This window comes from Oncorhynchus clarkii, chromosome 14 (genome assembly GCF_045791955.1).
Source record: "Oncorhynchus clarkii lewisi isolate Uvic-CL-2024 chromosome 14, UVic_Ocla_1.0, whole genome shotgun sequence".
NCBI lineage: Eukaryota > Metazoa > Chordata > Actinopteri > Salmoniformes > Salmonidae > Oncorhynchus > Oncorhynchus clarkii.
The window spans coordinates 15254614-15326702 of record NC_092160.1 but is presented as its reverse complement, the minus strand read 5'-3'; the positions used below and the strand labels follow the sequence as shown (position 1 = coordinate 15326702).

At 42.2% G+C, this 72089-nt stretch overlaps 2 protein-coding genes across 3 annotated transcripts; one reads left to right on the top strand and one right to left on the bottom strand.

Annotated features, from left to right (window-relative positions):
- Nucleotides 1-29046: 29046 nt before the first annotated feature.
- Nucleotides 29047-49226, top strand: LOC139366341 (protocadherin-12-like). The gene is made up of 4 exons (XM_071103710.1): nt 29047-32563; nt 34892-34983; nt 37243-37391; nt 47811-49226. Exons 1-4 carry the CDS (start codon nt 29642-29644, stop codon nt 48215-48217), a joined length of 3570 nt encoding a protein of 1189 aa, XP_070959811.1. The 5' UTR covers nt 29047-29641; the 3' UTR covers nt 48218-49226.
- Nucleotides 49227-50181: 955 nt separating this feature from the next.
- Nucleotides 50182-65622, bottom strand: LOC139366342 (GTP binding elongation factor GUF1). Of its 2 annotated transcripts, XM_071103712.1 has the most exons (17): nt 65133-65622; nt 64677-64788; nt 61510-61658; nt 59857-59937; nt 59663-59740; nt 59509-59592; nt 59359-59423; nt 58930-59133; nt 58546-58685; nt 58266-58389; nt 57844-57976; nt 54047-54190; nt 53762-53895; nt 53274-53375; nt 52875-52994; nt 52735-52771; nt 50182-50555 (listed from the first exon to the last, which is right to left on the bottom strand). In XM_071103712.1, the coding sequence occupies exons 1-17, from the start codon at nt 65334-65336 to the stop codon at nt 50421-50423; spliced, it is 2046 nt and encodes a 681-aa protein (XP_070959813.1). In that variant the 5' UTR covers nt 65337-65622; the 3' UTR covers nt 50182-50420. The 2 variants fall into 2 exon arrangements, with proteins under 2 accessions (XP_070959813.1, XP_070959812.1); XM_071103711.1 differs by lacking the exon at nt 59663-59740 and having other exon boundaries at nt 65133-65607.
- Nucleotides 65623-72089: the final 6467 nt, after the last annotated feature.

Genomic DNA, 72089 nt, shown 5'->3' with positions numbered 1-72089 from the left:
CCAGGGACTGTAGTGATGCCTCTTGCACCACTCGGGATCCCCAGTGAAGGACATCTAAGTTAGATCTGGACTATTTGAGTGGACTTCTATTGGGCTACACGTGGCCAAGCTATAGGCAGGCTAAACATAGCAAATGGCTATAAATGGCCAGTGTATAGCCAGGCTCCTAGCTAATGCTATTATAATGTAATTAGCTAGCTAATTACAGTTGGTTATCCAACTGTAGATAGCTGACAGTTGGATAACCAACACTGTCAGCAAACTGGCTTATCCTGCTATGGCAACTATTAACATTGCCTTTTGCGTCTTTTACATTGTTAGTTAGATAATAAACCAAGTGAAGATAATATAATTCACATTATAAACTGGGTGGTTCGAGCCCTGAATGCTGATTGGCTGACAGCCGTTGCATATCACGGGTATGACAAAACATGTATTTTTACTCCTCTAATTACTTTGGTATCCAGTTGATAATAGCAAAAGGCACCTCGGGGGTTTGTGGTATATGGCCAATATACCATCGCTAAGGGCTGTATCCAGGCACTCCGCATTGTGTCGTGCGAAGAATAGCCCTTTGCCGTGGTATATTGGCCATATACCACAACCCCTCATGCCTTATTGATTAGAAATACAACTAGCTAGTTACTGTTTGTGTAAACAGGTCAATTCCAGCTGTGTCATTTAGACCTTAGCTAACGACAGGTAGGGACCGAGAATGAGATTGTCCCTCAAAAGGATGGACAAATCCACTGATTATCAAGACAAAATCAATTCTAAATTTGAACTACATTCATATCTTACTATTTATTTACCTTGGTTATCCTTGGTCAACGTTGACTGTTGATCAACAACATGAGAACAAGTGAACATCTGTTTCTTTGCTGAATGATGTTACTACAATTTCCCGCACCTGGGTATTTCACGGCAATTTCTATAATTACCGCTGGATACACATTCAACCTCTTAAACTGTGCGCCCAAATCCAATACTGTTTTTACCTGACCCAGGGATTTTGAATTGAACATGGCGTGTGTGCTAAGTGATATATTGTCAGAAGAAAACAGCAGAAAAACAAAAAAAAGGTTATCAAATACCTTCAGAAGAAAGGCCTGCTCAAGAAATCTGTGAGGTGTCCTATCTGTGGCCACAAGCAGAAAATGATCCGGCATGCGTGCAAAGATTGATACATATGGTAAGTTAATGTTACAACTGGTATTGATTGGCCTAGAGAACTTTGGGAGAGTTTGACATTAGGAGTACTGTACTGTAAGAAATATTTTTATATGTAAATGTACAGTGAATCTAACTGTCATCTTGAGCTCCTATGTAGCCTAGTTAGCTAGTCTCATAGGTTATAGGAATGTACACTGCCAGGACAGGCTGACATTGACCAGTGTAGGTTGGTGGGAGGAGCTATAGGAGGACGGGCTCATTGTAATTCCATTTCAGCCACCAGCCTCCTCTAAAGTGTATTTCCACATGAGACAGGAGCAGTGTCAGCTCCAGACGATTTGGGACCCTAAGTGAGATTTGATTTTGGTGCCCAGGATCATGTTTCAACATTATACAACTTCACCCATCAGACCTTAGCTTGTGTCATAAGTGACATTCTGCTAGTTCCCATGGATTTACAGATCCCTGCCATTCCAAGGCTCAACGGACCACTGGCCAACTCCCTGTCGCAAAATAACGATATGCACTTGTTCCTATCTTTCAGTACAACCGTGGAAGGATGGGGCAAAAGTGGAGAAGACGGGGTTTGGTGTTTGGGATGATGGAGGTCAAACACAACAGACTGCGCACAGTTCTTAAAATGGTGTAAAACCGCTCACAGGAAACCTTAATCCCTATCATCAGACGACGTGTGCGAAGGGGTTCCACCATTCTGAGTGACTGCTGGAGTGCGTATGTCAGGTCTCTGTAAAGGCTGGCTTACAATCACCAGACAGTCAACCACACAAACAACTTTGTGGATCCTCACACAGGATGTCACACACAACACATTGAAAGAGGGTGGTAGACAATAAAGGGGCAGATTTGGAGGGTAAAGGGAAATCGGACCAAAAAATGTTTAAGAAAATAAGAAAGGAGTGCTCTCTCAACTCTTCAAAGACATCCGATTAGAATATCAGCTTTATGATCTTTCAGTCTTTGCATGCACCCCCTAGAGGAAATGTAACCGGGAGTACCCGGTGCCAGGTATTTTGCTGTGTCAATTTAAATAGCGGCCAATATCGGCCCTTTAAATGCAAGCATCCCCTGCAAGCTCTAATTAGCCAAAAACAGCAATCTCAACTTTTCATTTATATCAACCAATGCGATGTCTTTGGGACAACCATCCTACAGCAAATGAATGTTTCATTATTTTGACAGGGTTATAAGCATGTTTGGTTGCTATCTGTGCTTTTTGGGTCACTCCATGTAACAATGTATATCACATGAAACGGGAGACTCTCGATTCCATTGCTTCCAAACATATCACTGTCCTATCAACAGGCTAAGCACCAACCCTCAGTGTCTCACCAAACTTCACCTACTACAATCAAAAACACGTAACATAGAGAATAAATCAAATGGGTTTCACTTTACATTGAGTTGCTTGTTCCTGCATAAAAACATGATTTACAATACTTTTCTTTATAACAACATTGTAATAACTGACATTTTGATGTATCCTGTGACATATGTTATTGCATTGAAAGTATATTGTAATTACACTTATAGGTTGAGATGGATTCCCATTGATCACAAATACAAGTGCTTTATTGGGTGTCTGCCTAAATTGTAACATAGTAATTACATGAGTAACGCACAATGTGTTTCACTTTACGTTACGTTGCTTGTTCCTTTGTAGAAACATTGTAGTTACGATACTTTTCTTTGTAACATTGTAATAAATAACATTTGGATATATTCTGTGAAATATGTAATTGCATTGAAAGTACATTGTAAACACATCTTGCAAAAATCTTCCCCTGAAATTAGCAGGCACTGATGCAGAAGATAATTGTGTAGTTTATTTTTGTATTTTTTTAAGCTTTTCCTTGTCACTGTGCATTTTTAAAAGGTCAACTACTTTTTGTTTTTTTGTTTACTATTGTTCGTCTCCATTGTTTTCAAGTGTTGGTGGGAAGACGGGTGGCAGTGCTGAAGTAGCCACCATATTTTTAAATCCTGGTTCGATCAGTTGTATCAGAGGGTATGAAAAATAAAGACTTTTGTATTTGTTCTGACTAGGACCCCAGATTTAATATTACTGAAGGGAATTTGAAACAGACCCAGGGAGAGGAGTGTTTTTACTTTGTTTACTAATAGGTGCTGTAACAAGTTATTCTACATTGAAGTGTATTTTCCCAATGATTGTAATAAAAAGGTTGGCCCTACTGTGTCTCACTTTACTTGAAGCTGCTTGCTCAAGAGTACCTACTTTAACATTATAGATTGTATTATTTTGAACAACGTTTCAATTACAGTGCCTTGCGAAAGTATTCGGCCCCCTTGAACTTTGCGACCTTTTGCCACATTTCAGGCTTCAAACATAAAGATATAAAACTATATTTTTTTGTGAAGAATTAACAACAAGTGGGACACAATCATGAAGTGGAACGACATTTATTGGATATTTCAAACTTTTTTAACAAATCAAAAACTGAAAAATTGGGCGTGCAAAATTATTCAGCCCCCTTAAGTTAATACTTTGTAGCGCCACCTTTTGCTGCGATTACAGCTGTAAGTCGCTTGGGGTATGTCTCTATCAGTTTTGCACATCGAGAGACTGAAATGTTTTCCCATTCCTCCTTGCAAAACAGCTCGAGCTCAGTGAGGTTGGATGGAGAGCATTTGTGAACAGCAGTTTTCAGTTCTTTCCACAGATTCTCGATTGGATTCAGGTCTGGATTTTGACTTGGCCATTCTAACACCTGGATATGTTTATTTTTGAACCATTCCATTGTAGATTTTGCTTTATGTTTTGGATCATTGTCTTGTTGGAAGACAAATCTCCGTCCCAGTCTCAGGTCTTTTGCAGACTCCATCAGGTTTTCTTCCAGAATGGTCCTGTATTTGGCTCCATCCATCTTCCCATCAATTTGAACCATCTTCCCTGTCCCTGCTGAAGAAAAGCAGGCCCAAACCATGATGCTGCCACCACCATGTTTGACAGTGGGGATGGTGTGTTCAGGGTGATGAGCTGTGTTGCTTTTACGCTAAACATAACGTTTTGCATTGTTGCCAAAAAGTTCAATTTTGGTTTCATCTGACCAGAGCACCTTCTTCCACATGTTTGGTGTGTCTCCCAGGTGGCTTGTGGCAAACTTTAAACAACACTTTTTATGGATATCTTTAAGAAATGGCTTTCTTCTTGCCACTCTTCCATAAAGGCCAGATTTGTGCAATATACGACTGATTGTTGTCCTATGGACAGAGTCTCCCACCTCAGCTGTAGATCTCTGCAGTTCATCCAGAGTGATCATGGGCCTCTTGGCTGCATCTCTGATCAGTCTTCTCCTTGTATGAGCTGGAAGTTTAGAGGGATGGCCAGGTCTTGGTAGATTTGCAGTGGTCTGATACTCCTTCCATTTCAATATTATCGCTTGCACAGTGCTCCTTGGGATGTTTAAAGCTTGGGAAATCTTTTTGTATCCAAATCCGGCTTTAAACTTCTTCACAACAGTATCTCGGACCTGCCTGGTGTGTTCCTTGTTCTTCATGATGCTCTCTGCGCTTTTGACGGACCTCTGAGACTATCACAGTGCAGGTGCATTTATACAGAGACTTGATTACACACAGGTGGATTGTATTTATCATCATTAGTCATTTAGGTCAACATTGGATCATTCAGAGATCCTCACTGAACTTCTGGAGAGAGTTTGCTGCACTGAAAGTAAAGGGGCTGAATAATTTTGCACGCCCAATTTTTCAGTTTTTGATTTGTTAAAAAAGTTTGAAATATCCAATAAATGTCGTTCCACTTCATGATTGTGTCCCACTTGTTGTTGATTCTTCACAAAAAAATACAGTTTTATATCTTTATGTTTGAAGCCTGAAATATGGCAAAAGGTCGCAAAGTTCAAGGGGGCCGAATACTTTCGCAAGGCACTGTATGTAACACCTTTGAAACCAGAGAAATAAACTCTTAAATTCGTTTCAAAGCACTTACGTAGCAGCTAGCCTAGTGGTTAGCGCATTGGGCCAGTAACCGAAAGATTGCTAGATCAAGTCCCCGAGCTGACAAAGTAAAAATCTGTCCTTCTGCCCCTGAACAAGGCCATTAACCCCCTCTTCCAAGGCTTTCATTGTAAATAATAATTTGTTCTGACTTGTCTAATTACATATATCTACAAAGGTTATACCATTATGTGTTTTTCTTTATATTAAGTTGCTTGCTCCTGGATAGGTACATCCTTTAAGCCAAATAATATGGAAATAAAATAACAAGCTGTAATTAATGATAGGGTTTGCATTGTTACAACAGCTGACGGAGTCCTAGCCTAGCTTATTTAGGTGGTAGTGACTTATATAGTTACATGTAACAAGGTTACACAATAGGCTGCATTGTTAACATGGTGCTACACAGGAGACTAACGTTTTAGTTACATTTGGAACTAGACCTCTTGTAATTACACATACATCAATCATGCGTAATTACACATGTGGAATAACCTTCAAGTAGATTTGTAATTACATATCCTTGTTACACTTGTGTAATAACACAAATAACACCTTATTACAGTGTAATTAGTAATGACATGTAACTATGTCATAAATAAATGTATTACTATTTAGTTACATATTAATTAATGTGCACTTAAAGTAAAGTGTTAACCAATATATTCATATTACGAATTTTAAATGTACAATTGCAGCATTGTTAGTTTATTTTTTATTTTTTTTATCACATAGAAGAGCTACTATCCCTCTCTCCACCCACCCCAATCCCACTCTCCTTTCCACATCTGTGAATTTGAATATGAATGTGAGATGCTCAATTGCGCTCAACTAAAATACTGGAATACTTTTGAATAAAAAAAAATGTATTTAAATGTTATCAGCATAAATAAAGCACCTTTAACAATATTAAACACGTTGATTCTATTTGCATTGAAGTTGTTTAGACTTGACAATCAGTATTTTAAATTGTAAACATTAATTTGAGACCAATGCACATATGGGATACTTCTGTGTTTGGGCTCCCCCAAGCCTTCAGCTTTACCAGCTTGTCATGTGGGGAAAATCTGTTTTGGGAAAGGACTATAACCACAGACAGAACAGCATCTGGTTGCTTTAAAGACTTAATTGGAGTTGGGGGATTCAATTTAGGATGAAAGAGTGGTTCAAACGTTTCTGCCCCATCTGGATAGTGTTTACAGTAGAGTAGTACGACTCATATACATAAAATGGTACTACTATCCCAGAGTCCTACTGTACACTGTGGAATGATTCCAAATATCCTTCATGATCAAATCAAATTGTATTGGTTGCATACACATATTTAGCAGATGTTATTGCGGGTGTAGCGAAATACTTGTGTTCCTAGGCGCAGTAGTGTCTAACAATTCACAATAATGAAAGTAACAGTTCCATTCCACTGCTATGGAAACGTGCATAGAGTCCATACCATAATAGAGCAGCATGAGAAGCATCAGAGAGGAGTGGCAGGAGGAGTGGGTACGTTTGTATGCAACTGGACTATGATACATACTTAATCTCCACCTGTATCCTTCTGGAGGTTTTTAAATCTATTAAATGGCACCCCAGATCTGTGGTGGCCCACCCTACTCTTGAAGAGATAATAGATGTGCAGGTTTCTATGTAGTCTAATCAAGTCCTGATGAGCAGGTGCTTAGTATGGTCAGGTGTATTTAGAACAGGGTTGGATCAAAAGCCCTCGAGCGGAGGGTTGGATATCCCTGTGCTAGATGTTTAGGGACTATGGAAACAGTATGGTTTCCAGTTCTCTTCTGCACGGAATAAATGTTGTGGAACGCATCATGCCTGCATTAATGTTAGAAAACACATTCCCAGACAAATGTATTAAATGATTCACCAGGGGAGGAGCAAACCTGGTGGAGCAAACCCCTCCTCACCCACAGTTTCATCTTCCAGGAGGGCCAGTGGGTGGCTTGCAGTGTGGGTCTACTTAAAGAAAGTCCAACAGACGATTAAGATGACAGTAGTGTGTGGTGGTTAGTTTGACTGGGTGGAGTGGTTACTGATGGATTCATAAGCTGTGGCTAACTCTCGTCTTCTGTTTTACTGGACTTGGTGTTTTAGATTGACAGGTATTTGACTGACTATTCCAGCCTGTGCTAGAGCCAAGTGTGTGTGCATTGGGGTGGCTTCACACCACTTCTGATGCATAGTTGTCTGCTGAGTGCTTTCGGGGGTGTGGTGGAGTGATGGAAAATGAGGCGGGAGCAACCTCATGCTGTTCCTTTTGAATCGGTTGACAGCTTCGTCGCCAGGATATGCTGCGTCAAAAATAGAAATCCTTCCACGGAAATGTAGTGCATCACATTCTGTGCACCTTTGCATTGCCACAACGCATGGCTGTCATTGAACACCATTGGCTGTCTTTGAACACCATTGGTTTTCCTGAGTTTACGATGCATCATTTTGATCGGTTTGGAAGCACCCTTAGTCTACCGTTGTGTACTGGTTTGTCCATAGTGTGGTGCACAGATGCTGTGGTGGTTACCCCATAACTGATGCCACATTAGCTTTTATTGTCCCTTAGAACTGTGGGTAAAAAGATGTCTGTGCCAATGGACTTCCTGTCTGAATTGAAGCTTTTCCACACCAAGTGTTCCACAGCTGGCTCACACTGGCCTGCATAAACACACACACACTAAAGCTCATGATCTAAGTTACAAGTATTCTATTCGTCTTTAGAAGCTGAATTCAATTCTCATTGATACTGTTTGCGCATCACACTGGCCCTATTGATTCCCTGTTTATAGCTTAGCAAAATTCCAATGGGCAGCTTTCACAGGTCAATAGTTTAGCTTGCCAAAAGCACTTAATAAGCTAACTGTCGTCTGAACCATTGCCTCCACAAGAGACTGGTAAACCCATATTTGTCTTTCTTTAAACAACCTAGATATACATGACGAAAGATGAAGTTGGAGAGAGGAAAAAGAGATAAAAATGTTTGTATCGTGTGCCAGCATGGAGAAAATCTGTGGAGCTTCCTTCTCCTCTGAAGTCCTGTGAGCCATTCACAGTAAACTCGGGATGAGCCTCGGGTCCTGATATGCCCTCAACAGCTCCGTGAAGGAATTGCTAATCAAATGCAGATAAAACTCAAGGTTGACTGACAACAAAGAAAGAATTGCTTCTAGAGACTTGGACATGTATCTTTATTCGTAGTCACTGTTTATACATGTTTTTTGTGTCATGAAACACTGACACCGATAACACTGCAGCTTCTTGCTCATTTTATCGGTTATAAACATTTGCTTTCAGTTGGTAGATAACCTCACGAACCCATTCTCTCATCCTCAGTAGAATTTAAGTGTAAGTGGGAAATTGTGTAGGCATGTGAAGAATGCATCTGTTTGATCTGTCTGTGATTTCGCTATTGTCATCGAATCAACCTGATGCTGGAGTAATAGGCTGCCAGTGAAATGTTCAACCTATAATTGAACTCAAGTATTCACTGTGAACAGGACCTACGTACTAAGGTAGAGAACATGCGAGAGAGGAAGCCATTTTGAGATATTGGTACATGCCATGTGCCAGTGCCAAACACTTCAATGAAGTGTCAGTGCATCATTAATTAACAGTGATTTTTTTTCAGCTTGTAACTTGAATAACCCAAGGAAGTTTAGGCTATACGTGTCTGTCGTGTGTGGAATTAGCATTGCTCCTGGGGTTAATTGTAGCTTCCTGTCATTCTCAGGCCAACTGACCTTATCCCCCCACCAGACACTCCCGCCAAGGTAAAACCACTATAACAACTTTTCCTTCTGTCAATAGGCCACTATGTCGTTGTTCACATGCAATCACATCCCATTATTAAGGAATTATAGCAATGATACTTGTTGTAGAAATGACATTGCTGCACAGTTACAGTAGGTCTATGTTTGACACATCCACACAAAGTTGTGATGGGCTCATTGTCAATTGTCTTCCCTTGATTCCTCGTACCCTCCCCTTAATTATTTTCCAAACACATTGTCAGAGAACATCTGAAGGTCTCTGGTTTCTCGTTTCCAGAACATTCGCACTTATATGTTAGTCAGACCAAAATGAGTCTGTTTGGAATGTTCCATCTCCATACTGCATGATAGGCGGATGGTGTATCCAGGTCAGCGGAAGTCAGTCAGTCTCTGTAAGGGGAAACTTCCCTTCCTTATCGTTGCATCGGGGCTAGAAGCCAACTGGATCAGTGTCTAGTGTTTACTGTCTTTAAGGCCTGGTTTCTGTCTAAATCACCACAGTGGAAGCCAGAAAGGAAGTGTTGACCCACAGGTAAAAAGACAATGGAAAAAGTGTTTACTGTCAATGGCCAAGTTTTAAATTGAGACTGCGCGCGCAACTCAGACTGTCATGCAAGTCCTCCATTGACATCAATGTATGACTTAACGCAAGTGTGTTTCGATGTAGAATTTGGCCCTATGACAGGGTTCCACAGTAGCAGAGGATGGGGGTGTATAATCTGTGTTAAGATTCTACCCAATCCTAATCAGCTCCTCCTTATCATCAGAAAGGAAACACAGACAGTTTGAAGACTGGGACCCTTGTGGCAGTGTGTGTTGTAGTTTTTGCTTGTTGTCATAAGTCTTTATCATATCTTTCATGTTTCTGTACTAGTTGATGTCTTGCCATTTTTCGGTTGCTGTACCAACAACTGAATTCCTAGTACCCCTGGTTGGGAACCACTGGATTATGCTAACAAGACCTTATTGTGGAGGGATTTTAGTGATTTTTGATGATTCAATTCATTGTTATGAGTGGGAATGTGTTCACAATCAAGTTACCGGTGGAAACGAAGGTAAATGAAAGTCAAGCTCATTTGTATCCCACCTATTCCTTCCTCTTCCTATAAGCCCTCCCAACCCCTGCATTCTCTATCATCACATAAATAAAAACACTTCTGTTTAAGTGTCATAGTCAGTAAGGAAAACAATAGACCATAAAGGTGAATGAAGCAACACAGGTTTTGCTGATGTTCCCAAGGACTGTGGTAGGTGATTGTTCGGGCTGGTGTTACAATATCACAGGCAGTGTGGTATAAAGTTATGTTTGGCACGGCCTCTCACAGGAAGTCAAAGTGCAGGTTTATCAGTGTGTTGGGTCACCACTCTGTTTCATGCTACTGGAAGGCCTGGGTAGTGTAATGCCTAGTGCTAATGCTAAGGGGCTAACAGCTGGTGCTGTTTTTAGCATTTTGTTAGCATTTAGCATGCTAGGCCTAGGGCATGTTAATTAATAGATAAGAGTTGGTGTAAAGAGTGCCCATGCTGCATAACCATCATAAAAAAATAAGACATTTAGTAGCCTTTGTTCTCACTGGGTGATATAGTGTTTGGGTTTGGAGGAGGCCAGGGAAAACTCTTACAAGGCTGTTAAATCATTGGGAAAGGAAAGTGACCAATTCAACCTGCCGTTGACCACTTCACCCCGCCGTTGACCACTTCACCCTGCCGTTGACCATTTCACCCTGCCGTTGACCATTTCACCCTGCCGTTGACCACTTCACCCTGCCTTTGACCACTTCATCCTGCCGTTGACCACTTCACCCTGCCGTTGACCACTTCACCCTGCCGGTGAGCACTGCGCCCTGCAGGTGACCACTGAACCTTGTCTGTGACCACTGCACCTTGTCTGTGACCACTGCACTAACAGCTGATATGAATTTGAAGAATGCTGATGGGTTGACATCTGAGACAAAGCAGAGTGCTTCTCTAGCCAGAATAGATTCAGACCTTACACTTGCAACTGGAATGGCAGTGTCAGCCAATCAGCCCCTTTGTTGTTCAACGTGAGGTGTCATTCCATAATGGCTGCTGTGGCTACTGCTAGCAAGCATGAGAACAAAAACAGCAACAATCTTCTCCGTGTAACAGTTGGGATAATGGGACAAGTAAAGAAAACCTGTGGATGTCCCTGCCATCTTATTAGTGCATGGCCACAACATTCTCTCCCCTCTCCTCACCTCTCTCTCTCCTGTAATTGACATTGGTGTTTCAACACCACCATCCCGGCTCCAGGAAGTCTGTTTCTGGCACTGACCACCAGATGGGATTTAGCTTCTTCCTGTGGCAGGAAGCTGGTTCAAGGATGCAAGGAGATGGTGAGGAGAGAGGGGGCAGAAAGGTTGAATGGGGGAGGACAGGGTAATTGGGGGGAGGACAGGGGTAGAGTGGGACTCAAAGAGGGTTGGAGCTATGTCAACAAACAGCTCCAGGTTCTAACAAAGGCAGTGGGACAATGGTCGAAGGGTTAGTGGGTTCAGACCGCTGAGTGTTTGGGTGTAAACGGGCCGTGTTATTGCCTGTTGTTGTTGTCTATAGGCTAGCTATCCAATAGGCTTAAGGCTTAGGGTGGAATAATCACTAAGGAAGCTAAGGTAGAAGGGCTAGCATCCTCAGAGTTTAGCTTGGGGATTGGTCATGTGTGGTTGGGTTGGGCAGAATGTGTTAGGGATAGTGGTTAAACAGGTTGTTGTGAAAAAAGTGTACTGCCACTACCTTGCATGAATTTCAGAACAAGCGGAATAGATAGCTTGAGTCTGTTGTACAGTGTGCAAGTGTTGGTAAGCGTACAGACTTAGATTTAGGTTAAGAAAAATGTTAATATTGCAGATGAGTGACACAATCTTTTCCACACCTGCATCCTCTCTGGGGAGTGGTGTCATACAACCTCTATCCTGTCACAATGATCACTGCTATACGACCTCTATCTTGTTCCAATGATCACTGTCATACAACCTCCATCCTGTCCCGATGATCACTGTCATACAACCTCTATCCTGTCCCGATGATCACTGTCATACAACCTCTATCCTGTCCCGATGATCACTGTCATACAACCTCTATCCTGACACAATGATCACTGTCATACAACCTCTATCCTGTCACAATGATCACTGTCATACATCCTCTATCCTATCACAATGATCACTGTCATATAACATCTATCCTGTCACAATGATCACTGTCTCACTTCCAATATGTAGGTCAGTAGTCCAGCTACAATATATCCTGTCTTTACATATACCCAAATCACTCTAACACACACACACTCACACACACACACACACACACACACACACACACACACACACACACACACACACACACACACACACACACACACACACACACACACACACACACACACACACACACACACACAACCTCACTTGTCTGAGTAGGCACTGAGAGAGACTGAGCCATGTAGGACTACTTAACTGTGTGTGTGGATGTTTAGAAGAGTTCCTGGTCTTGTAATCATGGGGCCTTAGCAGGACAATAGGAAAGTATTGGGTGCTGACTGCACTCACTCTGCACTCTGAATGGGAGTGGAGGGTCAAAGGAAGAGCTTCTCTAAATGTAGCCTGGAGGTGACCCCTTAACTGGACACAACATGTTTATATATTGAGGGCTGTAAGGGGTGACTGTTAATACTAACTTCTTTGGGGAATCATGTTTTATTTGTGAATTCATGCAACATACTGGACATAATGTCAGCATGATTGACAGAGTCGAGCAATTTCTCTCATCTCTAGTTAAAGATTTATATTGTGTATCCATTCAAATGTGCGATTCAAGGCTATTGTGTGTGTGTGAGGAGGGTGGTGGGAGGGGAGGGGGGGTGGAGAGGAGAGGAGTTTGAGGAGTTTGAAAACATTTTCTCCCTCTCCGTTCCTACTGAACACCAGTGCTGGTTTGGACTGACTTCCAATATGACTGGAAGTCAGAGAGATTCGCTTTTCCTATTATTTTTCTAAGTGCCTCTTTCACGCCCCTCGTGACCACCCACTAGTTTTCCCAGCTTTTTGTGGGATGTGGTGATTTTGTGACCTCGTTTCTGTATCAGAGTAGCTCCTCATTTTTCAGTGATGATACAGTGTGTACCAATACAGAAATAACACTTGTGATAAATGTTGTTTTGTATGAAACATGTTAAATTGGGAAGAGGAATTTAGTCTACCTCAAGACAGGGTGTTGGTATGCAAGTGTGTGCATGTAAATGTGTGCGTGCATGTGTATTTATGTAGTCCAGCTGAGTGTGTGTGTGGTTGTCACCCTGTGTGACACCCAGTAAAGGCAGGAACAACTCAGGACAGGGAGACCTAGAGCGGTCTAACGCACTTAGAAAAATAATAGGAAAAGCGAATCTCTCTGACTTCCAGTCATATTGGAAGTCAGTCCAAACCAGCACTGGTGTTCAGTAGGAACGGAGAGGGAGAAAATGTTTTGAAACTCCTCAAACTCCTCTCCTCTCCACCCCCCCTCCCCTCCCACCACCCTCCTCCCACACACACAATAGCCTTGAATCGCACATTTGAATGGATACACAATATAAATCTTTAACTAGAGATGAGAGAAATTGCTCGACTCTGTCAATCATGCTGACATTATGTCCAGTATGTTGCATGAATTCACAAATAAAACATGATTCCCCAAAGAAGTTAGTATTACAGTTTTTTACAATCACTTTGGCACTAATTTCAGAACCTTGTGGTCATTTTTCAAAACTCTGGACACAAAACTCAAAACGGCCATCACTTGTAACACAGGCTGTCCAATGTTCAAAACATTGCATTGTGCATTCATATCTTTAAAGAAACCTTACACTTGCAGAATCATTGGTTCAAACAACTCATTTATCATGAAATACCATAGGAACATTAATTTAGATCACCCACACACAAGATACCGATAGTTTCACTGTGTAGTTGTTCGTACAATCATTAAATATTGTAGTACAAAATATGTGACACATGTTTCATTATGGTACTACACGTAAATACATCAATGTAAAAGGACTAGTAGAGAGAAAACTATAGAGACAGTGGAATCATTGAACAAAATATGAAATTTATTGATGAAATACAATAAAATCACAACATAGGTTTCTTTGAATCAAAGCAAAAATAATTAGCTACAAAAAAACACAAAAAACTACAGTAAAACGTCAGATGCATTGTTCCTCACCTGGCTTACTGTAAAAAGCAAAACAAAGGATTGATTACTGTACTTCTATATTTCCATCAAACCTGTCTTGTGGATTTGGCCACAGGTTCTCATCCACATCACAATGGATGTTTTCATTAGCCAAACATCTTGGGAAGAATCTTCGGGCATGGCGAATCCAGGCCTGACACTGGTCTGCCGTGATGTCATTGCGTGCATCATCCATGGCCTGGAGAAGGGCGGCTTGTTCATGATGGTGCCTACAATATACCTTCCACCTCCATGTGGAGAAAAATTCCTATTGGGTTAAAAGGATAAGTACAGGGTGGTAAATTGTGGTTGGGCCTGAAACCATGCTTGCACCATTTGAAAATGGTGGAACCTGACATTATCCCACACAATGACATAGGTCATGCCATCTGCTCTACAGACCTGATTTAGCTCATCAAGGAAGGTTACATTCGAACAGCGAATCATGTGGCTGCCTGCAACTCAATATATAGAGTATATAGAGTAGTTAGATGTTGTTTGACCAAACATTAGAACAGGCAAGATGAGTAATCTAAGCAACTTTGACCGTGGTATGATTGTTGATACCACACATGGTGATTCCAGCATCTCAGAAACAGCTGCCCTCCTGGGATTTTTGCGCACTACAGTCTCTAGAGTTTTCAGAGAATGGTGTGATAAATAAAACACATTCAGTGAGCGGCATTTCTGTGGGCAAAAACACCCTGTTAATGAGAGAGGTCAGAGGAGAATGTCCAGACTCATTCAATCTAACAGAAAGGCCACAAATCCTCAAATAACAGCTGTTTAAAACAGTGGTGTGCAGAATGGCATCTCTTACCATACAACACCATGAATAATTCAGGCTGTTGTGGAAGCAAAAGTGGGTCCTACCCAGTACTAGATAGGTACCTAATAAAGTGGCCGGTGAGTGTACAGTAATGTCAAATCTGAAAACATGGTCTGGAAAAGTGGTACATGGGACCATTGAAACAGTGTCTGATAAAGAATGATGATGAACTATAACATCCATAGATAATGTAGTCCAATTGGTTCATGTTCCACGGTAATTGATGTCAATGGATCTCGTTATCCTGAAACTTTCATGATCTAAACATGGAATATTGTTTGTCAGTTTCCATAAAACTGTGCATAAAGAGTAATGCAACAGTTACTTATCATTTTGAGCAGTTGTATCAATTGATAGATCATTGTAATGAAATTAATAGACAGTCATTTCAGATGTAATGTGTGAATTGCATTTTGAAATGGTAAAATCTTGATGTCAAGATGTGTCATTTTGAACAGGTGCTTTTAGTTCAATGATCAAATGATCTTAGCTTTATGTGTATTGTATCCAAGCAATTGGAAAAAGTGTTAGAGTTTTGAACAATTTGCATTTTGATCATTGGTTGTGAGTTTTGTGTCTAGAGTTTTGAAAAATGACATCAAGGTTCCAAAATTAGTGCCAAAGTGATTGTAAAAAACTGTAACAGTCACACCTTAAAGCCCTCAATATATAAACATGTTGTGTCCAGTTAAGGGGTCACCTCCAGGCTGCATTTAGAGAAGTTCTTCCTTTGACCCTCCACTCCCATTCAGAGTGCAGAGTGAGTGCAGTCAGCACCCAATACTTTCCTATTGTCCTATACATTTTTTCTCACCCATCTATACACAATACCCCATAATGACAAAGTGAAAACAAGTTTTTATAAATGTTAGTACATTTAGTAAAAATTAAATACAGAATAAACTAATTTACATAAGTATTCACACCCCTGAGTCCGTACTTTGTAGAAACACCTTTGTCGGAGATTACAGCTGTGAGTCTTTCTGGGTAAGTCTCTAAGAGCTTTCCACACCTGGAAAGTACAACATTTACCTATTACTCTTTTAAAAATGATTCAATCTCTGAAATTGGTTGTTGATCATTGCTAGACAACAATTTTCAGGTTTTGCGATAGATCTTCAAGTAGATTTAAGTAAAAGTTGTTGCTCAGCCACTCAGGAACATCTATCTTCTTGGTAAGCAACTCCAGTGTATATTTGGCTTTGTGTTTTAGGTTATTGTCTTGCTGAAAGGGGAATACATCTCCCGGTGTCTGGTGGAAAGCAGACTGAACCAGGTTTTCCTCTAGGATTTTGCCTGTGCTTAGCTCCATTCTGTTTATTTTTTATCCTGAAAAATTCCCCAGTCCTTAATGATTACAACAATACCGATAACATGATGCAGCAACCAATATGCTTGAAAATATGTTGAGTGATACTCAGTAATGTGTTGTATTGGATTTGCCCCACACACACACTTACACACACCAACTGATTAATGGACTGCTGCCAATATCTGTCTATCCTGTCCTGTTTATTAATTTAATGTTCACTCCCTGTACTTGTTTCGCGTCTCCCAGCGTTGGTCCTCACAGAATGCTGACACCACAATTTGGAGCATCAGGGAGCTTTTGTTTTTTGTTTTTGTTGGTAACATCGGGTCCGGGTGCCGCTGCCGATGGAACCGGGGGTGCCTCAGGTGGCTCGTCGGTTTCCACGCCTTAGATGGCTCAAGAGGTTTCCTTGCCTCGGTTGGCTCGGCAGGCTCCCATCCCATTTTATGCCTCAGCCTCAGCCTTATGCCAAGCACGCTTCAGCGGGATCGTCAGGCTTTCAGGCCTCAGCCTGATCATCAGGCTCTCACGCCCGCTCCCACTCCCCCTCCCTGGCACTCGATGGCACCAGGCTGCCCATCATGACGCACACGTCACCTTTGTTACGTGAATCAGCGCTTCATTGGACTCACCTGTACTCTTTCATGTTTTGATTGCCTTCCCTATATCTGTCTGTTCCTTTGTTTCATCCCCGTGTCAGCATTAATGTTATGTTTTTCATGTCCAGACGCTGTCCTGTCCTGTTTCATGTCTGTTTATTAATTAAATGTTCACTCCCTGTACTTGCTTCTCGTCTCCCAGCGTTGGTCCTTACAATATTACTCATTTCTGAGACTCACTTAGATAATTATAATTCTGCTGTATTTGATGATACAGCAGTAGCAATACAAGGACATAACATCTATAGAAGAGACAGAAATGCTTATGGGGGAGGTGTTGATGTATATATTCAGAGCCATATCCCTTTATTGCTTAGAGATGATCTTATGTCAAGTGTTATTGAAGCGTTGTGGTTGCAGGTTCACTTGGCACATCTAAATCCTTTTCTTTTGGGGTGTTGCTACAGGCCACCAAGTTCTAACAGTCAGCATCTAAATGATATGTGTGAAATGCTTGATAGTGTATGTGATGTAAACAGAGAGGTCTACTTTCTTAGGGACCTGAATATTGACTGTTTTTTATTAAGCTGTCTGCTCAAGAGGAAGCTTCTCACTTTAACCAATGCCTGTAATCTGGTTCAGGTTATTCATCAATTTACCAGGGTGTTTACAAACACTACAGGAACAAGATCATTCAAATGTATTGATAACATTTCTACTAATACTGTAGACTTTGTTCTAAAGCTGTGTCCGTACCCATTGGATGCAGTGATCACAATATAGTGGCTATATCCAGGACAGCCAAAGTTACAAAAGCTGGGCCTAAAATAGTGTATACAAAAGATTTTGCTGTGACTCTTATCTGGATAATATTAATATATGAAATATATGTTGGTCTGATGTGATTCATAATTAGCATCCAGACGCTGCACTTGATTGATTTATGAAATTGCCTCTTCCAAATATCGATAAACATGCACCTGTTAAGAAACTGACTGTTAGAACTGTTAAGGCTCCATGAATTGATGAGGAATTGAAAAACTGTATGGTCGAAAGAGATTAGGCAAAAGGAGTGGCTAATAAGTCTGGCTGCACATCTGACTGGTTGGCTTACTGCATATTGAGAAATGATGTGACTAAACTCACCAAAAAGAAGAAAAAACAGTATTGTGAAGCAAAGATCAATGATATACAGTGGGTATAGAGAGTCACCACTCCCTTTCAAATTGTTCACCTTCTGTTACATTGCAGCCTGAATTGAAAACACATCAAATGATACGTTTCCCGACTTTATTTACACACAGTAACCCACAATTACCAAGTGAAAAAAAACATATTTATTAATATTAAAACAGTAAAATACCCTATTTGGATTAGTGACCCTCCCCCTTAGAATTGCAATTGCAAACTTTCTGAGGTATAGTTCAGAATAAAAGCAGTTGTTGATAGAGGAATCCACTGCTTAGTAGTGCAATTCAAAGCAAAGAATCAACTATAGGCAGATCAGGTGACTGGCGACTTTGAAGGAGCTTCAAGCCTTTATGGCCAAGACAATGGCAATGTGTGCATGACCACAATATCCCAAGTGCTCCATAAATCTGGCCTTTATAGGGAGGGTGAAAAAAAAACACTCCTCAAAAAAGCCACATCAAGTCTCATTTGAGCTTTGCCAAAAGGCACATTATAGATTCCGAGGCCAAGTGGCAAAAGGTGCTGTGGTCTTTTTGGAACTTTTTGGCCTGGACACAAAATGATATGTCTGGCAAAAACCCAATACATCTTTCCACCCAAAGAACACCATGCATACAGTAAAGTACAGGGTTGGCAGCATCCTGTTGTGGGGGGTGTTTCTCTTCAGTTGGGACTGGAGAGAAACTTGTCAGGATAGAAGGGAAAATGGACAGTGCAAAAAATACCTACATATTCTTGAGGTGAACCTTCTGCCAGTAAGTTGAAAATGGAAAGATGGGTCATGTTTCAACATTACAATGACCCAAAGCACACCGCCAAAGCAACCGTACAGTGTCTGAAGGACAAGAAGGAGAATGTCCTTGAGTGGCCTAGTCAGAGCCTTGATCTAAATCCCATTGAGAATCTGTGGAATGACTTGAAGAGTGCAGTCCTTGAGTGGTCACTATGCAATTTTACTGAGTTTGAACAATTCTGCAAGGAAGAAGTGGGCAAATATTGGACAGTCTAGGTGTGCAAAGTTAGTAGAGACGAATTCAAAGACACTCATGGCTGTAATTCAAGCATGGCTGTAATTATATATATTTTTTCACTTGGATATTGTTGGTTACTGTATGTAAATAAAGACAGAAAAAGCCTGATTTTGTGTTTTTATTTTAGGCTGTAAGGCAACAAAATGTAAACATTTTGAAAGGGGGTGGTGACTTTCCATACACACTGTAAGGAATTGTGGGGAAAAAAACTTTGTTGTACTTGAAATTAAATTATGGGCAGAAAGACACATTCAACTCCATCTTTCATTGAATCAGATGCAGTAAAAACTTAAGTAAAAATACTTTAAAGTACTACTTAAGTAGTTTTGAGGGGTATCTGTACTTTACTTTACTATTCATATTTTTGACAACTTTTACTTTTACTTCACTACATTCCTAAAGAAAATAATGTACTTTTAAATACATTTTCCCTGACCCCCAAAAGTATTCGTTACATTTTCAATCCTTAGCAGGAAAGGAAAATGGTCCGATTCACTTATCAAGAGAACATCCCTGGTCATCCCTACTGCCTCTGATCTGGCAGACTCACTAAACACAAATGCTTCATCTGTAAAGTATGTCTGAATGTTGGAGTGTGCCCCTGGCTATCTGTAAATTAATGGAACATGAAATTTGTCCCGTTTGATTTAGTTAATATAAGGAATTTGAAATAATTTATACTTTTACTTTTGATACTTAAGTATATTTTAGCAATTACATTTACTTTTGATATTCAAGTATTTGTAAAAACAAATACTTTTACTCAAGTAGTTTCTTACTGGGTGACATTCACTTTTACTTGAGTCATTTTCTATTAAGGTATCTTTACTTTTACTCAAGTGTTACTATTGGGTACTTTTTCCACCATTGATCAGATGGCTTATTCATCATAAAACCATTTGATGTTGCCAATTATTTGAATTATTACTTCATTGGCAAAGTGGGCAAACTTAGGCAGGAAATGCCAACAACGAACAGTGAGCCATTATACTCATGCATAAAAAAGCAAATAATGAAAGACAAGCATTGCAAGTTTAGTGTGGGAGAGGTGGAACTTTTTTTGTTATTGATCGATAATGACAAACTTCATTGCATTGACAACTTAGAGGGAAAGCTACTGAGGATGGTAGCTGACTCTATAGCCACTCCTATCTGTTATATCTTTAATCTGAGCCTGGAGGAAAGTCTTTGTCCTCAGTCATTCCGCTACTCAAGAGTGGTAAACCGGCCTTTACTGGTTCTAACAGCAGACCTATCAGCTTGCAGCTCTTAGCAAACTGTTGAGAAAATGGTGTTTGACCAAATACAATGCTACTTCTCTAATCAAATTAAAAGCAGACTTTCAGCATGCTTATAGAGGGGCACTCAACACACAAATTACTGATGATTGGTTGAAATACATTTATAATAAGAAGATTGTGGGAGCTGTACTGTTCGATTTCAGTGCAGAGTTTGATATTATTGACCATAACCTGTTGTTGAGAAAACGTATGTATTATGGCATTTCAAACTCTGACGTATTGTGGATTCAGAGCTATCTATTTTCTATTTTCACCAATGACCTTCCACTGGCATTATACAAATCATGTGTGTCCATGAATGCTGATGAGTCAACCACGCACCAGCAACCACAGGTGATGAAGTCACTGAAACCCTTAACAAATACTTGCAGTCTGTTTTGGAATGGGTGGCCAGTAATAAACTGGTCATTAACATCTCTAAAACTAAGAGCATTGTATTTGGTACAAATCATTCCGTAAGTTCTAGATCTCAGCTGAATCTGTAAATTAATGGTGTGGCTGTTGAACAAGTTGAGGAGACTCAATTACTTGGTGTTACCTTAGATTGTAAACTGTCAAGGTCAAAACTGTAACGCTCGTTGTGGGTGGAAGAAGAGGAGGACCAATGCGCAGCGTGGTAAGTGTCCATATTGTTTTAATAAGAATACTGAACACTGAACAAAAACAATAAAACGACAAAACAAACAGTTCTGACCGGTGAAGCAAAACACAGAACAGAAAATAATCACCCACATCACAACTGTGGGAAAAGGCTACCTAAGTATGATTCTCAATCAGAGACAACGAACGACACCTGCCTCTGATTGAGAACCATACCAGGCCAAACACAAAACCACAACATAGAAAAACGAACATAGACTACCCACCCAACTCACGTCCTGACCAAACTAAAACAAAGACATAACAAAAGAACTAAGGTCAGAACGTGACAGTACTCCCCCCAAAGGTGCGGACTCCGGCTGCAAAACCTGAACCTACTATAGGGGAGGGTCTGGGTGGGCGTCTGTCCGCGGTGGCGGCTCTGGCGCGGGACGTGGACCCCACTCCACCATAGTCTTTGGCCGCTTCTTTCCCTGCCTCAGTGGCGCCTTTAGAGCGGCAACCCTCGCCGCTGAACTCGGACTGGGGACCCTAGCAGCGGGCCCCGAATGGACGCACTGGCGGGCGGCTCCGGCAGCTCAGGACAGGCGGGCGGCTCCGGCAGCTCAGGACAGGCGGGCGGCTCCGGCAGCCCAGGACAGGCGGGCGGCTCCGGCAGCCCAGGACAGGCGGGCGGCTCCGGCAGCTCAGGACAGGCGGGCGGCTCCGGCAGCTCAGGACAGGCGGGCGGCTCCGGAAGCGCTGGACAGGGGGGAGACTCCGGAAGCGCTGGACAGGGGGGAGACTCCGGAAGCGCTGGACAGGGGGGAGACTCCGGAAGCGCGACTCCGGAAGCGCTGGACAGGGGGGAGACTCCGGAAGCGCTGGACAGGGGGGAGACTCCGGAAGCGCTGGACAGGGGGGAGACTCCGGAAGCGCTGGACAGGGGGGAGACTCCGGCAGCGCTGGACAGGGGGGAGACTCCGGCAGCGCTGGACAGGGGGGAGACTCCGGCAGCGCTGGACAGGGGGGAGACTCCGGCAGCGCTGGACAGGGGGGAGACTCCGGCAGCGCTGGACAGGGGGGAGACTCTGGCAGTGCTGGACAGGCGGGAGCACCTGGAGGAGGGAGACAGAGAGACAGCCTGGTGTGTGGGGCTGCCACCGGAGGCCTGGTGTGTGGAGGAGGCACCGGATAGACTGGACCATGGAGGCGCACTGGAGGTCTCGAGCACCGAGCCTGCACAACCCTACCTGGCTGGACACTCCCCTTCGCCTGTTCCCCGTGGAACAGACCGCACTGTGCTGTGCTGGCGAACCATGGACATCGTGCATAGGGCTGGTGCCATGTACCCCGGCCCGAGGAGACGCACTGGAGACCAGATGCGCTGAGCCGGCTTCATGGCACCTGCCTCGATGCCCACTCTAGCCCGGCCGATACAAGGCGCTGCGATGTAACGCACCGGGCTATGCCTGTGCACCGGGGACACTGCGCGCCTCACGGCATAACACGATGCCTGCCCGGTCCACCTCTCTCCACGGTAAGCATGGGGAGTTGGCTCAGGTGTCCTGCCTGACTTAGCCACACTCCCCGCGTGCCACCCCCCCCCAAAGTTTTTGGGGCTGCCTCTCGTCCCAGCCGCGCTGCTGTGATGCCTCCTCATACCACCGCCGCTCAGCTTTCGCTGCCTCCAGCTCTGCCTTGGGGTGGCGATATTCCCCAGCCCGTGCCCAGGGTCCTTCTCCGTACAATGCGCAGCGTGGTAAGTGTCCATATTGTTTTAATAAGAATACTGAACATTGAACAAAAATAATAAAACGACAAAACAAACAGTCCTGACCGGTGAAGCAAAACACAGAACAGAAAATAATCACCCACACCACAACTGTGGGAAAAGGCTACCTAAGTATGATTCTCAATCAGAGACAACGAACGACACCTGCCTCAGCTGCAGCTGGCCCAAAACAGAGTGGCACGTCTTGCTCTTTATTGTAATCAGAGGGCTAATATAAATACTTTGAATAACAGTCTCAATGTGTTGAAATTTCCTTTTTTTTTGCATAGTCAACTTACACACAGCTCTGACACACACACTTACCCCACCAGAGGTCTAGTCACAGTCCCTAAATCCAGAACAAATTCAAGAAAGCTTACAGTATTATATAGAGCCATTATTGCATGGAACGCCATGTCATATTGCTCAAATAAACAGCAAACCTGGTTTCAAAAAACAGATAAAGCAACACTTCACACCGCCTCTCCCCTATTTGATCTAGATAGGTTGTGTGTATGTATTGATATGTAGGCTATGTGTGCCTTTTTAAAATTGATATAGTTCTGTCCTTGAGCTGTTCTTGTCTATTAATGTTCTTTATTATGTCATTTTTATGTTTTGTGTGGACCCCAGGAAGAGTAGCGGCTGCTTTGTAACAGCTAATTGGGATCCTAATAAAATACCAAATTACCCTTTGTATTCAGGGCAAAAACTGAATTGCTTTGCCACATTTTTGCAGTATTACTTTAGTGCCTTGTTGCAAACAGGATGCATGTTTTGGAATATGTTTATTCTGTACAGGCTACCTTCCTTTCACTCTGTCAATTAGGTTAATATTGTGGAGTAACTTTTAAAAAAAACTCCATCCTCAGATTTCTTCTATCACAGCCATTAAACTCTGTAACTCTTTTAAAGTTGCCATTGGCCTCATGGTGAAATCCCTGAATGGTTTCATTTCTCTCTGGGAACTGAGATAGGAAGGAAGCCTGTATCTTTGTAGTGACTGGGTGTTTTAATACACCATCCAAAGTGTAATTAAAAACTTCACCATGCTCAAAGGGATATTCAATGTCTGGATTTTTATTTTTCTGTTTACCTATCTACCATTATGATGTGACTTGTTAAGCACATTTTTACTCCTGAACTTATTTAGGCTTGCCATAACAAAGTATTTTAATATTTTTTTAACAAAGACATTTCAGCTTTTCATTTTAAATTATTTGTACAAATAATTCCACTTTGACATTATGGGCTATTGTGTGCAGGCCAGTGGCAAAGACAATTCAGGCTGTAACACAACAGAATGATGAAAAAGTCAAGGGGTGTGAAGACGTTCTGAAGGCACTATAATTCCTTCTGCTGGCTTTCTTCATTTCCCTAATCTGCTATCTTTTCTCTTTCTTCATTCCCCCAAACTGCTTTGGTCACGTGTGCTCCCTCTCTGGCCTCTAGGTCACCAGGCTGCTTGTTAAGGCGCACACCTGTCACCATCGTTACGTGCATCTGCTCATAATGACACTCACCTGGACTCCATCACCTCCTTGATTATCTGCCCTATATATGTCACTCCCTTTAGTCCCTTCCCAAGGTGTCGTTGTTTCTGTTTCATGTCTGTGCAATGTTCTTGGTATAATTTGTTAAATCATTAAATGTATTCCCTCCCTGAACTTGCTTTCCTACTCCCAGCGCACATGATGCAGAATGACACCTCACTAAAGGGAAGCATCAGGGACTGTTTTTGTTCTGTTGAAGATGTCGGGTCCGGGTGTCAGAACCGGACTAACCTCTGAGGCCTCAGCCGGTTTGTCGGATTTCCATGTCTCGATGGGTTCCCCTGGCTCATCAGGCTCTCACGCCTCAGCCGGTTCATCAGGTTTCTGCGCCTCAGCGGTGGCGACCGGTCCTCTCCTAATACCCGGGATCGTTCCTGTGGTTGGCGGCTGGAGCCGCGCACCGGGGAGGGGGTACTGTCACGTATGCTCTCTCCTGCGCCTCAGCCAGATCGACAGGTTCCCGCGCCTTAGCAGAGGTGACCGGTCCGCTCCTGATTCCCGGGATCGTCATTTTGGTCAGCCTCCTGCGACTGGAGCCTTGGGGAGGGGGTACTGTCACTGTCACGTGTGCTCCCCCTCTGGCCTCCAGGTCACCAGGCGGCTCGTTATGGTGCATACCTGTCACCATCGTTACGCGTATCGGCGCATAATGACACTCACCTGGACTCCATCAGCTCCTTGATTACCTGCCCTATTTATGTCACTCCCTTTTCTTCTTCAGGCGTCATTGTTTCTGTTTCATGTCTGTGCGTTGTTCGTGTTTTGTTTATTCATTAAATGTATTCACTCCCCGAACCTGCTTCCCGACTCTCAGCTCACACGTTACAGCTATCTTTTCTCTTTCTTCATTGCCCCAGTCTGCTAGCTATTGAAGCTCTCTATTTTTCACTTTGCACTTTCTACTTTAGGGCAATTCCGTGGTAACGAAATTACGCTGAGACTCACTTTAAAATGTATGCCAAACTAAACACTGGTTTAACAAACCATAGAACTCTGTGCACAATAACTACTTTGAACAATTTACACAGTATGTGCTTTCAGTTCTTTCTGTAAAATGTGTCTGTAAAATGTTCAGTGGAAATTATTCAAGGTAGTCATTGTGCATAGAGTTCTATGGTTTGTTAAACTTTGAAATCAATGTTTTTTTGTTTGGCATACATTGTAAGGTGAAAAATCTCTGCTCGACTCAATGTTTTCTTTAGGTGTCAGTTCAGTAAGTCAGTAATTCTGTCTTTAGAAAAGTGTGTGAGTGCTTATGCGTGTGTGTAATCACTATGATCAGACGGAGCCTCTCCCGTAGAGACTCCAGCAGCTACTAAACTCGACTAGACAGAGGCAGGGAAATTGCCTTGGCCTTGTTGTCTTGTTTACCAGCGTCCATATCCTTTATCTGTCTGGAAAACAACTCAAATAGCTGGTTTCTTCCTGGAACCCCAGTGTCCCTATTTGGCTTTGTCGACTCACTTTCCTGTTTTTCCAAGTATCACCAGCTATTGTTTTCACTTCACAATGATGTTTAGATTAGATACCCAACACCGGTCCGCACTAAAATTAGAATGAAAAGTGTAGGAGGCTCTCTGTTGGGGTTCTCCAACGTGAGCGGTGGGAGCGAGAGGGATGGATGTATATGTTTAAGTGAGGGGGAAATGCTCTACACACACAAGAAAACGTTCATCTTGACGGGATGTACACACACTCACAACAAATGTGGCAACCAAGACTACTACCAGCAGGAAGTCTCCCCCACATGAAAAGTCTTGTCAGATGCCAGTTTACATTGGCAGACCAACTTAAGGGGGATGAGGAAGGAAAAGGAGGGGGGAGATAATAGTTCATCAGATGCTCTCTGATCTGTTGTTTTCACATGCTCTGCTTATCTGCATTGTGGAACAGAAGAGCACAACTCAAGCCAGAGCCAAATGTTACCGTCTCCTTCTGGCCCTACTGTGTTACACTCCCTGAGGCTGTCTGTGTTTTTGGCTGAATGTTTTCCTCCTCCTTAGCTGCTGTGTATTTTTCTGTATTGACTAGCGACAGATGAATTATCTGAGTGCCAAAAAGGGGTTTGAGCATTATTCTAAAGCAGTGTAGCAGTAGCTGCTCTGGAATGTGTATGTGTGCTGCAATGGAGGCTGCTGAGGGGAGGACAACTCATAATAATGGCCAGAATGGAGTGAATGGAATGGTGTCAAACATGGTTTTCATGTGTTTGATACCATTGTATTCTCTCCATTCCGGACATTATGAGCCGTCCTCCCCTCAGCAGCCTCCACTAGTGTGCTAGTAATGTATACTAAAGTTTAGGATCAGACTTTAACCTAAGAACAGTGTTTCCCAAATGGTCACTCGACAAGGTGTGTGTGTGTGTGTGTGTGTGTGTGTGTGTGTGTGTGTGTGTGTGTGTGTGTGTGTGTGTGTGTGTGTGTGTGTGTGTGTGTGTGTGTGTGTGTGTGTGTGTGTGTGTGTGTGTGTGTGTGTGTGTGTGTGTGTTTGTGTGTGTGTGTGTGTGTGTGTATCTGTATGTACTCCAGCGGTGAGGATGACAAGTGGCTCAGGATTGTTTGTAGGGAACGAAATGCTTCAGTGGTGCATGTTATTGGAATGCAAACAAACCCTAAACAGGGATGGTAGACACACACGCACACCACTACCGTGCTACATTTTTCTCTCCTTGATGTCCTCCACTCTATGAATTCTCAATTGGTCCTAAGAGTCCAGCTTTATGTCCACTTCTAGGTTTTCTTGACTGCTCGACTTCTCATGGAGCCTGCAAAATATCAAGACTCTTATGTCTGACAGTATGACAGCAGTTCCAATCAGAGCCTTCCCACCGGGCAAAAACTGGTTGAATCAACGTTGTTTCCACGTAATTTCAACAACAAACAAAAACTATATGTGATGATGTTGAATAACGTGGAAAACTGATTGGATTTGAAAAAAGTCATCAACTTAAGGGAATTTAGTCGTTTTTTTCACCCAACTGTTAACATTAGTTGATAACTCAATCAAGTGTAAACCAAAACTAGACGTTAAAATGACATCTGTGCCCAGTGGTGGCTTATTCTTATTCTGAAATATTTCAGGTAACAGTATTTTTTTTGTATAAACCATTTCAAAAAGTTTGTTTTGTAGAAAAATAGGGCTAATCATTACCACACACTAACCACATGCCCTCCCACAGATGTGGAGGTTGAGAATGTTGAAAGTTACAACACACCTTCATACACGTTATGTTAATTAGGAGAGGGGGTAGTGGTATGTTTGCCCGTGTGTGTGAATGTGCATGTGTATTTATACTTTGATAGAGAGACAGAACTGTTAAGGACTCCCACCAGCTCTCCAAATGGGGATAGGAGGAGAACAGCTTTATGTGTGAAACGGATCCCCTGTTTGTTTAGGAGATAGAACCTAATCGCATTGGCCGACCTCTGCTCTCTCTGGCCGCACAGAGACGGTAGCTCTGAGGGGAGTCAGCCTCCCCTTTTGGCTTTTTACGAGGTCTGGGGGCCCTTAACTATGTCTCTGAAAACATACAGTGGAAAGGGACTGGTATCTTCAGCATCATCTTTCCCAGAATTATCACCCTGCCCGGTGTTATCACTCTGTGAAAAGCTTTTATTGGCCCGCACAGTGATAGGTTTGTTGATGTCCAAGCTGAAAGGGAAACTTCCCATGCTATTGTTTCTGGTATAGGTTATAGGCCTACGGTTCCTTCGGGCCAGCTCATCAAATAATTGATAAGCATTGTGATAATACAAACAGGATATTTATATTAAAGTAAACATTGATTGATCAGGTTGATTGGTCAGGCTTTACATGTTGTGTTAACCGTAAAGAGTATAACAAACTTTGTCTATGTAGGCTATTAGATCATTTCCTGTCACACATTCAACTTTTATATATACATGCAGAGCTAAGATTAGGCCATTTCACACTCCTTTATAATTGTCCTATTGTGGAGATCCATATAATTGGCAAGATGTCTGTTGTTTATCAGGATTGCTTGCCCTGTTTGTTAGCATCTATATAGCAGTTTTGCATTATACACTACATTGTTGCTAGACCTTCAGTATGGATAGCATCTACTTTTTACAACAGCAAAAATGTTAAGTTCTTGACTGAGCTATGTGTGATAATTCTTTTTTAAAACTGCAATTGCAGCTTACTGCTGAGAAACCCAACAAAAACCACATCATATTACAACAAAACATGAAAGAAGACATTAAAGTAGTCCAAAAATGGGCATTTGACAATCTAAAATACGTTTTCTACTGACAAGTTTGAAGTTGCCCACACATTTATCAGCAAGTGCTATCTAGTGTTTAGGATTTCTGTCGGGAGCCCAGACCGTAGATCATGCAGCTCTGAGTGGAGAGCAGGCCTGGTTACAGCTAAAAGTCCCATAGGGGCAGAGCTTCAAGCCCACTACTGAGTTAAAGATCCACAATGCAAGGCTCTGATGGTTTTTTGAATATTGCAGGAAAAAATGAACAAGGCAAAATGTGGTCTGGGGGCAGAGAGGGAGGATCACATTTCTTTAAAAGCACTCAAATGTTGTTTCAACTCCTGCTTAATTTCCTGAGGGCCCATTTTTTTTCTTTCTGTTTTAGGTTGTGGAGTCCAGATTTGCATATGCTCCATGCCTCCTGTTCTGATTGGCTGGGTCCTCCCCTGCTTGTATCATCACAGATCCAAACTTCCTCAGTGTTCTCCTAACTTTACTTTGTAGCTACAAGCTGATGAACCGAGAGGCTGGGAGCCAGCAGCTGTGTGAGTGAGTAATGCAGTAAGCTATGAGTGTATGTATGTGTAAGAGAGGGAAGCAAGAGTTATAGTTATAGGGTTTGTAATTTGGTTCTCTGACTCAACTTAAGGGTTGTAAGGTTGTTGGTATAAAAAGGATGTAAGGTTATCTTTAATTTCATTTTAATTCTGTTTTGTTAGGAAATACATTCGATTGTTTCATTGATAGATTTAGCTGTAATTGTTGGTAGATTTTGTGCTGATATTCAGAGCTCTGTAAAAGTGTAAGAATATGGGTGGATGAGCAGTTTGATTCATGGTTTTTACTGATAAAAACATAATTCTATGTTTTGTTGATTTATAACTCAGATATTGAACTATCAACATTTTGCTGTAGCAGGCTATTTTCAAAGGAGATATTTTCTATCAAAAGGTTTAACTTTTTTTCATCAGTCATCAGTATTTAAATTGAAGAAGATCATTTTAGAGTAGGGGCAAAGAATTACACCACCTTATCTCAGTAGTTTATAGTGGGTGTTAGACATGCCCTTTTAAATGCTGGACAGGACAGTAATATCTCACACAGTCATGCTGCTGGCTCTACTGCTGGTTCTGTGTCTTGCTTCTGGGGCCCAGTGTTCAGACCCGGCCCCATTAACAGTTATGTACAGAGTCTGGGAGGAGCAGCCTGTGGGCACCAGGGTTGGCCATCTGGTCGATGACCTGCGTCAGAGAGGCGAGACAGAGGCATTGGAGGATTTCCAGGTCGTGGAGCATGGTCAAGCCCTGCCTTTCTCCATCGGAGCGAGCGACGGAACTCTCTCCACTCTGGGACAGCTGGACCGGGAGGAGCTGTGTCGAGGCTCGGACCTGTGTGAGTTGGCCTTCAGTGTCCTCTACAGGAAAGGTGGTGCTATCCACTTTCTGAGGGTGCGGGTGGAGGTGATGGACCTGAATGACCACAGCCCCACCTTCCCCAGTGGCAAGCAGGAATTGGAGATCTCTGAGACGGCCACGTTGAGGATGCGGATTCCCCTGGACCGAGCCGTGGACCCAGATGCCGGCCCCAATGGACTGCAGACCTACTCACTGTCCGTTAACCAGCACTTTGCCCTGGATGTAAGGAGCACTGCGGATGGGCCAAAGCAAGCAGAGCTGGTGGTGATAAAGGAGCTGGACAGGGAGGTGCAGTCCTCCTTCGAGCTGACTCTGGTGGCCTGGGACAAGGGGAACCCTCCCAGGTCGGGCAGTACTCTGGTCAGAGTCAAAGTCTTGGACTCTAACGATAACAGCCCCATGTTTGAGGATGGTACCCCCACCGTGGAACTAACTGAGGACACAGCCCGTGGGACTATCGTCATCAACCTCAAGGCCACGGACCCTGATCAAGGGGCCAATGGGGAGGTTGAGTACTCTCTAAGCAAACATGCTCCACCTGAGGTGCAGAAGCTTTTCAGTGTCCACCCCCAGAGTGGGGCAGTGACCTTAAAAGGCGAACTGGACTATGAGGACAAACACTCTTATGAGGTGGACATCCAGGCTCGCGATCTTGGGCCCAACGCCATCCCTTCTCACTGTAAACTACACGTCAAGCTGAGGGACGTCAATGATAATGCACCAAGGATCCACGTGACTTGGACACCTCCTGATTCCCCAGTGGCAACTGTTTTAGAGGGTGCACCGGAGGACACATTCCTCGCACTGGTGATGGTCTCTGATGCAGACTCCGGGGACAATGGGAATGTGCACGCCCACATCTGGCACGGATCAGGCCACTTCCGCCTCAAGAAAATCCATGGCGACAACTACATGATTGTAACCAATGGCACCCTGGATCGCGAAAAGGTCATGGAGTATAACCTCACGTTACTTGCCCAGGATTATGGTGACCCTCCACTGTCATGTGTTAGATACCTAGTTGTCCATGTGTTGGATGAGAATGACAATGCCCCTGTGTTCTCCAAGTCCCACTACAGGGCTTCCTTCAAGGAGAACAATGCCGTAGGCCTACAGGTCCTCAAGGTAGAAGCTAATGATGTGGACATTGAGCTCAGCGGCAGGGTGTCCTACTCCATCCGAGAGTCCAATGAACTGGGAACTCCCACGGCGTCTTTTGCCATCCACCCCATCAGTGGCGTAGTCAGCGCCCAGCAGTCATTGGACTATGATGAGTCTCCCACCTACTCCTTCATCGTGGAGGCCATAGACCATGGGCATCCACCCCTCACCAGCACTGCCACGGTACTCATCGAGATCCAGGATGTCAATGACAACTACCCCGTCATCAAGGAGCCAATGCCAAAGAAAGGCATAGCCTTTGTGAGCGTCCCTGTCAACGCAGAGAAAGGGGAGATGGTGACAGAGCTAGGGGATGGTGCTGAAGAAGGCTCCACCTATCCTCCGATCGATCGCTCTGCACAAAATGGACTTTCAGGATTCCTGGCCACTACCATCAAGGCCAACGATCTAGACTCTGGCCTCAATGGAAGACTCAGCTACATGATCACAGATGAAAACCCCACAGGACTGTTCAGACTTGACGACACTACTGGACAACTGTATGTTAACACGACCAATGCGACAGAGCTCATTGGGAAGACTTTCAAAGTGGATATCGCTGTATCGGACAATGGCTCTCCAAGGCTAGTGACAAAGGTCACCTTGGAGGTGACTTTCGTCAACTTGCGGGACCATCTGAAGAACTCAGCCCCTGGTAACCGTGGCCATCTGAGTTTCACCATGATGATGGCCATATGCCTTGGGGCCAGCTGCCTCCTGCTTCTCCTGGCTGTTGCCCTGGTGACCACCTTCTGTCGACCCACGAAACGAGACAACCATGCCTACAACTGCAGGATGGCTGAGTCCACCTACACACGTCACCCTCGCCGTCCACAGAAGAACATCAGGAAGACGGACATCCAGCTGGTGCCAGTCCTGAGGGGACGAAGGGAGGACCCTCCGGAAGACGAGGATGAAGCCCAGCCCCTCTCCCCTATGCCCCTGGTGGTTGAAGAGCAGCACACCGAAAGGCAATACAGCATAGCCACCTCCATGCACCCAACAGTCCACTCCCAGGCCTACCCTGATGGGGGCGCAACGCTGCCAGTCTCCCATACCAGAACACTCAGGAAACCTGGGAGCATCGAGCTGGACGGCACTCTCCCTCGAACACCCACGACTCCTTACCGAACCCTGCGCAAGGCAAGAAACCCTTCATTGTCCTCCTCACTCTCTCAGAACAGCACCCTGAGGAGACATGGGAACTCTGAGATCCAGGCTAGACCTGACGTTGAAGAGCCGGAACCATCCTCCCCAGTGTCCCAGGTAGCAACACTTAGAAAGTCCAAGAACACAGACACCAGAGGTGGACATGATGCTGAAGACCACAGACGGATACTGAGGAACTTAGTCCGTCTCTCCATGGCTGCCTTCGGAGACAACTCCATCGAGCTGTCTGCTGCCTCTCCAGAAGTACAGGTAATAAACATTTTAGTTATAAATACTACAAACATGAATGCACATTTGGTATATATCATGCAATGCATTACCTTGATTTCCATCATTCTCATGTTAGATGATACCGTATATACATCTAACTAATAACAGACTTTTGTTTTGTAAATAGGCCTTCTTTTTTTCACTTAAAGAATTACTGTAAGTAATTAAGTGTAACCTATAGGAATATAAATTGAATGTCCTGAGAGCAAATATTTTTCTCCCTCTGTTCCTCTCTGCTATTTTGGCCTGGTGTTTAGCTTACATATAGGAAGCCTGAGGGGACAGCTGACAGATGATGCTGGAGCCAAAGCATTGAGTTTATTCAGGTGCTCATGTGTCAACCACTGTAATCCTGTCTACTTCTGTGCCCCCCGAGCAATCTCTCCTTTTACTCAATATCACATAACAGATTCATACAGGGGAGGAAAAATGCCAGGAAGAATCAGTAGACCACTCTTATTCTCTAAGGGGGAAGCCCAGCCAAAGTAAGCTCTGATATGTCTGTAGTGTAAGGTAATACTGCCTTGACATGTAAGGACCTCGAGTCGTCAGTTACAAATGGCCCAAATTGCTATTTCTGAGCTCACTTTAAGCAAAGAAAAACAGCAACTGTAAAGGTCTGGTTTCCAACTACTCCAGAAGTGCTGTGCTAGTCAAGCGATGCATCCTCATTGAGGGAGAATTCATGCAGTCGACAATGCCAACACCCAATGGGCTTAGAACATAGAGTCTGGCAAGATCTGAAGGCCTCATGTGACTTCCATTTTAACAGCAGGAAGAGGCCTGATTCTTGACCCACCTTTCCTGCACCCCCGCCCGCCCGCTCGCCCCACTTGGCACTTTGGCTTTAGAGTCCCCCCGTCCTCCGCCTCCACACGTTCATATTTCGGAGGTTCATCCTGGAAGGAAACTGGTCAGAGAAGAATAGTCCTTTATGTAAAAGCACTTTCCTGTCCACCCTCGACCCTCTGTGTGCAACACATACATGTGCCTACACACACACACACACACACACACACACACACACACACACACACACACACACACACACACACACACTTCCCTCTCTTCACATCACAAAGCCTGTTTCCTCTCTGAGCTTGGGGCCACAGTTAGCAGCACATCCGGTCCTATAAAAAAGATGCCAGCACAAACCGCTCCAATTGTCTAATTGAATGACACCCATTCCCTCTCCCACAGAAAGTCACCCTTCTTTCACATGTTGCAACAGTTAAACCAACATATACCATGAACATAGATAAACAATGAGAACCACAGCACTTCATGGCATTTACATGCTGTTCAATTTAGTAGATTAAAAACTCTGACGTTTGTCGGCATTGCCTTTGTCAGGGAGTTAAACGATATCCCATACAGTTGGTATAAAACTGTCCAAACAGCCTCAATACACTACATTCCCCAAGCACTAGTTTGTTATTCTGACTTCTGTGTTATAATATCAGTAGCTGGTTTCCATCCAATTAGTGACATATTTTCATGCGGATATTCTCAAATCTGAGAATTTCCCCACTAGAGGTGCGCTTCCATCAAACTGACTTTTTGCAAATAAAATGCTGTGCGTGATGATGAAGGGCACATAAAAAAACACTTTTGGGCTTAAGTTTCCATGTACCGAATAAAAAGTTCTATGTGTTTCCAATCAATTGTTATCTTTGTCGATGATTTTGGCACAAAAAGTATTTGATAAAGAGCAAATGTGCCCACTCTGGTCTTGGCACCAACAGCTTGCAGATAGGCTACAGTGCAGACGGTACATGATGCGATTATGGATAAGAGCGAGATCATTTTTATTACTAAATTAGCAGCCAAGCACCGATTATCATTTCACCAGCATTATTTATTTCATCTGTAGCCTAATAAGCTGCATGGTTTTCAAAGTCGTCATGGGAGGACCACAAAACATAGTATTTTGTGACTGCAAGTTTACTTCGACATGATGGTTATTCTATTAATATTTACGCTTAAAAGCTTTTCCATTGTAATTGTTGCATATTTCGTTTTACAGACACAAAAATATCGCACCATGTCCAACGAACAAAATGTCTATCGACATTTATGAAATTGTACCGACACTTAGTCTTTCCATCACACCTGCCGTGTTATTTTTTTCCATAAGGCATGACTTAACATAAAAAGGTTGGCTGGAAACATGGTTACTGTCTCCTAACACCTCTCTCCTCCTGCAAATTTAAAACATGGTTACTGTCTCCCAACTCCTCTCTCCTCCTGCAAATTTAAAACAAGGTTACTGTCTCCTAACCCCTCTCTCCTCCTGCCAATTTACAGCAGATCTCCCAGCTCCTCTCCCTGCTCCACCAGGGCCAGCTGCAGCCGAGACCCAACTTCCGAGGCAACAAGTACTCCCATCGCGCTGGCAGGTGAGTACATTTCCTCTTTCTTTTTTTATTTTCTTCCCTTTTTTCTTTTAATTATCCCTCCTTTGTTTCAGAGCCATTTGGCTGTTGATCACTACTACCGCTACACGCATCGTTTATGTGAGATTTTCATTATGTATTTTTTCACAAAATGTTGACTTATCTCAAAAGCGTATATATTTACAACGTCATGTTTTTTATTTATATGTATCCTTTATATGTACAAGTCATCCCATTAAGATGTTTTTCTCTGCTCGAAGGCACCTTATAAATAATTATAGTTTCAAATACTCCTATGAATATAACTAGACAATAGAGCTCAGGTTTGTGTCTGATAAACCGGAAGACCACCTCTGCCCTTAGTCTGCCAGTAACAGGAAGAGTGTTTCATAACCTAGGTGGTCTGCCAGTCAGTCAATGTGTCAGGGGGCATGTTAGAGCATGACTCGCTGCCCTGACTCATGCCTCTAGGGCAGGAACCAGCATATCCAATGACCACAATGTTATTATCATCTATAGTGAGAGGTTTATATGGCGTGAGAGGTTTGTATCTGGTTCGGCTTCTTAGCTAACACGAGGAATGAAGAGTCTGTCATAGTGTTTTCTTTCATTGAGATCATCTTAAAACAAGACACAGGCACAATGCAGACTTTTCTCCTCTACTCGGGTATCTGTTTTTATGTGTCATCATGACACATAAAAACATGTTGACCCCCCCCCACTGAGAGGTGACATTAGTCTACCTGATTGGGTGAGACTTCCTGTCTCTGGCCTGATTGGCCTAGCTATCTCCCTTGTCTGGCTCTGACTGGCTCAGATAACGTCTCTGACAGGGAGCATGTTCTGTTATCAGTCTATACCTCAAGTCTCTGGTATTTTATCATTAAACACTAAAACACCTAGAAGTACAGTGCATTTGGAGGGTATTCAGACCGCTTGACTTTTTCCACATTTTGTTACATTACAGCCTTATTCTAAAATCGTTTTTTTGCCCTCATCAATCTACACACGATACCCCATAATGACAAACCAAAAACAGTTTTTTTGAAATGTCCGCAAATTTGTTAAAGATAAAACAACGTAAATATCACATTTACAAAAGTATTCAGACCCTTTACTCAATACTTTGTTGAAGCACCTTTGGCAGTGATTACAGCCTTAAGTATTTTTGGATATGACGCTACAAGCTTGAAACACCTGTATTTGGGTAGTTTCTTCTATTCTTCTCTGCAGATCCTCTCAATCTCTGTCAGGTTGGATGGGGAGCGTCACTGCACAGATATTTTCAGGTCTCTCCAGAGATGTTCGATCGGGTTCAAGTCCGGGCTCTGTCTGGGCCACTCAAGGACATTCAGAGACTTGTCCCAAGGCCACTCTTGCATTGTCTTGGCTGTGTGCTTAGAGTCGCCCCAGTCTGAGGTCCTGAGCACTCTGGAGCAGGTTTTCATCAAGGATCTATCTGTACTATGCTCCGTTCATCATTCCCTCGATCCTGACTAGTCTCCCAGTCCTTGCCGTTGAAAAACGTCCCCACAGCATGATGCTGCCATCACGATGCTTCACCTGGATGTTTCCAGGTTTCCTCTAGATGTGACACTTGGCATTCAAGCCAGAGTTCAATCTTGGTTTCAACAGACCAGAGAATCTTGTTTCTCATGGTCTGAGAGTCTTTAGGAGCCTTTTGGAAAACTCCAAGCGGGCTGTCATGTGCCTTTTACTTAGGAGTGGCTTCAATCTGGCCACCTGATTGGTGGAGTGCTGCAACCTTATTAAATTGTTTAAAAAAAAATGCTTCTTAGCAAAGAGCAATTTCTCAAGCAATATTTTTGCTAGGACTGTCTGGGAGGAGAGAGGTTTGGAACTACATTTCTTATTGGTCTATTAACTAATTTACCCCCTGGTGATGTCACAAGACAGGCCCAAACTCCATCCCACCAAAACAGGCAGAAACTTTGGGCAGTCTTTATTAACAGCTCTTACACTAAAAGGGCATTATCATAATTTTCAGAGTATTGTTCCAACCTCTTGATGTGGCAATATATATAAAACACAGGAAAATGAAGGTTTTGACTGCACTGGTCCTTTAAACTATTATATTGAGCTCAGATCAGCATATTTCCAGAATGGAATCAACTGTCTCCCATCCAAATTTGGGAAAATTGAACAGGACAGTCATAATGATGGTTCCACAAGATGGCTGACGTTGGTTCTAAAATGTCCTCCCTCACTGTCCCTGACACTCCCCTGTCTGCTTCCCTGAAGGACCGGCGTTCAGGACACTGATTGTCAGAGCACCAAGGACAGTGGCCATGGCGAGAGTGAAGCCGGAGACATGGACTGGGACACGGGTCGAGACTCCCCTGTCAACCTGCTACTGGAGGAGGACCTTAACACCCTGCTCAACAACCCTGGTAAGAACCGTTTTTATTTTTCAATTAAACCTTTATTTTACTAGGTTGTCCCATAGACATCAGAATACTCTTTCACCACTAAAGAGAACTTATACTATTTTATAGTCAACAAACAACAATAACATTGAAGAAAACTTAAAACAAATAATGGTCAAAACTAACAAAGAAAAAATACTTTTAGTGGCATTCCTAGCTCTCTGTGGGGCTTCATTCTATTCTGACAATTCATAGCTGAATTCATAAATTACTAACAGTGGGTGTTTTCCCTCAGCCGTAAAGATTCACATTGGGATATACTGTATGTGAAACAGTAGTGAGCGCAGCGCTCTGTATGGTCGAACAGACTAATATGTTCACATTCTATAGTCCAACATACACAGTAAGTATATGTGTGGAGTTCCTTCCAGGTATTGTTCAGGTCATTGTCTCGTTCTGACTAGGGGCCCAGTCTTTGTTCTTTTCAAATCAAAGACACACCCCTTAGTTTTTCTCACTTAAGACCTCCGGGCAAATACAGGGATTTCTATCTTTCGGTTGATCTTCAGTGAGAGCAATATAAAGTCTATGCTGGTACAGTAATCTCACACAGGGGTGTTACAAAGACCTGCGTGTGTGTCTGTGTGTAATCCTTGAGTCACCCGTACCCAAAGGCAAAGGGGTCCTCCATTAGCGTTGTAAGTCACACTATATTTGTGAGACACGCGAATGGTGAGAAGCTCAGGCTCTTTGAGGATTCCTGACTATGTTTAAGCCGCCTGTTTCTCAGATGTTTTGTCTTCTCACCTGGAGAGTCTTTCTTTCTTGTATTTTGCTATGGTAGTACCATTTTCTAAGCTGTATAGAGCAACCAGACAGACACACCCCGTCACCACCACCCACTCTTCCCTGAGGCAGTGAACAGATAGTCTCACCTCTGACATCATGTTTCAAATCCAATTTGTTTGCCACATGCTTCGTAAACAACAGGTGCTTACTTACGGGGGCCCTTCCCAACGATGCAGAGAGAAAGAAAATTGAGAAACTAAGAAAAGTAAAACCCATAATAATATAAGTAAAAATAGATACACAATAAGTAACGATAACTTGGCTGTATTACTAGTACCGAGCCGATGTGCAGGGGTACGAGGGAATTTAGGTCAACTGCTACCTACATGTACAAATTACCTTGACTAACCTGTACCCCAGCACATTGACTCGGTACTGGTACCCCCTGTATATAGCCTCATTATTGTTATGTCATTTTCTTGTGTTACTTTTAGATTTTATTGATTACATTTTTTTAAACTTTAATTTATTCAGTCAATATTTTCTTAACTCTATTTCTTGAACTGCTTTGCATGTTAAGGACTTGTAAGTAAGCATCTCACGGTAAGGTCTACACCTGTTGTATTCGGTCCGTGTGACAAATGAAATTTGATTTGATATACATATGAATAGAGTGACAGATAGTAAACAGTAGCAGAAGAGTATGTGATAAGTCAAAAAAAATGTAGTGCAAAAGTGGTCTATACAGAGAGTCCGGGTAGCTGTTTCGTTAAATATTTAACTAACTATTTAGCAGTCTTATGGCTTGCGGGTAGAAGCTGTTCAGGGTCCTGTTAGTTCCAAACTTGGTTCATCGGTACCGCTTGCCGTGCGGTAACAGAGAGAACAGTCCATGAATTGTATGGCTGAAGTCTTTGGCAATTTTTATGGTCTTCCTCTGACACCACCTGGTATAGAGGTACTGGATGGCAGGGAGCTCGCCCCCAGTGATGTACTGAGCCCTCCGAATTACCTTCTGTAGCACCTTGCGGTCGGCTGCCAAGCAGTTTCCATACCAAGCAGTGATGCAGCTAGTCAAGATACTCTCAATGGTGCAGCTGTAGAACCTTCTGAGAATCTGAGGGCCTATGCCAAATATTTTCAGCCTCCTGAGGGAGAAGAGTCATTGTCGTGCCTCTTCACAACTATGTTGGTGAGTTTGGACCATGATATATCCTTAGTGATGTCGACACAGAGGAACTTGAAGCTTTCGGCCCGCTCCACTACAGCCACGTTAATGTGAATGGAGGCGTGCTCGGCCCTCCGTTTCCTGTAGTCAACACTTGTTTTTTTCGATCAGTTCCTTTGTCTTGCAGACATTGAGGGAGAGGTTGTTTTCCTGGCACCACAATGCCAGGTCTCATTGTTGTTGGTGATCAGGCCTAGCACCGTTGTGTCTTCAGAAAACTTTAAAATGGTGTTGGAGAGCTTTGTATGCATCTGTGTGAGTGGAATAAAGGTGATCTAGAGTTTTTTTCACCTCTAGTTGTATAGATGACATTCTGATAGAAATGAGGTAAGACTGATTTCAGTTTCCCTGCATTAAATTCACCGGCCACTAGGAGCGCCTCCTCTGGATGAGCATTTTCCTGTTTTCTTAGGGCCGTATACAGCTCATTGAGTGCGGTCTTAGTGCCAGCATCTCCAACTTCTTAATCATAGCCTCAATTTTGTCCCGCATATTGAATATAGTTGCGGAGAGTCCCTGTAATCCCAGATTCAGGTCATTCAGGTGAGAAAAAACATCACCCAGATAGGCCAGTCCTGTGAGAAACTCATCATCATGCAAAACAAGTGAAAATCATGGTCAGTAAAGAAAACTTTAAGCTCGTCTCTCAATTCAATACTTTGCCCCTTGATAACCAGCACACTTCTGTCTGTTGTTAAAGCGTTACATGGTCGCTGCCTTTATCATTGCGTAGTGCAGAAAATACACAAGAGTTCAGGGGCCTTGCTTTAACAAAGTTAACCATGTTCACTGTAGTGCCCAAAATGTCTTTCAAGCTGTCAGGCATTCCCTTGGCAGAAAGAGCCTCTCAGTGGAGGCTGCAGTGTACCCAAGTGGCGTCAGGAGCAACTGCTTGCATGTCATGGCTTTTGCACCATCACTAAAGATACCAACACATCTTGACCACCAAAGTCCATTTGATGACACAAAGCTGTCCAATACTTTAAAAATGTCCTCTCCTGTTGTCCTGGTTTTCCAGTGGTTTGCAGAAGAGAATGTCTTCCTTAATTGAACACCCATAAACATAATGGACATATATACCAGGAGCTGTGCCAGGCCCGCCACGTCTGTTGACTCATCCAGCTGTAACACATAGAATTCACTGGCTTGTATGCGAAGCAGTAATTGTTTCAAAATCTCCTGCCATGTCACTGATGCGTCGTGAAACAGTGTTGTTTAATGAAGGCACTGTCTGTATAGTTTTTTGGGGCTTTTTCCCCCAGCATTGTCCCAGCCATATCCGCGGCAGCAGGAAGAATGAAGTCCTCCACAATAGTATGAGGCTTGCCTGTCCTAGCCACTCGGTAGCTCACCATATAAGACGCTTCTAGCCCCTTCTTATTAATGGTATCTGTTGCTTTTATACATCTTACTACTTGAAAGTTGTCTTAATTCTCGCAAAAGAATAATAGGCATGTTCAAATAAGCTTGTTTTGTTTCTAAATGTCTGCGCAAGAATGAAAGTTTCATTGAGTTGTGAGATAGTACTTTTGCACATATAACACACTGTGGCTGAGGAAAGGCACTACTCCCAATATAAGTGAACCCCAAATCAATCTAGTTCTCATCAGATTCACAACTGTCAGTGTCCATGCTAGCTGGGCTAACAACAAATGTATAATTACTGATGCTAGCGTTGGATGTGCTCATGGAAGCAGACCAACTTGTGTTGTCAACAGGTGCAGGTGTAGTACTGCTGGTAGTAACAGTACTACCAGTAGAGCTGGTGTGTGTCTCTATGGATGCGGGCCTTACTTTCTTTTTGACCATTTAGCCATTTTAGAGCAAACTGGAATGAGCAGCAGCTATGTTTGGCTACATACGGACGATTAATGAAATTCCTGCTAGAGAATAACAGTTAATGTGATTGAATGTTAATTATTCGACTAGGCTTCCTGTATTTGACATTGTGTTGTTATTTCGCTGAACACAAGATGGTTTAATTTTATTTTTGTATGTTATCCGTGTCGTCGTTCAGCCACGACTAAGATATTCCGATTTTCAATGTCCCGTTGGTAGGATATTTGTGATCGTAGCTAGTCTATTTTGTTATCCAATGATTGTACGTTGGCTAATAGGACTGATGGTAAAGGCAGATTGCCCACCTGCTGTCGGATCCTTACAAGGCACCCCGAAGAACGTCCCCAATATCTCTGTCTCTTCTTCATGTGAATGACAAGATTTGGGCCTTGTCGGGTGTCTGAAGTAAATCCTTTGCGTCTGACTCGTTAAAGAACAAATCTGTGTCCAGTACGAGGTGAGTAGTCGCTATCCTGATATCCAAAAGCTCTTTTCGATCATAAGAGACGGTAGGAGAAACATTATGTACAAAAGAAGTTTACAAATAAGGTGAAAAAACACACAATAGCACAATTGGTTAGGAGTCTGTAAAACGGCAGCCTTAACCTCCGGCACCATTCTTCTTAGAAGATTTCTATGGGCACAAGCACTGTTCATGTCACAATCTGTTCACACCCCTCTTGTTGGTGGAGAGAATATAGCATACTTTGTAAAAGCTTATTTCCTGCAATTCTACACATTTTGTCATGGGGCACAAAGAACATTTAGCAGTTTTAAAGCATATTTTCTTGCAATTCTATACATTTTGCTATGTCTAATGTGTATTCATGTGATATTTGAGTGACAAAAAAATTACAACTATATCTATGGGCTAAAAAAACTTTAAAAAAAATGTTAGCTGACATGGGCTACTTGATCTGGACATTTCTGACAAGTTATAAATAGCTCTCTAATGTATGCAATGACTGACATGACAAGAGGAAAACTGATGATGCACGACCCAATTTCCAAATTGCACCTAGTGCATTCTACTATTACAACTTTCAAGAGTACATTTAAAGCCAGACTGAGTTCCTTTAAACTCAGTCCGACCCCCCCCCCCCCACCCCTGCCGACCCCTCACGCACCCCACCATTTGGGAACCACTGCTGTAGCGTACTGTTCAGATAGGTTAACTCACGTGTCCAACTCATTCCACGGAGGGCCGAGTGTCTGCGGGTTTTCTCTCCTCACATGTACTTAATTGATGAAATATGGTCATTAATTAGTAAGGAATTCCCCTCGCGTGGCTGTCTATTGACTGAAATCTGGAGACTGACTAGGTCTGTAACACGTGTCAAACTCATTCCACGGAAGGTGAGTGTCTGCTGGTTTTCGCTCCACCCTTGTTCTTAACTGATGAATTAAGGTCACTAATTAGTAAAGCACTTCCCTCACCTGGTTATCTAGGTCTTAATTGAAAGGGAAAACCCACGGATGCTAGGCCCTCCATAGAATGAGTTTGACATTTAACATTAACTCCTACAGAACTAAGCATTTCTTGCAGTAAAATGGGTCACCAAATGTAGGCAACATTTGGAAAAATATAATTTCTTTCTTTCAGCATCTTGAATGTGAATGCGCAGTTAGATACCATCTGTAGAGTTGCTATCTTTATCAGCATCATAAAAGCTGATCGTATTTCAGCTACATGACATTATGCTGGTGAGCAAAGGTTTATTTAGTCTTCTAGGGCAACATATAATGACAAAAGAGAAGCTGCATGTTTCTAACTATAGACAAGTTGACTAACACAGGGTTTCCCAAACTCTGTCCTGGGTCCCCCCTTGGGTGCATGTTTTGGTTTTTGCCCTAGCACTACACAGCTGATTCAAATAAACAACTCATCATCAAACCCTGGACTAACAGGCCTCAGATTTTCACTTTATCCTTTATCACATATAGTCGAGTCAGGCGGTTGTGGATGGGTTATGACCGGTTGTGGATGGGTTATGACCGGTTGTGGATGGGTTATGACCGGTTGTGGATGGGTTATGACCGGTTGTGGATGGGTTATGACCGGTTGTGGATGGGTTATGACCGGTTGTGGATGGATTATGACCGGTTGTGGATGGATTATGACCGGTTGTGGATAGGCTATGTCGTGTCTTTACTATCATTAAATGAAGACTTTTAGTTTTTATCAAAGATTCTCTGTAATTATTATTACGCGATTAAACTGATTAATCATGTAACAGTAATTAACTAGGAAGTTGGGGCTCCAAGGAAAATATTCAGATTACAAAGTTATAATTTTCCTAATATAACATTTCAGATATTTTCATATCTGATCAATAGTCTTCTGATTAATGAATTCTTCTTTACCTTACGTTAGTCTCATTCCAAACGTCGTAAATTGTTGGTTATCTGCACGAACCCAGTCTTCACTATGAGTCATCCATACATCAATTGTCTTAAATCATTTATTTATTAACTAACTAAACAATCACAAAAGTGCACACACAAACAAACAAAGTAAATATGGTTACAAGAAATGATAGGGGAATGTGCCCTAGCGGGCAAATCGGCATGGCAGCTTGTTAGACAAAAGGGGAGTGGGGGTCAGCTGAGAAGTCACTACAGTGTTGATAATTATTACAACTGAAATGCTAATCCTTTGCACATGAACACTCACTCATTCAGAAACAATTGCAATCAATATATATATTTACGCTCAGTGTGTCGTCGAGGTCTCTGTTGAAAAGTTTGTTTCTGTTGGAGAGTTTGTCCGCCCTCTCTGTCGTGAATAGAATGGATAGTTCAGTGTGACATTCATTCATGTCGTTATGGATAGATGTTTCGGCGGTTGTCGGTCTTCGCGTTCAATGATAACGAATTCCTAGCTGCAGACTAGTAATTAATATCAAAGACCGGTTGTAGATGGGATATGACAGGTTGTGGATGGTTTATGACCGGTTGTGGATGGGTTATGACCGGTTGTGGATGGGTTATGACCGTTTGTGGATGGGTTATGACAGGTTGTGGATGGGTTATGACCGGTTGTGGATGGGTTATGATCGGTTGTGGATAGGTTATGACCGGTTGTGGATGGTTATTAGCAATTGTGTGCGGGTGAGCAAACAACTAAACCATGCACCACTAGTGTGTAGATCAGTGTGTTTTCAGCACCCCTTGTTCAGAATGTGGCCTCACAATCTCTATCTGTCCTTGAGCTCTGCTATTTTCTTTCAAATCTGCATTATTTTGTTTGGTAGCCATATCACCCATTAAAGGGACAGTTCACTTGAAAATCTAAATTGAAACTATAGTCTTAGAGAGGATAGAAGATGAATCACAAATCACCAATTGAGTTGTCAGATTTACTAAACCGATGATTATGACCGTTATTAAAGCTGAGCTCTGACTTTAAATAGATTTGTAGATCTAACGCTTGGCGGTATGCTTTAAACTGCTTCCATATTTGCGGGTGTTTGGTTGTGGTTGTAGTCGATCTACCACAGAAGGGATGTTCTCCACATCAAACCTGTTTGTGTGATGTGGTGTGTGGGGGTTCCTCTGGTTCCAATAAGAGGGTAATTGTTTTCTGAGGATTTAGGGGTTCCCTGCTGGTGGGTCCAGTCTAATTAAGTTTGCAAGGGGGCGAGCCATGGATCACGGAAGATAAAGAGAAGAAGGGAGTGGGAGAGGGAAATTAGATGTAGAGTGGGGGGTGTAGATATAGGGGGATGAGGTATAGAGTGGGGGGGGGGGGGGTGTAGAGAGAGGGGATATAGAGAGAGTGGGTGGTGTAGAGAGAGGGGATATAGAGAGAGTAGGGGGTGTAGAGAGAGGGGATATAGAGAGAGTGGGGGGTGTAGAGGGGATATAGAGAGAGTGGGGCGTGTAGAGAGAGGGGAAGAGGGATGGTCAACTTTGATGGGGGCCACAAAAAATCACAAGGGGCCTTAGTGGCTCGCGGGTCTGCGTACCTACATTCATACCCACACAAGCAGTCAGAGTAGGCATTAGCCTTTTGGGGACCTAAGAAACATTTTTGCTAAATCTTCTCTCCTTCCAATGGAAAAATTTGTATAATTGCAGTAAACTTGCTTTAAAACTGCAACATTTTATCTACGCCCCATGGCAAAATGTGTATAATTGCAGAATTTTAATTTTATGAATATATTTTATTGCTTTATACACATTTTGCCATGGGGCGTATATTTTTTTTTACACTTTTAAAGCAAGTTTGCTGCAATTATGCATTTTGTCATAGGGTGGAGAGAAATGTTTGTAGTTTTTAATCTGATATTTGAGTGAGAGTGACTAACAAAATCAATCGGGGCCCCACGTCAGTAATTCAACCATGACTACTACAACTTTAGATAGCTGATATAGGCTAATTGAGTGACTGTCAGTGGCTGACAAGAGAAAAACTGTTGATGTACAACCACATTTCAAAATTGCACCCTGTGTATTCTACTACTCTAACTCTCAGACCCAAATGAGTTCCATTTATTTTTTTGGAAATTGATCCGCGGGCCTAGTACCCCACCCCTGAATTAGACAGAAAGAGGGACAGAAATAGAGAGAGAGAGGGGATGGAGGGGGGACAGAGGTGTTTGCAGAGAAAGCAGCCAGACAAGGAAGCAGCATTTTATTGAACCCAGGCAGTTAGCTTGTGAGTTAATCTCTCTCTCTCTGATGTGGTCTGCTGTGGGGCTAACACTGCCTCCCCAGCCTCTGTGTCAAAGTCAAGCAGTCGCAACAGACCATGTACAAAGGCCAGCCTGCCCCTTTAGTTACTGGCAGTTTATATGCATGCTAGCAATGTTAGCAACGCTCTCTTCTGAGGTCTCCGGGAGATGACAGACATGAAAGATGGCCTTAGAAGTAATGGTGGTTGACTGGTTCAGGGCCACTTCGTTTGATTACCTGAGTGTGTGGTTCAACAACTCAAGAGTTAACCCCCCCCCCTCCCTCCACAAATATGGAGCTTCCTCTCTTTCATTCAAAAAACCCCACATACATGGAGCTCAGTCTGAACATTCCAAACAAATACTGCAGAGGATAACTATCTTACAGGGATTTGGGGCGAAACATGATGCGTCTGAACGTCATGTGGGATTTGTGTAGGTTGCTCTTCACTGATGTGTAGGGTAAACACAGCGGGATAAGGATTTGTGTAGGTTGCTCTTCACTGATGTGTAGGGTAAACACAGAGGGATAAGGATTTGTGTAGGTTGCTCTTCACTGATGTGTAGGGTAAACACAGCGGGATAAGGATTTGTGTAGGTTACTCTTCACTGATGTGTAGGGTAAACACAGCGGGATAAGGATTTCTGTAGGTTACTCTTCACTGATGTGTAGGGTAAACACAGCGGGATAAGGATTTGTGTAGGTTGCTCTTCACTGATGTGTAGGGTAAACACAGCGGGATAAGGATTTGTGTAGGTTGCTCTTCACTGATGTGTAGGGTAAACACAGCAGGATAAGGATTTGTGTAGTTTATGGATTGAGATTTAAGTCAAGGTCTGTCAGTGTCACAGTGGGGGGAGAGAGTATGAGTGTCTGTGTGTGTGTGTTTGAGAGAGGGAATTAGGGTGTGTGTACTGTATGTATGTGTGTGGGGAGAGATGCTAGCTGCTGGGGTCGTTCAGGAACTTCTCTGCAAGTGTGTGTGTGTTGCTGAGTGTGTGTGCACCAGGTCTGGTTGTGATTTAATGAGGACCACAGGGTGAGTGATCCACAGCAGGCGCTTTTTCTAGGCCACGAGCCTAATCAGATTGAAGTGAGGAGAATCAAGTTAAAGAGTTGGGGAGGCCAAAACAAGAGGAGTCATTCTGGTGTTTTTTATATTTTTTATTCCTGGGGTTGTAACCTGTAGCATGTTGCTTGTGTTTTGCCATTTAAATATGTCTCTCGATAGACTCTATCCATTTTGCTGAAATGTGTTTTTTTTTTAAACATACCATTTAAATGTAAATTATCAGTTATACTACAACTAACACCCCCCCCCCCCCCCCAAATACATAAGTTGGTCAAGATAATCAGGCATGGACATCCCCATAATGCCTGGAATGCTTAACTCTAGAGATTGGCTTAGCTTTAAGTGGATTTTCACCCGTTCTGAGTCTGTTCATGCTCATTATGTGTAAAACCACTTGGCCACTTTACTTGAGTATAACTCAGGATATAGCCAAGAGATGACAGGAAATGCCAGATAAATATACTCCTCCTGTGATTTCCTCCATCCTGCCCCCCCCAACCCCCCAAAGGAAATTGTTTTTGAGCAAGATTGGTCTTTTACCTCCATAAGCTTATTTGTTATTAACTTATTTTTCTCTTTGTTGTCTTTAACATACCAGATAATCATTCTCCCATCATCAGATTTAATTTAATGTTGTTTTCACAGGAGGAAAGGCATTTTCTTAGGCGCAAACAACAACAAATACTATAACAAAGGACACCCATGTGGTGCTTTGTGTCACATCCAGCGGTGTATTGCTGTAGAGCTGTTGCTTTGTCTTATATACATGTTGTTAAACTGTTTTGCCAGTTTTATACTTTATCGACATGTTCTCATCTCTTTCCTTGTCTCTTATCAGATGACGTCTTTGCTGACATAGAGGACCCTGCATGGATGGCCCGCCTCTCCCTCCCACTCACTGCAGACTACCACAAGAACATTTTTGTCCCCGACGGGCCACCGTCCTCCGACACCCATTGCTCCCCAGACACCCTTGACGACTCCTCCTTCTCCACCTTCGGCAAGACGCCGGAGAAGGATGGCCCGCTGGGCGGGGCCTTGCTCTCCGAGGTCAACACCTTGTTTAACATGCTCCTGACCCAGAAGGGCGACTCCCAGTCACGCCCCTCGCCAGATGTGCTCTACAGATTGTCTGCCGCCTACCGGCGCTCACTGGGGATGGACGGAGCTGCCAATGCGCCACGGAACTCTGGGAACCCCGAAAAGACGTCCCCTCTGGCTCATTGCTCGGCCCAATTCCCTTAGGCCTTGTCTTAACACGGTTACGTCATGGAATTCAGTCTAAAAGAAGTTGCTGTAAAAAAGACAGTCTCTACAAGCCAGAATGTTGAATACAATGATATTCAAACGTACGTTTCCGGTTGTCTGTGCTGTTGGTCCTTTTGGCAGTAGGAAGTGTAGATAGGGTATCCACAGGAAACTGTGTTTTCCTTTTTGCTGTGGTTGCAGAAATGACTGAAGCTTACAACAGCAACCTCTTCTCCTAACATATCCCCATTAGGAGATGTCAATTACACTATTAGCCCCAGACAGACTGCTTCCCTGTCTGGAACAAGCCAAGGCCAGAAAAGGGAGAGGAGTTAACCTAAGGTCTTTGTTCAGTGCTGGAACACGGTCAATGCACTATACAGTACTCCCTACATAGCACAGTGTACATTTAGCTTGAGATAAATGTTACACAAGTAAACTGTTTCCCTCATGTGGCACATTCTCCCCTGTATCATTCTGATTAACTCTCTCTCTCTCTGGTCAGAAGTGTTTATCAGTGGGAGCAACAACACGGTGCTATTCTTTATTAGCATTGTCCATGGTATGAATGGCTGAGTTTGGCAACCCAAGCAAAGAGTCCAAGAAGGAAATGGCTCTTTGTCTTTTCTTAAGAGAAAACACTAGCGAAACTAAGTCCTGTTCCTGAGGATGTCTGCCGCCATTTCCTTCACCTCCGTTTTGAGAAATGTCTCCATTGTTGATTACTATTTGTATTTACTCAAGTAAATTCCTTAGCTACTGAAAAATGTCATATTTACAGAGGTAAATATGCTGTTTATTGAGGTCTGTGTAAGAAAACATAAACAGGATTTGGTTTTAGATATTTGAATGGCTGTAAAAGTGTTATAAATGAACTTCTTTGACAAAAGGTGTAATTTGTAACCTTGCTTGGGAGAATATGGCATTTCTTTGGCCATAAATCAAACCAGCAGCACTTTGTACATAATATTTTCTAAAACATTTAAATAAAATTATTTGAAAACAGCATCATGCTCATTTTATCCTACAAATTCCACGATGTTGAGGATTTTGACTTTTGTTTTGAATGTTGCGAAATTTGATTTTCTTTGGGTGAGAACATGGAGACTCACTGCAAAAAGAACATCTCTAGGAAAAACCTTTGTAAGACAACGACCTCTGGTGCTTTTTCCATGTAATTTTTGTATATTGACTCGTGATGAACCAGTAGCTGGAGTTTTCCTTATTCTTCATATACCAAGGCCTTATTGGAATTCTTTCAAAGTGCATCCTTCATTACTCCCCTTCTTGAACAAATAATGGGCTTGATTAAATCCGTATTGCGGAAGTTCTGCGTTACAGCACGATTGAAATGTAAAGGTAATTTCAGATTGAGCTGACATGTGATGCTGTCTCTGCCAACGCGGGAACACTCTTTACATTTGCATTTACGCAATACGGATTGAATAGAGCCCTCAGACTAGACATGACTGGACAGGTGAACGCAAGTGTGCCAGTACCAGATGCTTCTTCTCTCTGTCCAGTCATTAATAATCTGGGATTTGACCAATCAGATTGGCTCTGAAAAAGATCTGATGTGATTGGTCAAAAGACCAATTAATGGCAAAAATAAAATAATTGGGCAGCCTTTGAAAGCTCTGCCCAAATGGTCTAATCAGTCAAACAGGACCCAGCTGTGTTTTGAGGGCGGGACAAAATGCGAATGGTTGATTGAAAGCTAAATGGGAAGAGATTGCAGTGACAGGTGAGAGTAAAATAAACACCATCAGGGAGGGCTGTGACCAATGACATCCCTGGTTCGAATCCAACCACTGTCTTTCTTTTCCAACTTAACAGTATAACTAATTAGACCGAGGACGCGAGGAATCACAGAAATACAAGTACAATTAAGATTAAGCCAAAATGTTACAACCCCAGAACACTGGATCCATGGCAAAGGGAAAGAAAAAAGAGAAATGACATAACATTTGATCTTGTTTTATTATTTACATCATTGATGTATTTGCACCTTGCACTTACAGTATTTCACTAGGTAATTGTTACATGTTTTCATAGGCAACGGGATCTACATTATAAGAATAAACAATGTTAAAATTTGACATCTTTATGTATGGGACATTGAAGTTATTTTGATTGTAACAATATTGTTTGTTAATTTGTTGAACAAAAAATACCTTCAATGACTAAGGATACTGATATTCTACTTGTCTTTCCTCTTCAGAACATTGATGAAGGCATCCTTGGGGACTTGCACGGTTCCAATATAACGCATCTTCTTTTTACCCTCCGCTTGTTTCTTCAGGAGCTTCATCTTTCTTGTTACATCACCTCCGTACTGAAAGAGAGAAAAGCCCTGTTTATACCTGGTTGTAACATGCAAACTTTGTCCTGATCCCAAATAATTTGCATAAAGGGAGGGACCAGGAAATCTGGTCACAATGCAAACACGATGGACGGATAACAGACATATTTTAATACCATGTGTAGACATCTGTAAATATGAACACAATCAGAATGTAAACAAGATCAGGACTAAGGACCTATGTTAGCATCAGTTATAAAATGGGGCTAGAGACTCAAGGATCAGCTAACATACTAAAACACTACAATGTGGAATAATAGTGAAGACATCAAAACTATGAAATAACACATCGTAACCAAAAACAAAGGTTAAATTATAGATTCTTCAAAGTAGCCACCCTTTATGACAGCTTGGCATTCTTTCAACCAGCTTCATGGAGGTAGTCACCTGGAATGCTTTTCCAACAGTCTTGAAGGAGTTCCCACATATGCTGAACACTTGTTGGCTGCTTTTTCTTCACTTTGCGGTCCAACTCATCCCAAACCATCTCAATTGGGTTGAGGTTGGGTGATTGTGGAGGCCGGGTCATCTGATGCAGCACTCCATCACTCTCCTTCTTGGTCAAATAGCCCTTACACAGCCTAGAGGAGTGTTTTGTGTCATTGTCCTGTTGAAAAACAAATGATAGTCCCACTAAGCACGAACCTGGTGGGATGGCATATTGCTGCAGAATGCTGTGGTAGCCATGCTGGTTAAGTGTGCCTTGAATTCAAAATAAATCACTAACAGTGTCACCAGCAAAGCACACCATCACACCTTCTCCTCGCTTCACGTTGGGAAACACACATGCAGAGATTATCCGTCCAACTACTCTGCGTCTCAGCGGCTGGAACCAAAAATCGCAAATTTGGACTCATTAGACCAAAATGACAGATTTCCACCGGTCTAATGTCCATTGCTCGTGTTTCTTGGCCCAAGCAAGTCTCTTCTTATTATTGGTGTCCTTTAGTAGTGGTGTCATTGCAGCAATTTGACCATGAAGGACTGATTCACGCAGTCTCCTCTGAACAGCTGATGTTAAGATGTGTCTGTTACTTGAACTCTGTGAGGTGCAAACTAAGGTGTAATTAATTGACGATTTCTGAGGCTGGTAACTCTAATGAACTTATCCTCTGCAGCAGAGGTAACTCTGGGTCTTCCTTTCCTGTGAAGGTCCTCATGAGATCCAGTTTCATCATAGAGCTTGATGGTTTTTGCAACAGCACTTGAAGAAACTTTTAAAGTTCTTGAAATGTTCCATATTGACTGACCTTCATGTCTTAAAGTAATGATGGACTGTCATTTCTCTCTGCTTATTTGAGCTGTTCTTGCCATAATATGGACTTGGTCTTTTACCAAATAGGGCTATCTTCTGTATATCACCCTTACCTTGATTGACTCAAAACGCATTAAGAAGGAAAGAAAAGCCACAAATGATTAACAGGCACACCTGTTAATTGTAATGCATTCCAGGTAACTACCTCATGAACCTGGTTGAGAGAATGCCAAGAGTTTGCAAAGCTGTCATCAAGGCAAAGGGTCGCTACTTTGAAGAATCTCCAACATATGTGTTACTTCATAGTTTTGATGTCTTCACTATTATTCTACAATGTAGAAAATAGTACAAATAAAGTAAAATCCTGGAATGAGCAGGTGTGTCCAAACATTTGACTGGTACTGTATATAAACCCTGAATTGTTGACGGTATGTATTGTCCATTGAGAGGCCTTGAAGACACAGGTCGGCCATATTGGCACTCCCCAGTGGGAGCAGTCCTTAATAGGAATTCTACATTATTTCAATTAAATCTTTCAAGGACAAAATTACATGCATTTAAGTATTTTTGTTGTTGTAGTGGGCACAGTAATATTATTCATCTTAAATTATACTTTAAAGGCAAATGGTTTTTAAAATATATTTTACACTTTTTTATTTGATGTTTAGCTCACATAATAAAATTGAAAAGTATGCATTAAGGTGTCTGTAATATAATAAATGTGGCAAAAAACGAATGTAAACATTAATAAATGCATTTCTATTTTTTACAATGGTGGGGGAGTGCCAAGATTGAGGCACCGTGGCTTCAACACAGCGCCCCCCTGTCTGTCACCTAGGGTATATCTAAATCATTGGTACAAACCAACATTTGAATTAAAGGAACAAGTTTACTTACACACTTTGCGAGCACATTTTTCTTGTAAGCCTTTATTCTGCAAGAGAGAGAGAGCGGGTGTCGTGCAATCTGAAACGCTACCAACTTTCCAAATGACTTGGTCTTGTGTGCATTCTTCCATGTTTGGCCACGACACTTACGTCTCCCTGGCGATGACTTTGCTGCCGATGGCTGCTTGTACTGCGATTTCAAACATCTGTCTGGGTATGGCGTCTTGCAGGCGCTCGCACATGGCTTTGCCTGCACTGTATGCCCGGTCTCTGTACATAGGAGAACAGAAAACACCCAAGGGTCACATCATTACGGTACTAAAATATATCATAGTATTAGTAGCCCTTGAAAGATTGATACATTGAGCCAAATAATAATTTGTATAGTAGATCGTTGTTTTTACTCAAGAGTTGAATCACAGTAATGTCAACGGGAGAGATTCACAAAAGTTTGAGTTAGGATTCAGTCAACACTTGTTTTTCAACCGTAGGCGTCCGAGCCCAAAGATTAGCTGATGCAGGTCTAAGCACTAAGTATCAAAGACTTACTTGTGAACAATAGTGGTGAGTTCCTCCACAGGTTTCCCGTTCAGCAGAATATCCATCTTGATCACATGGGCAGCCTGGTACCCTGCATCCTCATAGTCAAAGCTGATGAACAATATTACAACATACAATGTCTCATGTTCTTCTAATCATTCAGGTTGCCAAATCAATCTGAAAAGTTGGGCCGGAGCAATACCAGTATCCCGATACTCGTTCGTATCCTGGCAAGGAAACAAAACACGAAGCGGATTTCATTTCTTTAGGAAAACAGGCATAATGTTGGGAACAAACATAATTTATGTTGTCATCCAGTCACATGAATTTATTTTCCAAGATCTACAGCACACAATATTTTACATCCAGCAGGTTTTTAAAGGACCAAAGAGTTTGGTCTGCTTTGTGTTTTCTTTTTTTGCCATGAAAAAAACTATTGCGATACTGGTATCGTCCCGGGCCCTACTGAGAAGGTTCCCTATGCAACATAGAATTACCTGGCATATCCTGAAGACATGGATTTGAGGAGGTCATAGAAGTCCACGACAATTTCATTCAGAGGGAAGAGATATTTCATCATCACTCGGTGGTCGTCAATGTACACCATGTTCTTCTGGACGGCTCGGCGATTCTACATGAATGGAGCAATTAGGGAAAAATAAATAAAACTATTTTTGTTTTGCAAAGTGAAAGTAATCAAAACACATTTTCTTAAATGTCTCTGTTACACAGTGATCCTAAAAACAAATAATTAGCAACACCTGAAAGCCAGGCTGGCTTACCAAGCAGATACTCATGATTTTCCCAATGTAGTCATCAGGGGTGATGATGGTCCCCATCACCATGGGCTCCAGGTACTCTTTCACTACGGACCTGTCTGGGAACTGGGCTGGGTTCACTATGGTGATCTCCTCCTTCCCATGCTCCTACAACACAACAGTTAGAACCTTCACCAAACAACGGTTACCATGTACATACATATATATTTTTTCACATGACAGTGTATGAAACAGTTTATAAACAATTTTTTCACTGTTTGAAAATAATAGTTGACGTACAGTAACAGTCAAATGTTTGGACACACCTTCTCATTGAAGGATTTGTCTTTATTTTTACTATTTTCTACATTGTAGAATAATAGTGAAGACATCAAAACTATGAAATAACACATATGGAAAGAAAAAAAAGTTTAAATAATTAAACATTTTATATTTGAGATTCTTCAAAGTAGCCACCCTTTGCCTTGACAGCTTTGCACACTTGGCACTCTCAACCAGCTTCACCTGGAATGCATTTCAATTAACAGGTGTGCCTTGTTAAAAGTTCATTCCTTCTTAATGCGTTTGAGCCAATCAGTTGTGTTGTGACAAGGTAGGGGTGGTATACAGAAGATAACTCTATTTGGTAAAATACCAAATACATATTATGGCAAGAACAGCTCAAATAAGCAAAGAGAAACGAAGGTCAGTCAATCCGGAACATTTGAAGAACTTTGAAAGTTTCTTTATGTGCAGTCGCAAAAACCATCAAAACGCAGAGTTCAAGTAACAGACATCTCACCATCAATTGTTTTTATTTATTTAACCTTTATATAACTAGGCAAGTCCGTTAATAACAAATTCTTATTTACAATGACGGCCTACCAAAAAGGCCTCCTGCGGGGACGGGGGCTGGGATTAAAAATATAGGACAAAACACATCACGACAAGAGACAACACTACATAAGAGACCTAAGACAACATAGCATGGCAGCAACACATGACAACACAGCATGGTAGCAGCACAAAACAGGGTACAAACATCACAAAAGGCAAGAAAGTAGAGAAAACGATCTCGGGCAAAGCAGCCACAACTGTTAGTGGAAGTGTCCATGATTGAGATAAAACTGTCCAGTTTGAGTGTTTGTTGCAGCTCGTTCCAGTCGCTAGCTAGCTGCAGCAAACTGAAAAGACGAGCGACCCAGGAATGTGCGCGCTTTGGGGACCTTTAACAGAATGTGACTGGCAGAACGGGTGCTGTATGTGGAGGATGAGGGCTGCAGTAGATATCTCTGATAGCGGGGGAGTGAGGCCTAAGAGGGTTTTATAAATAAGCATCAACCAGTGGGTCTTGCGACGTGTATATAGAGATGACCAGTTTACAGAAGAGTACAGAGACCCGCAAAAGTATTCACCCTGTAATTTAAATGGATTTTTATTGGATTTCATAAAACGGAAAAAAAACTGAAAATAGTTCAAATTGGTGAAGTGAAAAAAATGACTTGTTTAAAAATATTCAACAACAACAAAAACGGAAAAATGGTGCGTGCATTTGATTTCACCCCCTTTGCGATGAAGCTCCTAAATAAGATCTGGAAGTCACATAATAAGTTAACTAAAAGTCCACCTGTGTTCAATCTAAGTGTCAAATGATCTGTCACATAATCTCAGTGTAACACACACGTACTGAAATGCCTCAGAGTCTGCAACACCACCAAGCAAGGGGCACCATCAAGCAAGCGGCACCGTGAAAACCAAGGAGCTCTCCAAACAGGTCAAGGACACATTTATGGAGAAGTACAGATCAGGGTTGGGTTATAATAAAAACTCAACCCAACTGAGTTGGTTTCGGATGAGTTGGACCGCAGAGGGAAGGAAAAGCAGCCAACAAGCACTCAGCATATGTGGGAACTGCTTCAAGACTATTGGAAAAGCATTCCAGGTAAAGATGGTTGAGAAAATGACATGAGTTTAAAGCTGTCATCATGGCAAAGGGTGGCTACTTTGAAGAATCTAAAATATATTTTAGTTTGTTTAACACTTTTTTGGTTGTGTTACTTCAGTTTTGATGTATTCACTATTATGCTACTATGTAGAAAATAGTTTTAAAAAATAAACTGGAATGAGTAGGTGTATCCAAACTTTTCACTGATATTGTACATTTGCAAATATGTACTCGTGTGCATTTATTTTGCTGTGATATCATGTCAACTTTCCAATGCAATATATGTACAGTTGAAGTCGGAAGATTACATACACCTTAGCAAAATACATTTAAACTCAGTTTTTCACAATTCCTGACATTTAATCCTAGTAAAGTTAGGATCACCACTTTATTTTAAGAATGTGAAATGTCTGAATAATTGTAGAGAGAATGATTTATTTCATCACATTCCCAGTGGGTCAGAAGTATACATACACTCAATTAGTATTTGGCAGCATTGCCTTTAAATTGTTTAACTTGGGTCAAACATTTCGGGTAGCCTTCATCAAGTTTCCCACAATAAGTTGGGTGAATTTTGGCCCATTCCTCCTGATAGAGCTGGTGTAACTGAATCAGGTTTGTAGGCCTCCTTGCTTGCACATGCTTTTCAGTTCTGCCCAAAAATGTTCTATAGGATTGAGGTCAGGGCTTTGTCCACTCCAATACCTTGACTTTGTCATCCTTAAGCCATTTTGCCACAACTTTGGAAGTATACTTGGGGTCATTGTCCATTTGGAAGACCCATTCGTGACCAAGCTTTAACTTTCTGACTGATGTCTTGAGATGTTGCTTCAATATATCCAAATAATTTTCCTTTCTCATGATGCCATCTATTTTGTGAAGTGCACCAGTCCCTACAGCAGCAAAGCACCCCCACAACATGATGCTGCCACCCCCGTGCGTCACGGTTGGGATGGTGTTCTTCAGCATGTAAGCCTTCCCCTTTTTCCTCCAAACATAATAGTCATTATGGCCAAACAATTCTATTTTTGTTTCATCAGACCAGAGGACATTTCTCCAAAAAGTACGATCTTTGTCGCCATGTGCAGTTGGAGCAGTTTTGGAGCAGCGGTTTTGGAGCAGTGGCTTCTTCCTTGCTGAGCGGCCTTTCAGGTTATGTCAATATAGGACTCGTTTTATCGTTTCCTCCTGCATCTTCACAAGGTCCTTTGCTGTTGTTCTGTGATTGATTTGCACTTTTCGCACCAAAGTACTTTCATCTCTAGGAGACAGAATGCGTCTTCTTCCTGAGCGGTATGATGGCTGCATGGTCCCATGGTGTTTATACTTGCGTACTATTGTTTGTGCAGATGAACATGGTACCTTCAGGTGTTAGGAAATTTATCCCAAGGATGAACCAGACTTGTGGAGGTCTACAATCTTTTTTCTGAGGTCCTAGCTGATTTCTTTTGATTTTCTCTTTGTCAAGCAAAGAGGCACTGAGTTTGAAGACGGGCCTTGAAATATATCCACAGGTACACCTCCAATTGACTCAAATTATGTTAATTAGCCTATCAGAAGCGTTTAAAGCCATGACATAATTTTCTGGAATTTCCAAGCTGTTCAAATGCACGGTCAACTTAGTGTATGTAAACTTCTGACACACTGGAATTGTGATGAGTGAAATAATCTGTCTGTAAACTATTGTTGGAAAAATTACTTGTGTCATGTACAAAGTAGATGTCCTAAACGACTTGCCAAAACTCTAGTTTGCTAACAAGAAATTTGTGGAGTGGTTGAAAAACGAGTTTTAATGACTCCAACCTAAGTGTATGTAAACTTCTGACTTCAACTGTATATGTGAGTTAAAGCCCCTAGAGGTGGTGCTGTCTATTACCTTAATGAGCTTGGCGGAGGACAGGATAGCCTTGTAGGGCACAGTGGGGGCTGTCACTATGACAGAGGCGTTGTACTCCTGTTCCAAGCGCTGGTTAAACACCTCCATGTGGAGCAGGCCCAGGAAGCCGAGTCTACAAAACGAAGAAAAGAAAAACAAAGGAAAACAATAACAGTGTGAGTGTCAGTGTGAGGGAGCGAACAATTTAAGAGTCGGGGTCACACAGGGGTCTTGATCACAGCTGAAAATGGTATCCCTCAAAGCAAATGAAGAATATAAAGCATAGCAGTGCAGTCACAGACCAGGGAGGGTATGATGCATTGACCCAAAGCGATGTATCCTGTCAAGGTCATCCCCGTCACCATTTGTACAGCTTTAAGTAGTAGATGATTGTAGTTTAGTTGGTCATGTTATGATCTGACCTCCAGCCTGCTCCCAGTGCCAAACTGCTGTCTCTCTGGACCGTCACACTGGAGTCGTTGAGCGTCAGTTTCTCCACAGCACTGCGGAGGGCGCTGTAGTCTGACTGGTCCATAGGGTACATCCCTGGAGAGGGATGCCAACAAGCACACTCAGGATAGAAATCAGTGATAACTGCTACTACTAATGTTTGCTTATAAACTACTGCCTATTGACACTTTGTAAATGCAACATTATGGGACCAGTTGCATTGTTTTCTCACTTATATGTCTGTCAGCGTACCGGCAAACACCATGGCCTTGGCTGGCTTGAACCCTGGCAAAGCTTCTACCAGATGTTTCTGATGGTAGAGGGTGTCACCGATCTGGGCCTCCTTCACTTCCTTCATACCTGCTATCACATAGCCCACCTGACCTGCGTACCTGCACAACACACCCACAGTGTCAGGAATGAAAAGAAGAGTCATTGTTCATTTACAGCCATGTGACCAATATGATATGCCTATATAGCAATGTACCAAACAAGAAGAACCGATACAATTATTAGCATCTTGTATCTTACTACCACGAGGAAGGGAGAACTGACAGAGTGTGCATTTAATACAACAGTCACCACCAATGATATGGAATCAGACAAGATGAATATTATGCAGGATAAGACACTCACAATCTGTCTGTGGGGTGCTCATCTGGCCTGAGGAGGCCTAGCTCGTTGACCTCGTAGCTTTTCCCCAGGTACGCAGATATGATCCTGTCTCCTTTAGACAAATAGCCTCCGAACAGAGCGATGTTCGCCACCACCCCTCTGTAGTGATCGAAGTTGGAGTCAAACACCAGGGCTTTGAATGGGTCCTCTTTTTTAAAGGTTGGTCTGAGAACAAAAAATTACTATGTTGAGTGCATCCGAAACGGCACTCTATTCCCTACATAGTGCACTACATTTGACCAGATCTCTACAGGCCCTGGTCAAAAGTAGAGCACTACAGGGAATAGGGTGCCATTTGGGAGGCAGCCATGGATTCAAAGAGTAAGTGCATTACATTGGAAGACATTTTTTGTTTTTCCAACAGGAAGTAAGGAGTCAAATAAAACTTACGGTGGTAACCGTTTCACCACCTCTTGGAGGACTTGTTCTACATTGGTTCCCAGTTTGGCAGAAATCTAAAGAGAGGAGGAATCATCATATTTAGACAGTTGTCCAAACTAAGATATTGGCAATTATCAACATCTCAGTCAATAAACTCACCCTAATACATTCTTCAGATGGAATATCAAACACCTTCTCAATCTGTTTTTCTACCCTCTCTGGATCAGCATTTTTCAAATCAATCTGAAAAAGAAACAGAACATGATCATATTTGTCAATCACTTATCTAACATAGATTAATTGGGAAATGTACCTTGTTGATGACAGGAATGATGGTCAGCTGAGCTTCGAATGCCAAGTAGAAGTTAGCCACAGTCTGTGCTTGAATCCCCTGATCCACACAAGAACACATCAATGACACACTACCTTGGATACATTTCCCAGGTAATGTGTCTGTCAAATGCACATTATGCCGAAAATAAAGTTTTGCCTTGCCGAAAAACCTACCTGATTGGCATCAACAATCAACAGTACACCTTGGCACGCTGAGATGGATCTAGACACTTCATAACTGAAGTCAACATGACCCTGAAAACAGAGAAGACCAGGAGTGCTGTAATTAAGACTAATACAAACAAACCCCTTGTGTCACTGACGGTATCTAGTCCCATCTACACTGAACAAAAATATAAAATGTAACATGTAAAGTGTTGGTCCCATGTTTCATGAGCTGAAATAAAATATTCCAGAAATTTTTCAATTCGCACAGAAAGCTTATTTCGCTCGAATTGTTTGCACAAATTTGTTTACATCCCTGTTACTGAGCATTTCTCCTTTGCCAAGATAGTCCATCCATCTGACAGGTGTGGCATATCAAAAATCTGACTAAACAACACGATCATTACACAGGTGCACCTTGTGCTGGGGACTATAAAAGGCTACTCTAAAATGTGCAGTTGTGTCACACAACACAATGCCAATGATGTCGCAAGTGTTGAAGGAGTGTGCAATTGACATGCTGACTGCAGGATTGTCCACCAGAGCTGTTGCCAGAGAATGTAATGTTAATCACTCTACTATAAGCCGCTTCCAAAGCCATGTTAGAGAATTTGGCAGTATGTCCAACCGACCTCACAACCACAGACCACGTGTAACCACGTCAGCCCAGGACCTCCACATCTAGCTTCTTCGCCCGTGGGATCGTCAGACCAGCCACCCGGACAGCTGATGAGACTGTGGGTTTGCACAACTGAAGAATTTCTGCACAAACAGAAACATTCTCAGGAAAGCTCATCATCCTCACCAGGGTCTTGATCTGACTGCAGTTCAGCATCGTAAAAGACTTGTGGGCAAATTCTCACCTTTGATGGCCACTGGCATGCTGGAGAAGTGTTCTCTGCAAGGATGAATCCCAGTTTCAACTGTACCGGGCAGATTGCAGACAGTGTGTATGGCGTTGGGTGGGCGAGGGGTTTGCTGATGTCAATGTTGTGAACAGAATGCCCCATGGTGGCGGTGGGGTTATGGTATGTGCAGGCATAAGCTACGGACAACGAACACAATTACATTTCATCAATGTCAATTTGAATGCACAGAGATACCGAAATGAGATCCTGAAGCCATTGTCGTGCCATTCACCCGCCGCCATCACCTCATGTTTCAGCATGATAATGCACGGCCCCATGTCGCAAGGATCTGTACACAATTGCTGGAAGCTGAAAATGTCCAAGTTCTTCCATGGCCTTCATACTCACCAGACATGTCACCCATAGAACACGTATGGAATGCTCTGGATCTACGTGTATGACAGCGAATTCCAGTTCCCGCCAATATCCAGCAACTTCTCACGGCCATTGAAGAGGAGTGGGACAACATTCTACAGGCCACAATCAACAGCCTGATCAACTCTATGCGAAGGAGATTTGTTGCGCTGCATGAGGCAAATGGTGGTCACACCAGATACTGACTGGTTTTCTGATCCACGCACCTATTCTTTTTTAAAGGTATCTGTGACCAACGGATGCATATCTGTATTACCAGTCATGTGAAATCCATAGATTAGGGCCTAATGAATTTATTTGAATGAACTGATTTCCTTATATGAACTGTAACTTAACTGTAAATTGTTGCAATGTTAAAAAAATTGTTCAATGTACTTACTGGTGTATCAATGAGGTTGAGCAGGTAGGTCTGTCCCTGGTACTTGTAGAACAAGGAGGCTGTCTGGGCCTTCACAGTTATCCCTCGCTCTCGCTCCACCTGCAGCTTGTCCAAAACTTGTTTGTTCTTATCTGTCGTGGCTATGGCACCTGTAAAAACCAAGCAATGAGCTGAGCCATATCATACAAGAAACGAAATGCATGAGTATTTGTGTGATCTATGTGTATGAATATGGTAATGGACCAGCATGGAACCCGAGACAAAGATGCAGAGTAGCCCACATTTTGCGAGAATGGAGAGGCCAGAGATGGCCGGAATAGTAAATTGGGCAATGGAACCGAAGTTGGGTATTGGAGAAAGGCCATTAGTGCGTGTTCTGCCAACAATATGGCAGATGAAGGCACGGCATGAGTGTGGTGAACGGATAGACATGATTATGGACAGACAGGAAGAAGAGCCATGTGCAGAGGGAAGATGTGTGTTGAGGAAGAATGACGCCAAGTACAAACCGTAGTCTGCTGTCTCTGATGGCTCAGAAATTAAACCTGGCGAGAGTGAGGATGAATTACCTGCGGTGGCAGGTGTGGTGAAGAATTGAGTACGAGCCTCGCCCATATGGTCATGAAAAGGGTCATTCTGGCCCAGCGGGAGTTACATTTTTGGAGAAAGTGGATCCCTGCCTTTTGGCTGACACATATGTAGTCTCAGGCTAGGTAGATAATAATTTGGGTACTGTTAAATGGGTTTAAAAGTGGACCTTTACTCTTTTCTGTGATGCCTGCCGTTTGGCGCGATGCGGTGGCGAGCATGGTGAAACTGAGAAGGTCTGTCCTTAGGAGTTTTGAAAAGTCTTTACTTGATAAAGTCATGTTAGGATATGTCAGTTATCCTGTGAGAGATTTTGTGCCAAACCCACTAAAGTGTTTTAGATGCTAAGTTTATGGTCATGTTGCAGCAGTGTGTAGGAGGGAGATTCTGAGATGTCATAAGTGTGCAGGAGGGCATGGGACAAAATACTGCATAGTATCGCTGGAAAGAACTGTGTCAGTTGTGGGGGTGTCCATGTTGTTCGGAATCAGAAGTGCCCGGTGCAAGAGAGACAGGTTGAGGTTGCCAGGGTCAGAGTAGAAAAAAAGGTGTCGTATGCTGAGGCAGTGAAGAGAGTAGAACAGGGGTATTCAACTCTTAACCTACGAGATCTGGAGCCTGCTGGTTTTCTTTTCTACCTGATAATTGCACCCACCTGGTGGGCCAGGACTAAATCAGCCCTGATTAGAGGGGAACAATGAAAACAAGTAGTGGAACTGGCTTCGAGGTCCAGAGCTTAAGGGGAGTATAGGACGATGGGTCAAGGGAACAAATACAAATTTGTGCTTTAGTAAGGTTGGCTCCTTAGAATTCATTGCAATGGTTATGAACTGTACCACAAAAGTGGATATTAAATCACCGAAAATGGATGCTGTTGTGGAAACTGCAGGGAAGTACTTGGATGTACAAGGTTTTACTGCAGAATATCTAGAAGATGTGTTGAATGAAAGAGTCCTGTCTTCCGGGCTGTTGGCCTGGTGTAGGATCAGTTAGGATCACCACTTTATTTTAAGAATGTGAAATGTCAGAATAATAGTAGAAAGAATCATTTATTTCAGCTTTCATTTCTTTCATCACATTCAGAATGGGTCAGAAGTTTACATACACTCAATTAGTATTTGGCAGCATTGCCTTTAAATTGTTTAACTTGGGTCAAATATTTTGGGTAGCCTTCATCAAGTTTCCCACAATAAGTTGGGTGAATTTTGGCCCATTCCTCCTGACAGAGATGGTGTAACTGAGTCAGGTTTGTAGGCCTCCTTGCTTACACATGCTTTTCAGTTCTGCCCAAAAATGTTCTATAGGATTGAGGTTGTTTGTCCACTCCAATACCTTGACTTTGTCATCCTTAGGCCATTTTGCCACAACTTTGAAAGTATACTTGGGGTCATTGTCCATTTGGAAGACCCATTCGTGACCAAGCTTTAACTTCCTGACTGATGTCTTGAGATGTTGCTTCAATATAGCCACGTAATTTCTTCCTCATGATGCCATCTATTTTGTGAAGTGCACCAGACCCTCCTGCAGGATAGCACCCCCACAACATGATGCCGTCACCCCCGTGCGTCACGGTTGGGATGGTGTTCTTCGGCTTGCAAGCATCCCCCTTTTTCCTCCAAACATAACGATGGTCATTATGGCCAAACAGTTCTATTTTTGTTTCATCAGACCAGAGACATATCTCCAAAAAGTACACTCTTTGTCCCCATGTGCAGTTGCAAACCATAGTCTGGCTTTTTATTGGCGGTTTTGGAGCAGTGGCTTCTTCCTTGCTGAGTTGACTTTCAGGTTACGTCAACATATATAGATATATAGATACTTTTGTACCGGTTTCCTCCAGCATTTCACAAGGTCCTTTGCTGTTGTTCTGAGATTGATTTGCACTTTTTGCACCAAAGTACGTTCACCTCTAGGAGACAGAACGTGTCTCCTTCCTGAGTGGTATGATGGCTGTGTCATCCCACGGTGTTTATACTTGCGTACTATTGTTTGTACAGATGAGCGTGGTACCTTCAGGCATTTGGAAATTGCTCCCAAGGATGAACCAGACTTGTGGAGGTCTACAATTTTTTTCTGAGGTCTTGGCTGATTTCTTTTGATTTTCTCATGATGTCAAAAAGGCACTGAGTTTGAAGGTAGGCCTTGAAATACATCCACAGGTACACCTCCAATTGACTCAAATTGTGTCAATTCCAAGCTGTTTAAAAGGCACAGTCAACTGAGTGTATGTAAACTTCTGACCCACTGGAATTGTGATACAGTGAATTAAGTGAAATAATCTGTCTGTAAACAATTGCTGGAAAAGATTACTTGTGTCATGCACAAAGTAGATGTCCTAACCAACTTGCCAAAACTATAGTTTGTTATCAATAAATTTGTGGAGTGGTTGAAAACAAGTTTTATTGACTTCAATTGTAGGTGAAGGGTTAGTTGGTGGTGCCATTTCTTCCCTTCCCTTTTATGTCACAAAATATAATGTGATCCATCACACACTCCTGCAGTTGGTGCCAGCTTGCACAAAAAGTTACAAACACCATGATACCAATGAAGAAGAATATGGTCATTTAGGTGATAGCTACCTGTTAGTTCCAGAAGCCGGTCAGCCAAGGTGCTTTTCCCATGGTCAATGTGAGCAATGATGCTGAAGTTTCTGATCCTCTCCACTGGGAACTTTGACATATCTATGTTCTCCTTCAAGAAATAACCAAATCAAATCAAATCTTGTCACATGCACCGAATACAACATGTGTAGGTAGACCTTACCGCGAAATGCTTACTTATACAAGCCCTTAACCAACAATACAGTTTCAAGAAAATATTTACTAAATAAAATAAAGTCAAATGTAAGTCACACAATAAAATAACGAGGCTATATACAGGGGGTAAAGGTTAGTCGAGGTAATTTGTACATGTAGGTAACGTTAGGGGTAAAGTGACTATGCAACAAAGTTAGTGCAGTTAGCTACAATAAAGGCCATGACCTGTAAGATAATGCATACTGCACGGCAAGCTGTCTGCAATGTAGAGTTCATTACTTTGTCAGCCTGTGTACTGATCATCTTGTTGGTGGTGTTGTGTGTGCAGAAAACAGGTGCCCTCTTCATCCATCGGTGTCTAATGACCGTGCAAGCTATTTTACAGCACTGGCTCCTTTGTCTTGTTTGATAAACCCTGAAGTCCAAAAGATGCCTTAAAAAAGGTGTTGCACACCCTTGATGTTTTATTAAAGACAGCTGCATATTAATGTTCGTTAGGTAATCAATTCGTTAGCTGGCTAAAGCTTCTGTACAGGGCATTGACATTAGCCCTGATAGCTAGCCAATTTAACGCCGCAGACCCTGTTAAATCGTGTCAACATACGCTACATTTCTTTACATTTCAATCGCAATGTATGAATTCTCAGAGGTGTGATGAAAAATCCAAATCAGATAAATATAACTGTGTCTAAAGGAGAACTAAAGTTAATCAAATAAAAAACATGCTTGGTAGGGCGCAGCCATGTTGGGTTGTAAGGTTACTAACAATGCATCCTGGGAAATGTAGTTTGGCGCCTTGTGCTCTAAAAAGCCACCTCTGTTGGTTCCACATGTTTATTTTCAAAATAACAAAAACCCGATTTTTTCTTTTATTAGGGGGAAATTACAAAGAATGGATTCAGATTGAGTGAGTAGAGTGTGATATTACAGGAATATCATACAAACTAATAATTTAGGAACAATTTAAATCCGTTGAGTATAACAGATGAGCCATCTAAAAAGGAACTACAAATACTGTTCCACTCATTAACCAACTGGGCTAGAACCAGAATAAGAGGTGCCACCATTCCAGGAAGATAGCTTCATCCTGGCTGAAGAGGAAGAATACCTTGTAGCAGTTCCCAACCTCGTTGTCTCCACTGACCTGGATAAATCTCTCTGACTAAATTGCAGCAGGAATATTTCAAGCATGGTCATAAAGCCAGATAGGCTACTGACACATCTTGTGAATACTGACAGTGTACCTTTCTTGTGTAGGGCCCACACATCTGACAGTTCCAATTCTCCTTTGGGATGAGTTTGACACCTAATCAGAGCCTTAGAAGAACATTAGTAATCAAAATGCAACCCAGAAAAAGTGAGGCTGAAAATGTGTTTTGGGGTATTTGTTGTTGTTTCTTATGGTAACCATTACAGTGAACCTTGAGAGGAAACATTTATTATTGAGTTGCAGGGTGATGACAGATGTTCCAATAACATAATATATTGTGTAGCAGCCTACACTATGAATGGTGCTGTTTCTAGGCTATTCCATTATTTTCCACATGCACAGATGACAAGAATAGGGGTAGAAGGTGGAAAAAACATTGCCATGGCAACATAAGACAGCAGCCCGCTCATACTGAGTAGGTCCCCAGAATGATGTTCAGATAAGAAAGCAAATTAAATATCTTGCCACCGCTTTTCATCTCTGACTTCTGTGTGTGTGTGCCTCTTTCGCACGTTGACGTCGCTATTACAATTCTCCTTCCTTGCCAAGTGTGATACATCAAGGGCAATTGTACTGTTTTTCTAGGTATTCTACCAATATGAAAACGCTAAGCTTTTTCATAATCAGTTTGTTTCCAACTCGTTAATTGTAATAATCAATTAGCTCAATAGGTTGCTGATGGATGCAGGTTTGTCAGTGCCAGCACACTCATTAATATTCTGATTAATTCGGCAAGCAGATAAAACGAGGATTCAGACTACGTGTCACGTGAATTAATCGACATTTATTGATTCCCTATGCTATGAGGTTACTCATTTTAATTTGTTGACCAACTACCCAATGACTCAGGCAAGACACTCAGGCACTTTATTTGATTTCATAAATTTGGGATTCAAACAGGTTCTGAGGATCTTTAATGCAGCACCACTGACCAAATAGGACTGGGAGAAAATGTGGGCTGATTTATTTAATTTAAATAATTAATAACAGTTTAAAGCCATAGATTTTCACTCTTGAGTCCTCATTGTAGACAGTCTCAACTCATTCTTGATGTACCACAGTATTCTATGACTGTACATTTCTAAATCTATTCTCATGCTTTTTTTACAGCTACAATTGATATATTGAGTGATTTAGTTAAAGGTCCAATGCAGAAGTTTTTTTTAATCTCGATATCAAATTATTTCTTGATAACAATTGAGTACCTCACTGTGATTGTTTTCAATTAAAATGGTAAAAATAAACAAATCGTTTCTTAGCAAATAGCAATTCTTCAAGCAAGAATTTAGCTAGGACAGTCTGGGAGTAAGGAGGGGAAAACTGAAAATGAGCTGTTATTGGTAGAGAGGTTTGGAACTCTATTATTGGTCTATTAACTGCCCAGCGCATCACCGTGGGAAAACTACCTGCCCTCCAGGACACATACACAACCCAATGTCACAGGAAGGCCAAAAAGATCATCAAGGACAACAACCCCCCGAGCCACTGCCTGTTCACCCTGCTATCATCCAGAAGGCGAGGTCGGCACAGGTGCATCAAAGCTGGGACCGAGAGACTGAAAATCAGCTTCTATCTCAAGACCATCAGACTGTTAAACAGCCATCACTAACATAAAGAGGCTGCTGCCAACATACAGACTCAATTCTCTGGCCACTTAAATAAACAGACTTAATAAAGGTATCACTAGTCACTTTAAATAACGGCACTTTAATAATGTTTAAATATCCTACATTACTCATCTCATGTGTATATACTGTATTCTACACTGCATCTTGCCTATGCTGCACACCATTACTCATCCATATATTTATATGTACATATTCTTATTCATCCCTTTACATGTATCTGTATTTGTGTGTATAAGGTATTTGTTGTTATTACTTGTTAGATTTTACTGCATAGTCGGAACTAGAAGCACAAGCATTTTGCTACACTCACATTAACATCTGCTAACCATGTGTATGTGACCAATAAAATTTGATTAGAAGTTTTTTTTTATGGAGCCTAAGCATTAGATCCCACTGTAGCACCAAGTTTCACACCAGGTGCTGATTCAGTCATCATCTCATATCATATCAGTTGTCCCACAAGCAGATGTTGATATTCAGTTGTAGGTTTTTCTAATTATAGCCAGTAAGAATACAGCAAGAAAGGAGGGAGATAATATTCTAATTTGCACTGCATCTTCAGCATTGCATGAAGAATTTATGATGCATACTTCAGTTTCACAATGATGATTCTATTTTTAGTACACAAAATAGTTGCCCCATTTGGAAGGATAATCAAAGCCATAATGATCTTGGATAGGAAACATTACATTTTCTTGGATATAAAGTCTTTGCCTTTGAATGGGAGAACCGAGGCGTTAAGTTTAATTTGTGCCGAATTGATTGGCATGTTAAAAAGATGGGAAAGCAATGAAAGGGCCTGAAATGGTACACAATTATGTCATAGTTTGCTTGCTCCAAAATTGCAGCTTTTTTACATCTAACATAATTTGATGTATGTGTAGTGTGGAGGCAAATGGAAAGCTGTCCACAGTAATTATACAGTAATTATCCATTGGCATGCCTGTTGGGAACTGTGACAGTGCTCTGTAATTACATTTGAATTAAACCTGCAATGAATACTGATGGTCAGGTCTGACAGTGGATAACGGATACTACTATCCAGAGACAGATCTTTGTCAAGATTACAGCACCCCCTTCTGTTCTAATTTTGAGCTATCTATCAGCCATGTCCAATCCAGAAGCTGTTTTATAAACTGTAGAGAAACTGCAGAAGAAAGAATGTGATAGAAGGGGGGAGAGTAAAAGAACGATACTCTCGTAAAAGAAGGTGCTAACTAGAACCTAAAGGGTTCTTCGGCTGACCCTTTTGAGGAACCCTTTTTGGTTTCACGTAGAACCCTTTTGGTTCCAGGGTTCTTCTATGGGGACAGCTGCAGAACCCTTTTGGAACTCTTTATTATTATTATTATTTTAAAGAGTGTAGAAGACAACTGGAATGTGATGTATTTCATCAGATGAAAGTGTGTTTTATCTACGGGTTGACTGTGGTATTCTGTGCACACATGGGATTTAGCCTGTGGTTGGTAGAAACTTCAAACTCAGGCTAAAAGAAGGACATCTAGATGTTAATTTCCTCTTCAGCTTACTGAAAGTGCCTCAAACCCAGCTTCTATTTGACTTCTGCCAAGCAGACCATGAAGTAATCTCTCTCCTCCAATTTCTGGAATGTTTTGACAGCAAGGTGAAATAAGGAAAGCACCAATCTCGACCGTGCGCTGGTTAGAAAAATGTGTCTTGTCCTCTACTTCTCTAGCTTGCTGCTCCCCAACCATAAAAAAAGTACAGTGGTATCCATGACCCTCATGACCAACTCTCTGTGATCTGTACACTGTTAATACGGCAGCGTAGCGGTTAGAGTGTTGGACTAGTAACCGAAAGGTTGCAAGTTCAAATCCCAGAGCTGACATGGTACAAATCTGTCGTTCTGCACCTGAACAGGCAGATGTCAACACACTGTTCCTAGGCCGTCATTGTAAATAAGAATTTGTTCATAACTGACTTGCCTAGTAAAATAAAGATAAAATAAAAAATCAAAATACAAGATGTCTCTGCATAGTCACATTCATTGAAAGAATAATAATGCTTACAGATTCTTCTCACAGATGTCAACACAGCTATGGATTGTGTCTGGCTCTGAGTGTTCACATTGTCTGCTGTTTGTCTCTCAATAAGAGGAGCCACAGACTGTGATGTAACTGACAACTTGAGGTAGTTTGCCCGGTGCTTCATGACCCATGGTTCTAAACATCTGCTGCCATTGTACCATTGAAGAGGCTTTTGTAAATTGCTCTTGTTGTTTTACACAAGACTGACCCATAGGGAATTTCAGCTCTTAATAATGGACGGTTAATTGTAATTCTAATCTCAATTCAAGAGATATTCTATATCTACGCCTACACGTTCTCACTTATCATCCACTGGCAATATGAATGGTGACCATGTATCACTGATTGGTGACCCTGAAGCTACACTCTTAGAAAAAATGGTTCCAAACAGGTACTCTAGCTGTCTCCATAGGGGAACCTTTTTTGGTTCCAGGTAGAACTCTGTAGTATTCCATGCAGAACCCCCTGTGGAAAGGGCTCTACATGGAACCCAAAACAGTTCTACCTGGAACCAAAATGGGTTCTTCAAAGGGTTCTCCTATGGAGACAGCCGAAGTACCCTTTTTGTTCTAGACGGCACCTTTGTTTTATAACAGTGTATGATTGGTGACCATGTAGCTCTGATTGGTGGGTTTGACCTCAGCCTCCTTAATTCCTTCCTTCCAGAGAGTGACTGTAGGTTCCTCTGAGTGACTGGAGCTCTTCCAACTTGAAGTTGCAGACTGTACTGTTGGCATGGCAACTGCCAGGATTGTCAGTGACATGACTAGAATTTACATGAGCTTTGGTTTCCTGTTCTACGGATTATTAAAACCCCAAAAGAAAAGGATATCTTTGGATATAAGAGGTATTTTGTCTGAGGAACTTCAATGAATCAATGAACAATCGACAAATACATATGCATCTATCTATGTAGGCCTACTGATTATGGTTTAGATCAAAGAACTTGAGATAAATCCAGAGGATCATACTCACTAGAATATTCATTTTATATGGTGCATTATGGATGCCTAGCATTGTCAGGGAAACGGCCACTCTGCTAAGATCCTGTTTGGCTCTTCTCAGACAGCTGAGCATGGGCCATCTGGACTGTCTAGGCTCCAGAGATAGGCCCATCTGAACAGATAATGCCATCCATGCAAGATGCCAAGTCCAAAGGCATGTCAGCGATCATAGGCTCTTATGACCTTGGTCTTTCAAATCTGATGAAGATCGGGCCATATTTACTTCTCCCTTTTTAAAGGGATAGTTCAATTTAAAATGGTCCATCGTCATCATCCATTAGCAGTCGCTCAGACCTGTAAAACTGCATTATTGTGTTGTTTAAAATAAAATGTTTACCACAGTTATCAAAAAACAGCAATAGATCTAACTTTTAACAATAAGTGACTAAATGTGAATTATAATTACACCATTTTACACATGAAATGTGACTGTCCCATTTAAGTCTTGTCTTACAACTATTTCAGACACGGAGGGGCGTATAGAGTATACAGCATTCCATACAGAGCTCAGGAAGTTTATTAACCTTTACAGTGACAACTATATCAATCTTTTAGGATTTGTTATGACATGATGACAACCAACTGCTTTGGTGTAGCACACCCCAGTCACTGGTCAGTGACACAGAACTACACTTGACACGATTTGTTTTGTAATTCTGCATCATCTAGCATCCGCAGTGTAACATCCAAGTATGATTCAGGACAGGAATGGGCAATTCCTCGTGTGCCTGATTGGCAGTGGTGGAAAAAATACTCATTTGTCATACTTGAGTAAAAGTTAAGATACCTTAATAGAAAATGACTCAAGTAAAAGTGAAAGTCACCCAGTAAAATATTACCAAGTATTTGGTTTAAGTATCAAAAGTATAAACCATTTCAAATTCCTTATATTCAGCAAACCAGACGGCACATGTTTTTTTTGGGTTGACGGATAGCCAGGGGCACACTCCAACACTCAGACATCATTTACAAACAAAGCATTTGTGTTTAGTGATTCCGCCAGATCAGAGGCAGTAGATATGACCAGGGATGTTCTCTTGATAACTGTGTGAATTGCACAATTTCCTGTCAAAATGTAACGAGTACTTTTGGGTGGCAGGGAAAATGTATGGAGTAAAAAGTACATTATTTTCTCCTGAATGTAGTGAAGTAAAATAAAAAGTTGGCAAAAATATAAAAAGTACAGAAACTACTTAAGTAGTACTATAAAGTATTTGTACTTAAGTACTTTACACCACTGCTGATTGGTGTCAAACCTTTTCCGAGGGCAGTGGATGAATATGAGTTTTGGTTTTTGGTGTCGACATGGTGATTTAGTGGCAGGGATGCTCTTTGTACAGACAAGC

Bases quoted from the DNA above. Each gene is read 5' to 3' on its own strand.
- LOC139366341 (XM_071103710.1), top strand. From the start codon at position 29,642: ATGCTGGACAGGACAGTAATATCTCACACAGTCATGCTGCTGGCTCTA. The intron at 34,984-37,242 runs GTGAGTACATTT...GCTTCCCTGAAG, and splicing joins TACTCCCATCGCGCTGGCAG to GACCGGCGTTCAGGACACTG. The intron at 37,392-47,810 runs GTAAGAACCGTT...GTCTCTTATCAG, and splicing joins CACCCTGCTCAACAACCCTG to ATGACGTCTTTGCTGACATA.
- LOC139366342 (XM_071103712.1), bottom strand. From the start codon at position 65,336: ATGCAGCTGTCTTTAATAAAACATCAAGGGTGTGCAACACCTTTTTTA. The intron at 59,593-59,662 runs GTACATTTCCCA...TTTCTTTTTCAG, and splicing joins TCATTCCTGTCATCAACAAG to ATTGATTTGAAAAATGCTGA. The intron at 50,556-52,734 runs GTAAGTAAACTT...TCTCTCTTTCAG, and splicing joins AAAATGTGCTCGCAAAGTGT to TACGGAGGTGATGTAACAAG.